Below are 60948 nucleotides of genomic sequence, written 5' to 3' on the forward strand. Positions count from 1 at the left end.
TCAGGCCAATACAAGCGTCTCTATGGGCATCACTGTCTCGCAGAAATACAAAGAGGCAACCGGTCAGGGTTAAAGGGCAACCCAGTACTATGGAAAGGGACCCTAAGGCATCAAGCTCAATATCTGTGTCCCTTCTACTGTATCAAGTGTACCCCTGTTTTTTTCTTTTATAAATTGTCAGTAATTGTAACTAAAGTCAGTTCTTATCTAGATAATAAGCTGCTTCTGCTACATTGTTTCAGGAGTCAGAATCAGCAGTGCGGAGTAGAGTCCTGCGAGGTTCCATTTATTGGAACCCGTACCCACAATCTGAAACCCGGACACGCAACCCGCTTTCTTACCCGATTGGAACCTCTACCTGACCAGACCCGCAAGTACCTTATCCGCAACCTGGACCCGCGACCTGCTGACCATCAAGAATCAAGAAGTGCTGTCATTGTAAACCGGAAGTGACATCATCGGAAGTAGGCATGATTAGGAAAACAAAGAGTAAAACAGGAAGTGCTATCATTATGTGACATCATCAGAAATAGGCGTGATCAGAAAAAAGGAGTAAAAAATCTCTATTGAGAAGACCCGCGGCCCGACCCACGACCCAAGGAACCACCGACCAGCATCTAAACCTGCACCCGGAACTTTTACGCGCAACCCGCAGGGTACCACAGGGTTTTGCGGGTACCTGACCCACTGCAGGACTCTAGTGTGGAGAATAGAAACAGATATTGTCCTTCAGCAACCAGGACCAGGGTACTATTCTTGTACTGCACATGTGCACAGCCCAGGGCAACTGCAAGGCCGTTGGGAAAGGAGATAAGATGGCAGCGTAGCACTCGCTAGAAATAGTATAGTATAGTAATAGTTTTTAAGATAAGTATGAGCAGTACCAGACACTGGGTCTGAGGTTATTGATTGTTATCACCTTTTTTATTGGCTTCCCCAGTGGTTAAACCTTTCCTTATCCTTTAAACACTGAAAGCTTTTACATAATGTATATTATTTTTATGTGTATGTTTGGAACTATTGTTTCTTTCTAATGCAAAATAACAGTTTAAGAGTGGAAATGCCCTTTAAAGGAGACGATAGAATCAGTGTGGATGCCGCCTGCACTGATTCTAGTCATTTACTTGTTTCCAAAAAGATGACGATTCTCTGTTTGAACACTGCTGTGCGGTCACATTGTTCTGGTGACCCAAGTATCCCCTGCAATGGCTTCAAGCTCAATACAGAACTTGGTTGGCTTGTGGGGCTGCTGCAGTTCTTTATTATCATGTCAGGGTGCGCTATTGGGGTTAGGGCCAGCATTATTATTTGGAAAGCAGTCATTTATTCACCCTTTTATTGCACAATGCCTTGGAATATTTTGGTGCTTTATAAAAATATATTAAAGGGGAACTATCTTGAAAATTAAAATGCAATATTCGCTTCTTCATACTGAAATAAGAAACTCTCTAAATACAATCAATTAAAAATGTGTCATTGTTTCAGAAATAATCAATTTATATTCACTATCCCTCTCTCAGCATCTGTTTCTCTTCATTCTGTCTTCATGCAGTAGTTGGGTGTCAGATGAATGATCCAATATATCTTATAGGGAGGTTTCCTTTCCTAGCAGATGTATTAGAGCTCACTCAAATAACCGATTCCAGTACAAATAAAATCTAACAAAATAACTGCCTTTTGCACAAGTTCTCCTATTAAAGTTCACCTTTAATAATAATAGCCATTATAATATCACTTGCACTGGGACACCTGTAGGATCAGTATTGACTGGCCCACCGGGATACCAGGAAAACTCCCAGTGGGCCCAGCTGCGACAATAAATAGATGGAATAATAGATTAAACTATGTAAAGAAAAGAGACTAGGAGACTAAGAGGTTGAGCGAGGAGAGAGAATAATAGTACTGAGAGTGGGCTAAGGTTTTTGGTGGGCCCCTGGTGTTCCAGTCCAACACTGAACTTGTATGTTTTTAAAAATTGATATAATAAGTGCACCATAGGATGAGCCAAAGCCTAAGCATTCAAGGCTTATAGATGTGTGACAGAAGAGACAGTCATTTGTGATTTCTAGATGTGTGACTGGGGAGTATTGTTTCCCTGCCACTGGTGAAACTCTTTTATAATGTTCCTTATATAACTCACAATATTTGTCCAAAGGGTTCTAAGGAGCCCTGTCCTTGCAGCCAAGTGGTCTGCAGATTTGGGTAAATGCCAGAGGGGCTGTTGTAAGATACCTATTTAATGGGCCTATGAGGGGCTGTTTGGGCCTCTGTGTACTTGAAATGCCAGGGCCTATTTTGTATCCCAGTGTCTATATATATATCTATATATATATATACATATATATCTCTATCTATCTATCTATCTATCTATCTATCTATCTATCTATCTATCTATCTATCTATCTATCTATCTATCTATCTATCTATCTATATCTCTCTCTCTCTCTCTATATATATATAATATATATCTCTATATCTATCTATCTATCTATCTATCTATCTATCTATCTATCTATCTATCTATCTATCTATCTATCTATCTATCTATCTATCTATAATGTTCATGGGCAGCAACACCCTCCATCAAGTCACCCAGTAGCTGCCCCTGTGCACAGAAAGATCAAGGATCAGCATGCACCATATAGTAGAGGGGAGGTGTTGGATCCCAATTACGATAAAAAGAAAGCGAAGCAGGACATATCAAACAGCCTATTGCACAACATTAGGTAAATGCAAGACACCCCATTTCTCATTTAAATTTATGCCAATTGACTGTGTAAAGACTCCCTATAGGGGTGGAGATATAAACCAGTTACTGTTACAAAAAGAAGCCTTTTGGACACATGGATTGGGATGTGAGGCCCCAAGGGGACTGAATACTACACTCCAGTTGAACTGTTTTTTTAACAGATAAACTCCAGTTGAACTGTTGATTTAGGAACGGATCAGGTTCTGTCCATTATGAGGGATTCAAGCCTATTAATTATTAATTAAGGCACTGACACTTTAAAATGCTTTAAGGATCCTATTTATTTATATTTAATATGGAATTTTTTTTTATACATTGTTGTTGTTTACTAAGACTAAGGGGGTTATTTATTAAAGTCCGAATGCTAACAACTCAAAACAATTCAAATCCGAATCTTTAGTGGGGAAAAAAACTAGAATTTTTCTAGATTTATTATACCTCCAAGTCAGAATCAGAAAATACTCTATCTTCAACCTGTCGAGGCCCTGTAGAATTCAATGGCAGAGGTCCTATTTGCAATTTGAAGATATAAGGTTAGCGCTGGGTTTCGTACGATAATCTAAACATTTCGGGCTTTACCTCCGTTTTTACGAAAAATGTGGGTTTTTTGGGCGTTAATCCTAAAAAGTCGCACTTTTTGTGCGGCAATCAGAAAAAGTCAAGTTTTTTCTCGTTTTTTTCATGCTTTTTACATGATAAATAAGGGTAAATTGTGGATTCTACTTTGGTCAGACTTTTTTTTATTTAAAACGAGAAAAATTCGGATTTTGATAAATAAGCCCCTTAGTTTCCAGCCATACAAGATTTAAAATCTGCACTTGATATCACAGGCACTTTCATATTATGTGGGTGGAGGCTATTTAAGTGAGAACTATGTATGTATTTTCACCTAGAAAAAGGTCCCAATGGGGACAGAAATGTCAGTTGTACACACTATGCAATAACATTACTTTTTTGACACTGCAAGACCTTTCGGTGCTCCATTTTTGATTATTTTATATTGTTTTGAGTCATATGCCCATGTAGAACTATTGATACACTTCAATGAGGGCAGTGTCGGACTGGGGGGCCCGGGGCCCACCGGGACTTCTGTCCAGGGCCCCCCTTGCTGCGCCGCACCTTACCGTGCAGTGCGCTCCCTTCCTTCTGTGCGGTGTGCATGCGCAGACGGTGCGGTGCTGGCGCGCATGCGCAGACGGCGCGGCGCTCCGGCTTTTTTTTAATTTTACATAACACGATTGGGGTCTGGCCCGGCGGGGGCCCATGACGGGTCGGGCCCACCGGGTTTTTCCCGGTTTCCCGCCGGGCCAGTCCAACCCTGAATGAGGGTATCTAGCAAGTACCCACCTTTTACCAATGAAGTGCACATGCTTAGCTATTGGCATTCAGTTATATTGTAACGGTCATTTTAACTAATCTCTTCTACTGTAAAAGGCACAGGTCTATACATGAACTAATATTATTAAATATGATACCAACATTTACAGCCTGATTTGATATACCCTGTATTGTTATATATGATATCTCACTATAGATATATTGTGATTTGTAAAACACTCTTTTTTTATTTGGCAATGGATTTGTCTACATTTCAGCCAGCAATAAGTAGTAATAGAGGTCTCATGCACACTATTGATGAGTGATTTGTTGGACATAAAAGCATTTATTTCAGATTTATACATTTCAGTAATATGCAACCTAAGTACATAACTACAATTCTGCATATTAATGCACCAACTTAGTTAAATAATGTTTAATAGTCTTGCTAAGCGACTGTAAGAAGACATTTGGCCTATTTAAGTTTATATATTTTATTTAGCAGCAGCTAAGATTATCTGTCACTTTTATGATTTATCACATTTAAAATGGGACAACGTGGATTTCTTATACAAGTGTATAACCCAGTGGACACACAGTAATTTGGATAATGTCCACATAAATTAATTGTTTTGATGACAATCTCTTTGATTATATTATTTGGGAATCATGTAATTTATTATAATTTGTGTGATAATGCTCCATGAAAACAGACATTATGACATCAGGGTAAGGGAGACTAACCAATGATGTCATAATGCTGTTTCCATGACTACCAAGTGCAGGAACCTAAACAAATGATGTCATAATGCTATTTCCATGACTACCAAGTGCAGGAAACAATAAACAAATGATGTCCAATAATGCTGTTTCCATGACTGAAAAAGGGGCGGGAAACTAAACCAATGATGTCACAATGCTGTTTACGGCAGCTGCTGTTAGGATGATTCAGCATGGCTTAACTCACTTGCTTTTTTCTTCGTTAGCAGGAGGGAGTGTAGGAGTAAACGAGAGGGAGAAAGTTATTTATTTTCAAGAAAATTCCTTTTTTTTTTTTCGAAGACTAATTTAACAGGTAAATTGAGGGACTTTTAATAGAGGGTAGAAAGAATTTACTTTGCTTAAATATTTTAACTTTAAAAGAGATATTAGTATTTTTTTTACAGGACTGATATATCATGGAAAGCAATAGCTAGATAGGTAGATAGATAGAAGATATAGATAGATTCATATGTGTCCATGAAAATAGATCAAATACATTGTAATACTACAGAATAAGGCCACTAAGGGGCAGATTTTATTTTGGTGTAAAAAATGGCAACATAATTTGACACACACATTACAAATATTTTACACAGCTTTTTCTTCCGGCAACTTCTGTCGAACTTGACTTACAAAGACCTAAAGCAGTGTAAATAACAACGTTAAATCTGGCACAGTGTAAAATGAGAACACATCTTGATAAAGTCTCCATTTCTACTATTTACACAGCTTTTTTACACCTTTTATTAGTAAATTGCATTTTAACAGTATTAATAGCCCCTAAATGTGTGATGTCACAATGATCTTGTTTGTTTCCATAACAACCCAGCTGTTGTTGGAGACAGGTTGGTTTAGCTTATTCACTTTTTTCCTCTTGAATTGAAGGAGGAGTGTAGGAGACACCAAAAGGAAAAAAACGTTATATATTCAATATAGAAAACTATATTAAAAACAAAAGGTAAATTGGGGGAAAAAATACACCTTTGAGGACTGAGATATTGACCACTGTTTTTATGGATACTTCACTATATTTTGTTTGTATTAAAACCTCTGTTTAAAACTATTGTTCATTCACAATCCAGCTCAAAGTAAATGCAGGTATGGGATCAGTTATCCAGAAACCCATTATCCAGAAAGCAAATTATGGAATGGTCGTATCCCATAGATTCCATTTTATCCAAATAATCCAAATGATGATTTCCTTTTTCTCTGTAATAATAACATAGTAACTTTACTTGATCCAAACAAAGATATAATTAATCCTTATTGGAAGCAAACCCAACCTATTGGGTTTATTTAATGTTTATATGATTTTCTAGTAGATTTAGGTATGGAGATCCATTATCCGGAAAACCCCAAGTCTGGATAACACATCCCATTCTGTACTGCTAAGGATCCAATGCCATTCAGATCATTTGTGCATTACCTTAAGATATCAATGTTATACCTACAGCAGACTGGAAAACCTACTGTGAAAATGAAAATTCTGTGTGTTTCTGCTAAACTTGTAATTCTCTCTTTATTTTTAGATATTTAACATGAGTAAGATCGATTCACCAAATAATCTTTTTCCAAATGGAAATATCATTCTGACGTGGAATGAAACGTCGCCCATTGGAGCAGGTCTACAAAACCTGGGCAATACATGTTACATGAATTCAGTACTGCAGTGCTTAACTTATACACGCCACTGGCCAATTATTTGCTTTCCCTGAGCATTCTCAGACATGTAAGTATGGAAGTATCTCTGCTTTCTCCCAAATTATCAGATACATTTAAAGAAATGAGCACAGCTTTCTTACATTTCGGTTCTATTTTTTCTTTTCAGGTTCCAAGGGCGGTTCTGCATGATGTGTTTAATGCAGAACCATATCACTAAGGTTATGGATAAACCTGAAGAAGGATATATTGTGCCAGTTGAAATCTACTACAACCTATGCAGTGAGTATACATCCCGTGTCAACACTTTTAGGGGCAGATTATCATTATATGAGTTTAGAAAAAACAAATTTTTTTTTAAAAAAAAGCTAAAAAAAACACTCACCCATTTTCTATTAATTCCTATTTTTATGACCATATTTATCTAATGGTGAGTTGGAACTTTCACCCATTGATAAATACAATGCTAAAAATCCCATAGGAATGACTAGAATGTAGGTTAGTTTTTATTTTTTTAAGCTCTAAGCTCACATTTTTATCAATTTGCCCCATAGGAACAAACCATACACACCTGGAGCCCTATTTATTAAAGGTTGATATTTAGTTTAGGTTTTTTAAACCACAACTTAACTTGTTTTCTCTAAAACCAAGAAATCCATGACATTTATTTATTAAAAAAATCCGAACTGTACAAAAGGAAGCACAATCATTGGAAAAAGTCTGGAAAATGGCTACTTTGTTGTGCCACAGGACAGTTTCAAAAATACCCAAAACCCTCTAAAACCTGGAATCAAAGAAGCATCTTCATCAGTTGTGTAAGAGACATCTGCCATTGACTTTTACATAGACACATAAATCGCCCCTTAGCAAACAAACATTTTCTTTCATAATGCTATGCTATGAAAGGGCCTCCATCTAAACACATTATTACTATCAATAATAAGATATATTAAAATAATATATATTTTCAAATATATAAGATATTTTTTACAAAAACACCAAATCTGACTCTTTTTTTCATGTCTTATTAGATATTGCTAGTCACTTCATCGAGGGACAACAAGAAGACGCCCATGAGTTCCTTCGCTATACTATCAATGCACTGCAACAGGCTTGTCTGAGCGACAGGTAAGGGCAGTTGAAAAAAAACTGCAAAACCAGATCAATAATATAAGCCATCCCTGTATGTTAGCTATTGTCTAATATATTTTTTTCTCTTTTAGCCAATATGCAAGGACAACTTTAATTTCTACGGTGTTTCAGGGATGCCTACGTTCAAGAGGTAAGCTTTGAAAAGATTTATAAAAATATAATACAGATATGGGACCAGTTATCCAGAATTCTCGGGACCTGGGTTTTTTCTAATTAACTGATCTTTCCATAATTTGGATCTTCATTCCTTATGTCTACTAGAAGATCATGTAAACATTAATAAAACCCAATAGGCTGGTTTTGCTTCCAATAAGGATTAATTATATCTTAGTTGGGATCAACTGTTTTATTATTACAGAGAAAAGGGAATAATTTTTTAATAAATTGCATTATATGGATAAAATGAAGTCTATGGGAGATGGCCTTCCCGTAATTCAGAGCTTGCGGATAATGGGTTTTCAGATAATGGATTCCCATTCCTGTACTATTTGTTTCCACCCATCAGAAACATAAGCGATTTCAAAAATAACATATACGTTGGGGCACAGTGTCTCATTGAAACCCATTGTTCTATCCTAAAAGAATAATGCTCCTAGGAAAGGAGAAAAGGGGGTTACAGCACAGTCATGTTCCCCATTAATACAGCATACAACCCCATGGTAGAGAGAAATCTGTCAGTGTCATTATATGACCCCCCCCAACATTCCATGTGGGTAATAGAAAGGGGGTTATGTGAGCAAATTCTCCATTGTAGTAATTGTGGGTTTCAAATTTCAAATTTTTGCCATTTTCAGTAGTTTTATTTTTATCTTCATCTGAATGTAGTTTGAAGGAGAACAATTTTGAGTCCCTTTGATATGTTTTGCTTATATAATGTTTTTTTGTCTTCGCAGTGACGTGTCTGAACTGTACGAGGCATCTGAAGCACCTATGAGCAGTTTATGGACAATACAGCTGGCCAGACTCCTGGTTTGAACTTGAGGTGCATCCACTCTTCCAGTTGCCGTGTGCGGACTAATCTCATGAGGAATAATGGCCTGCAGGAACTCTCACTTTCAAGCTTGTCTTTACGGTCCTTGTGAAGACAAAACCAATGGAGGAATAGAATCCACCGTTTAACAGATACCCCCTACATATTTGCAAAAAAATGCCTGACTGAATAGGAAACCACAGCGCATAACCTAGTCACTGAAATATATAAATGTATGTGGAAGCTGAACCTATGCTCACACTTTACTTGTGACACTACTAAACGAAAGGAATGGGACCCGAACCAAAAGGGAACATACCTTGCTCCCCCCAAAAAGCTGTGGTGCATGTTAACAACAATATGATTTATTGTGATAGGAACAACCAGTGTCAAGACTGGGCCCACCGGATACCAGGAAACTCCCGGTGGGCCCTCTTTGTGTCTAACCATTAGCATATTTATGAGTTCATTCCCTGTTATTTATGGGGAAAAAAATGGCTTTGAACGGCAAGTAACAATCAAAACAATTTTTTTAAAAAAATTGGTTTTTTTTAAAGTAATTACAATGACAAAATTAAACACCAAGAACAAATTAAACTTTTGGAATTGCAAGCCTTTATTAAGAAATAAACTTACCGGAAACTCCCACTTCCGCTCCTCTTCAAAAAGGCGGACATTCCATCCTTGCAGTGCTTGATTTTCTCCTCCCGCTTTCTAGTGACAGTGAGTCTGGCAGCACTTCCCTATTCCAAAGCACAAACAGGTACTGGGAGAAGCCGGCATCATTGGAGGCGTGCATTGGGCTACCTTGCTCCCCCATCCAACTGGGCCCAAACTGAGTGTGGGCCCGGGGGCTCGGCAGTGCCGCTGCTGAAATTCCTTCCAGCCAGTTAGGAGTCAGGATTATAAAGATTGGAAAACAGCATCTTGCTCCTACTCAGTGCTGTGCCCAGGGTAGAGGTCCGGACAAAGCAGCAGCATGTCCAGGGCAGCCCCCACAGCATTTTCCAATCCAAACAGGTCCATGAGTCTGGAGGCCTGGCCCCGCTGTTGCAGGAGAAGCTGAGGATTCAGGAAAGGAAATCTCCGGCGTACTGCAGCTGGAGGAGCACATTCACTCTCTTATCCTTGTTATTGGGGCCACATGGGGATAAGGCTGATCTCTTTCCTGATGGTGCTCACGGGTCGGTTTGTCTGTTGACTACAAATGAGACAACTGCCCGAACACCATTGCCAACGGACAGAGGGGAAGAAAGCGGCGTTTTGCAGTAAGCCTCCCTGTAGTAACTACGAACTGGTTACGTTCCCTGCTATATTATGAAAGTCTGGGCTGGTCCAGAATCAGGCTTATTCCCTCTCGGCACAACGAGGCGCGGACATTGCACAGACATCAGGCCAATTACAAGCGTCTCTATGGGCAATTCACTGTCTCGCAGAAATACAAAGAGCGCAAACGGTCAGGGTTAAAGGGCACCATAACTATGGAAAGGGACCCTAACGGCATCAAGCTCAATATCTGTGCCTTCTTACGGTATCAAGTGTACCCCTGTTTTTTCTTTATAAATGTCAGTAATTGTAACACTCTAAAAGGTCAGTTCTTTATCTAGATAATAAGCTGCTTCTGCTGACATTGTTTCAGGGATCAGAATCAAGCAGTGCGGAAGTAGAGGTCCTGCGAGGTTCCATTTATTGGAAACCCGTACCGACAATCTGACCCGACACGCAACCCGCTTTCTTTACCCCGATTTGGAACCTCTACTCTGACCAGAACCCGCAAAGTACCTTATCCGGCACCTGGACCCGCGAACCTGCTACCATTTTCAAGAATCAAGAAGTGCTTGTCATTTTGTAACCGGAAGTGAATCATCGGAAGTTAGGATGAATTAGGAAAACAAAAGAGTTAAAACAAGGAAGTGTATGCATTTTGTGGGACATTCATCAGAAATAGGCGTGATCAAAAAAAGAGTTAAAAATCTCTATTGAAGAAGACCCGCGGCCCGACCCACGACCCAAGGAAACCACCGACCAGCATCTAAACCTGCACCCCGGGAACTTTACGAGCGGCCAACCGCAGGGGTACCAACAGGGTTTTGCGGGTAACGACCCACTGCAGGACTGCTAGTGTGGAGAATAGAAACAGATAATTGTCCTTCAGCAACAGGACCAGCGGGTTTAACTATTCTTGTACTGCACATGTGCACAAGCCCAGGGGGCAAACTCAAGGGCCGTGGGAAAGGAGATTAGATTGCAGCGTTAGCACTCGAGAAATAGTATAGTATGTAATAGGTTTTTAAGAGTAAGGTATGGAGCGAGTACCAGACACTGGGTCTGAAGGTTATGATTGTTATCACCTTTTTATGGCTTCCCCAAGTGGTTAAACCTTTCCTATCCTTTAAAACACTGAAAAGCTTTACATAATGTATTCTTTTTTATGTGTTGTTTGGAACTATTGTTTCTTTCTAATTGCAAAAATAACGTTTAAGAGTGGAATGCCCTTAAGAAGACGATGATCAGTGTTGGATGCCCGCCTGCACTAGATTCTAGTCATTTACTTGTTTCCAAAATAAAGTTGAACGATTCCTCTGTTTGAACACTTGCTGTGGCGGTCACATTGTTCTGGTGGACCCAAGGTATTCCCCCTGCAATGGCTTCAAGTCAATACAAGAACTTTGGCTTGATGGGGGCTGCTGCAGTTCTTTATTTCATGTCAGGGTGCGCTATGGGTTAGAGGCAGCATTATTATATGGAAAGCAGATTATTCACCCCTATGCCACATGGGCCTTGAATATTTTTGGTTGCTTTATAAATATATTAAAGGGGATACTATCTTGAATAAAATGCAATACTGCCTTCTTTTCAACTGAAAAAAGAAACTTCTCTAAATTACCAAATTCAATTTAAAAGTGTGTCATCGTTTCAGAAATAAATCAATTTATATTTCACACCCTCTTCTCAGCATCTGTTTCTCTTCATTCGTCTTCATGCAGTAGTGGGTGTCAGATTGAATGATCCCAATGATATTCTTATAGGGAGGTCCTTTTCCTAAGCAGATGTATTAGAGCTCACTAAATAACCGATTCCAGTTACAAAAAAATTCTAACAAAATAACTGGCCTTTTGCACAAGTTCTCCTATTAAGTTCACCTTTAATTAAATAATAGCCATTAAATATCAAACTGCACTGGGACACCTGTAGGATCAGTTATTGAACTGGCCCCACCGGCGATACCAGAACTCCCAAGTGGGGCCCAAGGCCTCGACCAATTAAAAAAAAATAATTAAGGGGGATGGGCGAATAATAGATTAAACTATGTAAAGAAAGAGACTGAGACCTAAGAGGTGATCGAGGAGAAAGAATAATAGTACTTGAGCAGGGGCTAAGGTTGGGTGGGGCCCTGGGTTGTCCGTCAAACACTTTGAACTTGTATGTTTAAATTGAAATATAATAGCAACCATTTAGGATTGAAAGCCAAAGCTAAAGCATTTCAAGGCTTAATAGATTGTGTGACAGAAAGAGACAAGTCATTTTGATTCTAGATGTGTTGACTGGGGAGTATGTTTCCCTGCCACTGGTGGAAACTCTTTCTATAATGTTCCTTTATATAACTTCACAATATTTGTTCCAAAGGGGTCTTAAGGAGCCCTGTCCTTGCAAAAGCCAAGTGGTTCTTGCAGATTTGGGTAGGCCAGAGGGGCTGTGTAAGATACCTATTTAATTGGGCCTATGAGGCGGGCGTTTGGGCCTCTGTTGTACTGAAAGCCAGGGGCCTATTGTAATCCCAGTGTCCTATAATATATTAATATATATTATACATATATATTCCCCTTCTAATTTTTTCTATCTATCTATCTATCTATCTAATTCTACTATCTAATCTATCTACTAAATTCTATCTACTACTATCTATCTATCTATATCTTCTCTCTCTTCTCCTCTATAAATGCATATATAACTTATATCTCAATCTAATCTATCTATCTATCTATCTAATCTATCTTATCTATCTATCTAATCTGATCTATCCTATCTATGCTATCTATCTATCTATTCTATAATGTCATGGGGCAGCAACACCCTCCATCAAGTCACCCATAGCTTTTGCCCCGTTTGCACAGAAAGATTCAAGGGATTCAAGCATGCACCATATAGAGAGGGAGGTGTGGATTTCCCAATTACGATTAAAAAAGGAAAGCGAAAGCAGGACATATTAAACAGCCTATTGACAAACATTAGGTAAAGGCAAACACCCCATTTCTTCATTTAAATTTTATGCCAATTTGACTGGTAAGACTCCCTATAGAGGTGGAGATATTTAAAACCATTACATGTTTTACCAAAAAGAAGCCTTTGGACACATGGATTGGGATGTGAGGCCCCAAGGGGACTGAATACTACACCTTCCAGTTGAACTGTTTAACAGATAAACTCCAGCTTGAACTGTTGATTTAGGGAACGGATCAGGGTCTGTCCATTATGAGGGATTCAAGCCTATTAATTATTAATTAGGCCACTGACACTTTAAATGCTTTAAGGGTCCTATTTTATTATATTAACTGGAATTTTTTTATTAACATTGTTGTTGTTTACTAAGACTAAGGGGTATTTAATTAAAGTCCGAATTGCCTAACAACTCAAAACAATTCAAATCGAATTCTTTAGGTGGGGAAAAACTAGAATTTTCTACGAAAAATTTATTATACCTTCCAAGTCAGGAATCAGAAAAATTACATCTATCTTCAAACCTGTCTAGGGCCCTGAGAATTCAATGGCAGAGGTCCTATTTGCAATTTGAAGATATTAAGGTTAGCGCTGGGTTTCGTACGATAATCTAAACATTTCGGGCTTTACCTCCGTTTTTACGAAAAATGTGGGTTTTTTGGGCGTTAATCCTAAAAAGTCGCACTTTTTGTGCGGCAATCAGAAAAAGTCAAGTTTTTTCTCGTTTTTTCATGCTTTTTACATGATAATAAGGGTAAATTGTGGATTCTACTTTGGTCAGACTTTTTTTTTATTTAAAACGAGAAAAATTCGGATTTTGATAAATAAGCCCCTTAGTTTCCAGCCATACAAGATTTAAATCTGCACTTGATATCACAGGCACTTTCATATTATGTGGGTGGAGGCTATTTAAGTGAGAACTATGTATGTATTTCACCTAGAAAAGGTCCCAATGGGGACAGAAATGTCAGTTGTACACACTATGCAATAAACATTACTTTTTTGACACTGCAAGACCTTTCGGTGCTCATTTTGATTATTTTATATTGTTTTGAGTCATATGCCCATGTAGAACTATTGATACACTTCAACGAGGGCAGTGTCGGACTGGGGGGCCCGGGGCCCACCGGGACTTCTGTCCAGGGCCCCCCTTGCTGCGCCGCACCTTACCGTGCAGTGCGCTCCCTTCCTTCTGTGCGGTGTGCATGCGCAGACGGTTGCGGTGCTGGCGCGCATGCGCAGACGGCGCGGCGCTCCGGCTTTTTTTTAATTTTACATAACACGATTGGGGTCTGGCCCGGCGGGGGCCCATGACGGGTCGGGCCCACCGGGGTTTTTTCCCGGTTTCCCGCCGGGCCAGTCCAACCCTGAATGAGGGTATCTAGCAAGTACCCACCTTTTACCAATGAAGTGCACATGCTTAGCTATTGGCATTCAGTTATATTGTAACGGTCATTTTAACTAATCTCTTCTACTGTAAAAGGCACAGGTCTATACATGAACTAATATTATTAAATATGATACCAACATTTACAGCCTGATTTGATATACCCTGTATTGTTATATATGATATCTCACTATAGATATATTGTGATTTGTTAAAACACTCTTTTTTATTTGGCAATGGATTTGTCTACATTTCAGCCAGCAATAAGTAGTAATAGAGGTCTCATGTACACTATGTATGGAGTGATTTGTTGGACATAAAAGCATTTATTTCAGATTTATACATTTCAGTAATATGCAACCTAAGTACATAACTACAATTCTGCATATTAATGCACAACTTAGTTTAAATAATGTTTAATAGTCTTGCTAAGCGACTGTAAGAAGACATTTGGCCTATTTAAGTTTATATATTTTATTAGCAGCAGCTAAGATTATCTGTCACTTTTATGATTTATCACATTTAAAATGGGACAACGTGGATTTCTTATACAAGTGTATAACCCAGTGGACACACAGTAATTTGGATAATGTCCATCATAAATTAATTGTTTTGATGGACAATCTCTTTGATTATATTATTTGGGAATCATGTAATTTATTATAATTTGTGTGATAATGCTCCATGAAAACAGACATTATGACATCACAGGGTAGGGAGACTAAGCCAATGATTGTCATAATGCTGTTTCCATGACTACCAAGTGCAGGAAACCTAAACAAATGATGTCATAATGCTATTTCCATGACTACCAAGTGCAGGAAACATAAACAAATGATGTCATAATGCTGTTTCCATGACTAAAAAGGGCGGGAAACTAAACCAATGATGTCACAATGCTGTTTACCAGCTGCTGTTGGAGATTCACTGGCTTAACTCACTTGCTTTTTTCTTTCGTTACAGGAGGAGTGTAGGAGTAACGAGAGGAGAAAAGTTATTTTATTTTCAGAAAATTCCTTTTTTTTTTCGAAGAACTAATTTAACAGGTAATTGAGGGACTTTTAATAGAGGGTAGAAAGAATTACTTTGCTTAAATTATTTAACTTTAAAAAGAGATATTAGTATTTTTTTTAGCAGGACTGATATATCATTGGAAAGCAATAGCTAGATAGGTTAGATAGATAGAAGATATAGATAGATTCATATGTGTCCATGAAATAGATCAAATACATTGTAATACTACAGAATAAGGCCACTAAGGGGCAGATTTATTATTTGGTGTAAAAAAATGGAAACATTAATTTGACACACACATTACAAATATTTTACACAGCTTTTCTTCCGGCAACTTCTGTCGAACTTACTTACAAAGACCTAAAGCAGTGTAAAATAACAACGTTAAATCTGGCACAGTGTAAAATGAGACACATCTTGATAAAGTCTCCATTTACTTTACACAAGCTTTTTACAACCTTTTTATTAGTAAATTGCATTTAAACAGTATTAATAGCCCCTAAATGTGTGATGTCACAATGATCTTGTTTTGTTTCCATAACAACCCAGCTGTTGTTGGAGACTAGGTTGGTTTAGCTTATTCACTTTTTTCCTCTTGAATTGAAAGGAGGAGTGGTAGGAGACACAAAAGGAAAAAAACGTTATATATTCAATATAGAAACTATATTAAAAACAAAAGGTAAATTGGGGGAAAAATTACACCTTTGAGGACTGAGATATTTGACCACTGTTTTTATGGATACTTCACTATATTTTGTTTGTTATTAAAAACCTCTGTTTTAAACTATTTGTTCATTCACAATCCAGCTCAAAGTAATGCAGGGTATGGGATCAGTTATCCAGAAACCCATTATCCAGAAAGCAAATTATGGAATGGTCGCTATCCCATAGATTCCATTTTATCCAAATAATCCAAATGATGATTTCTTTTTCTCTGTAATAATAACATAGTAACTTTTACTTGATCCAAACAAAGATATAATTAATCCTTATTGGAAGGCAAACCCAACCTATTGGGTTTATTTAATGTTATATGATTTTCTAGTAGATTTAGGTATGGAGATCCATTATCCGGAAAACCCCAAGTCTGGATAACACATCCATTCTGTACTGCTAAGGATCCAATGCCATTCAGATCATTTGTGCATTACCTTAAGATATCAATGTTATACCTACAGCAGACTGGAAAACCTACTGTGAAAATGAAAATTCTGTGTGTTTCTGCTAAACTTGTCATTCTCTCTTTATTTTTAGATATTTACCATGAGTAAGATCGATTCACCAAATAATCTTTTTCCAAATGGAAATATCATTCTGACGTGGAATGAAACGTCGCCCATTGGAGCAGGTCTACAAAACCTGGGCAATACATGTTACATGAATTCAGTACTGCAGTGCTAACTTATACACCGCCACTGGCCAATTATTTGCTTTCCCTTGAGCATTCTCAGACATGTAAGTATGGAAGTATCTCTGCTTTCTCCCAAATTATCAGATACATTTAAAGAAATGAGCACAGCTTTCTTACATTTCGGTTCTATTTTTTTCTTTTCAGGTTCCCAAGGGCGGTTCTGCATGATGTGTTTAATGCAGAACCATATCACTAAGGTTATGGATAAACCTGAAGAAGGATATATTGTGCCAGTTGAAATCTACTACAACCTATGCAGTGAGTATACATCCGTGTCAACACTTTTAGGGGCAGATTTATCATTATATGAGTTTAGAAAAACAAATTTTTTTTTAAAAAAAGCTAAAAAAACACTCACCCATTTTCTATTAATTCCTATTTTATGACCATATTTATCTAATGGTGAGTTGGAACTTTCACCCATTGATAAATACAATGCTAAAAATCCCATAGGAATGACTAGAATGTAGGTTAGTTTTTATTTATTAAGCTCTAAGCTCACATTTTTATCAATTTGCCCCATAGGAACAAACCATACACACTGGAGCCCTATTTATTAAAGGTTGATATTTAGTTTAGGTTTTTTTAAACCACAACTAAACTTGTTTTCTCTAAAACCAAGAAATCCATGACATTTATTAAAAAATCCGAACTGAAAAAGCACAAATGGGAAAAGTCTTGAAAATGGCTACTTTGTTGTGCACAAAGGACAGTTTCAAAAATACCCAAAACCCTCTAAAACCTGGAATCAAAGAAGCATCTTCATCAGTTGTGTAAGAGACATCTGCCATTGACTTTTACATGACATAAATCGGCCCCTTAGCAACAAACATTTCATTCATAATGCTATGAATGCTATGAAAAGGGCTCCATCTAAAACACATTATTACTATCAAATAAATATTATTAAATAAATTATATTTTCAAATATAAAGATATTATTACAAAACACCAAATCTGACTCTTTTTTCATGTCTTATTAGATATTGCTAGTCACTTCATCGAGGACAACAAGAAGACGCCCATGAGTTTCCTTCGCTTATACTATCAATGCACTGCAACAGGCCTTGTCTGGAGCGACAGGTAAGGGCAGTGAAAAGAAACTGCAAAAACAGATCAATAATATAAGCCATCCCTGTATGTTAGCTATTGTCTAATATATTTTTTCTCTTTTAGCCAATATGCAAGGACAACTTTAATTTCTACGGGTGTTTCAGGGATGCCTACGTTCAAGAGGTAAGCTTTTGAAAGATTTATTAAAATATAATACAGATATGGGACCAGTTATCCAGAATTCTCGGGACCTGGGTTTTTCTAATTAACTGATCTTTCCATAATTTGGATCTTCATTCCTTATGTCTTACTAGAAGATCATGTAAACATTAAATAAACCCAATAGGCTGGTTTTGCTTCCAATAAGGATTAATTATATCTTAGTTGGGATCAACTGTTTTATATTACAGAGAAAAAGGGAATAATTTTTAATAAATTGCATTATATGGATAAAATGAAGTCTATGGGAGATGCCTTCCCCGTAATTCAGAGCTTGCTGGGATAATGGGTTTTCAGATAATGGATCCCATACCTGTACTATTTGTTTCCACCCATCAGAACATAAGCGATTTCAAAAATAACATATACGTTGGGGCACAGTGTCTCATTGAAACCCATTGTTCTATCATAAAAGAATAATGCTCCTAGGAAAGAGAAAAGGGGGTTACAAGTCATGTTCCCCATAATAAGCATACAACCCCATGGTACAGAGAAATCTGTCAGGTTCATTATATGACCCCCCCCCCAAATCCATGTGGGTAATAGAAAGGGGTTATGTGAGCAAATTCTCCATTGTAGTAATTGTGGGTTTCAATTCAAATTCTTTGCCATTTTCAGTATGTTTTATTTTTATCTTCATTGAATGTAGTTTAGAAGGAGAAACATTTGAGTCCTTTGATATGTTTTGCTTATATAATGTTTTTTTGTCTTGCAGTGACGTGTCTGAACTGTACCGAGGCATCTGACACCTATGATCAGTTTATGGACATACAGCTGGATATTAGGGTACATCAATTTTCCAGATACAATTATATTTATTGTTATATATTATAGCTTGCATAAGAAGCTAATGTTCTCTTTTTTTTAATATTAGATGTCAAACAGCATTAACCAAGCCCTGTGTCAATATGTACAGCCAGAGCAATTAGGAGAATGCAGCTACCGTTGCAGCAAGTAAGTTCCTTTTTCTTATCTGGGTTTGTTTTTCTTTGCAGTTATTAAAGGGGTTGTTCACCAATCAATTAACTTTTGCTATGATGTATAGAGTTTTATTCTGAGATACTTTGCAATTGGTTTTCTTTTTTTTGTGGTTTTTGAGTTATTTAGCAGCTCTCTAAACCAATGACCAGTTAATTGACTCATATACCTTAAGTATTCGCCTACCCTCTAGTTACTTTTCTCATTAAAAATACTAAACATTACATGTACAACATGTACACTATTTGGGTATATTGTGAATTTATAATCAAGAGTCCACTTAGTAGCTCAGCTTAAAACTAACATAAAAGCCAATATATAAAAATGAAAATCGTAATATGAAGCCAAAGTCGTGGTTTCAAAAGCTCTAAACCCACAAAAATGAGACTGTTGATAAACAGGCCCCTTAGAGTAGGTCAGGGTATAAAAAAAGTAAATGTTCATTTTCATTTTGTTTAATGGCTACGAAGGTTGGTGCTAATCAGACATTGTGCTTGTTGTATCTTTCTAGGTGTCATCAAATGGTTACGGCATTAAAAACAGTTACTGTTCACCAACCATCCAATGTGCTAACCCTGTGCCTAAACAGGTTCGACATTTTCAGCAATAGGAAGATTAAAAAGGTAAGTACTAGGATGTGATGTAAAGTTCTGCCAGTATATGTCCTCTACATGCACATAGTTACCTAGTTATTCACATGTAAATAATCTATGGGCCTAGAATATATAATTAATATGAATTTATGTTGTTATGTTATAATTACCTATTTGGGCTACAAAAATTGTAAGAGTTTGTGAGTTAAATTCAAATAAATTATTGTTATTTGTTGGAATTCTTAGAAGGGCTGGATTTAGTTCATATGGGCATGAGATAGATTTTATAAACGGGCAAATATAGAATGATTTTATCAACAGTTAAGCAACATATGAATAATTCTCTCTTATTCCCAATTCATTATGCACAGAGTGTAGCGTATCCGGAATGTCTTGATCTCCGGTGTTACACCTCAGAGCCAAATGGAACACCAATTCTTTACAATTTGTATGCCGTTCTTGTCCACGCTGGAACAACCTGCAATAGTGGACATTATTTCTGCTATGTGAAGGTAAGAAACCAGATTCATAGTGATCTTGTCTGGGAAACAATTAAGGGATGTATTTTGCATAAAAATATTTTTACATATGATCCCTGTTAGAACTATTCTAAGATATCTGATTTGTATTTGCACTGTATTAGAAATACCTAGCTTATGGCTCCATCTCATCAGATTAGTTTCCAAATCACTGGGTAGAATATGAAAAATGTCCAATAGCCACATAATATTGTCACTAAATTCCCATTTCCCTTTCCTTCCCACTAACTAATATTTATGCCAGGAGTGAATATTGCTAAAAACCAACATTTCTGTAATTGTCACTTGTTTTCCAACTGTATTTTTTGTGTCCGGTCTAAATAATTTGCCTTGATCTGTTGCAGGGCCCCAATGGAAACTGGTACAAATGAACGACAATTCTGTGACATCTGTAGACATCAAGATAGTGTTGAAGCAGGAGGCCTACCTGCTGTTCTATATCAGGTATGTGCTCTTTACCCTGAGTTTTCTCTAAAAAAGGCAACTGTTGTGTCAACCCTCATCTTGGCAAGTTGTTTGTGTTTTCAAAGCAATACTGCATCTTCCCATTGGGTGATATTAACATTTGTTAAATAAGGAAAGTTGTAAATTTGGTAAAATATGGACTGAACCATTGATTTTATCATTCTTTCTTGTTTTAAAGAACCCCGGATGACCAGACATGCACAGTATCATCTTCTTTAAAAACATCTACAGTTGAACAGTCAAGCACTAGCAAGCAATGTGGCTTTTTATCTACAGCGGATTCTGAAAAGCCAATCACTACCAAGCAACATGGCATTTCATCTACAGCTGATTCTGAACAGTCAAGCACTAGCCAGCAATGTGGCATTTCATCTACAGCTGATTCTAAACAGCCAATCACTAGCAAGCAAAGTGGCTTTTTATCTACAGCTGATTCTGAACAGCCAATCACTAGCAAGCAACATGGCATTTCATCTACAGCTGATTCTGAACAGCCAATCACTAGCAGGAAACGTGGCTTTTTATCTACAGCTGATTCTGAACAGCCAATCACTAGCAAGAAACGTGGCTTTTTATCTACAGCTGATTCTGAACAGCCAAGCACTAAGAAGCAACGTGGCATTTCATCTACAGCTGATTCTGAACAGCCAAGCACTGGCAAGCAACGTGGCTTTGCAATAACTTCCATGTTAAAGGTAATCCTGTGGATTTAGGGTTTTCTTAAAATGCTATAAGGTGATTAGTTCAAAGAAATTATAGTGTAGATACAGGTACTTGGGCAACATTCAGGCTGTTATGAATGTTATTATATATAAATGATGGTCTTTAGGACATATCCCTTTTTTTAATCTTAACTACTAATTTTGTATACATGTTACTAATACTAATTATTTCTGTAATAGAACATTGTAAAGAAAATAGATGAGAAAAGAAAGAATATTATGAAGAGATTTTCAAAAGAGGAAAGTGGACAAAAAGGCCGTAAAAGGCCACGGTCAGATATTTTGGACACCGGAGAAACATCCGTTGAACCTGAAGTTCCCAAAAAGAGGTTTGCAAAAGAGGATAGTAGAGAGAGAAACCTCGAAATGCCACTGTGTGATATTTTGGAAGCCAGGGAAACATATATTATACCCACAGAAGATCCAGTTTCCCAAAAGAACATTCCAAAAGTAGAAAGTACAAGAAAAGTCTGTAAAAGGCCACGGTCTGATATTTTGGACAACCTGCCAGATGACAAAAGATTTAAACCAGACAGAGCTGTTTAATAGAAGGTAATGTTTACAAAGTATTTCTGATTAGCAAATGTATTGCCATCTACAGTATAAAATGCATCTAAACATATTCAGTCTGTTGTGGTCGCTGCTAAATATTTTACCAACAAATCATATTTTAATCATTGCAGACCCCAATAATGATAGATGGGATAGGAGACAATAAAATGACGCCAAAGACCTCAGAAGCCAAAAGACTGTTACCAGAGGTACAGGTAATGTCTTTATCTTATATATTAGGTATAATACATGTAGTGCTTTGACATTTTGAAGTTCGGAATGAGATGACTTCAAGAATGTCTTTTATTATTGTAGATCTCAGAAACCACTGACAAGAGACATAAGAATTCAGAGCCAAAAAGTTCCAAAGGGGTAATTAAAGAGAAGTGTCTTAAAAGACCACTTCCTGAAGAAGAAGAAGAAGAAGAAGAAGAAGAAGAAACAAAAAGAAGAAAATGGAGATGAGCCAAAGAAGAAAAAATTTAGAAATGTATCACAGCAGCAATGAAAAGAACTAAGAAATCTAAGTGCCCAATTTGTTTAAATAAAAAAAAAAGTTTCTATACTTTGATGAGATATGGAACTTAGCTTTAATTGTCTGTAGGGACCCATAGGGTTAATGTGCCCCTACACTTCCTGATCTCCGTAGTTGCTGGGCAGATGCCCATGTAGCTAGTTGTAATGTGCATTTCCCAGTTATTGGCCAAGAAGTGCTGTGACCACTTCCTGTCACACTTTGGTATAGTGAGTGAGAAGGAGTGGATCTTCCTCTTTGGCTTCTGGTTGCTGACCCAGCTGGATGTTTCCAGGGAGTCTGGGTAAAACAAGGCCCAGTAAAGCCATTCTCTCCTAAAGGGATCAGTACCTCAAAAGAGTAAAGTCGGTGAGCAGAGACCCTGTGAAAGAGGCCAGCTAGAGATAGGATACTAACTTTTATAGTACTCTCTAGGAGAGTAAGATAGGTAGGCAAAGTAGCAAGAGCAGTTTGGCTCCAACTAGAAGGGATAGCAAGGAAGTAGCTCTCCCCTCAAGACTGGCCTAATAGGGAATTAGGGCTAATGAATTCCCTGATCCAATGTGTGGGATCCAGGTCACGGTGCTGAGATACTGAGGGTGTAGCTATCCAGGTGTTACACTATCACCTCAGGGAGTTCCGCTGTGCTGTCTCTGAGAGACATGTTGTAGTCATGTTGTGATTATCTGCTTGGGCCTCTGTGGATTGTAAGTACAAAACCTGTGGATCATTTGTCTTACACAGATAAAGTGTTCAATTGTTGTTGCAAGAACCTCCTGGAAGCCTTGTATTTTGTCTTTCATGCACAGTAGCATATGGGAGTTGTAGTTGCACTACACCATACCTTCATTTCTTCCATTTGGCGAAGGCCTAGCCTAGTGTGTTAGAGTCAAATGTAACACATGCTCTATTCCTATAGCTGGACATTAACCCTTTTGTGGTTAAATTGATGGATGTTATGAATAATCCATAGAGATGATGTAAATACTTTTGCTGCCTTATCTTTTGAAACTGGAACTGCACCTGGATACAGTAGAACAAGAAGTATGGAGTAAGGAGAGCAGCCAATAACCAGGAAGTTCAAGGTTTGACTCTTGGAAGAGTCTTACATCAAGGAGGTGGGAGATACTTCTGTGCCAAGTCAATTGTGGATATGTCGACTAACAGCCTAAAAGGTTATAGAACTTGGATGCAAAGAACAAGACTGATGTGGTCAGTCTTCCAGTAAACCAGGCTGTTAATGAACAAGAACTGTGAGCTGCTGTTAAATTGTTGTGCCCACTGTTGGACTGAGCTGGTGGGACACCAAAGAAAAAAAACTGGTGGGGGTGTGTGGGCTCCTGCTGTGGTGGGCCTGGACCCCCTCAGTCTGACTTTGGTTGTGTTACAAGAATCTTCTCTCTTCAAAAAACCTCAGTTGTGAATAACACAGACAGATTTCTGTTTAAAGTTACCTGGATGTCACTGTCCTTTACTGTGTGAAGTTGTGACCCAGGCAGTGAATTCTCACAGTGCCACAAACTCTAGAATGCAAAGGGTCTATGTTGTGTTTGAAGTTTATGCCTAATAAATATTTAAATAAATAAATTCTATTTTCTGTTTTACAGTCTTATTTGTAACATTTACTATTTCAAGGTAATTAACAGTGATGTGGAATATATATATATAATACACAAAAGCCATGAATATCCTGTAAAATATATCCTTATAAACGGTGAGTTCTGATGTCATCAGTTATAAACGGTGAGTTCTGATGTCATTTCTGTCACATGACTCATTGAAATTTGTGTATTATAATAAATAAAGTACCCCCAGTTGTAAAATATGAGGATATTAGAAGTTACCTCGGAGTTCCGTGACCTGTATAAAAACACTCGGCCTTCGGCCTCGTGTTTTTATATGGTCATGAAACTCCTCTGTAACTTATAATATCCCTATATTTTACAAAAGGGGGTACTTTATTCACTATATATATATGCAAATGTATTGTACAGAATGCATTGTACAGTACTATCATTTTTACTATATTATATAGTGAATAATGTACCTGTTATAAAATATAAGGATACTCATATTCATGGAGTTCCATGACCATATAGTTTTTAGACAAGTCAACTCTGAGATGACTGCTAATATCAGTGAGTCATGTGACAGAAATGACATCACTGTGCACGGATTATAACTGATGTCAAGTGTCAGATAAAAGCAGAGCATGGAAGGGGACAGGCATGCTGCCTCGGAAACTTCTGATTGGACTGTTATTCCAACTTTAGTAGTTTCCTTTAAAACTTTGAGGGATTTAGAATTTTCTTTTATTGTGAAAATTTTGTTTTTGGGTTTATGTCCCCTTTAATTGAGTCTGCCCCTATCTCTTGTACATTCCAATCCCACAGTTTTCTAGTGACAGTTGCCTAAAGGTGGCCATACACGGATAGATCCGCTCGTTTGGCGATGTCGCCAAACGAGCGGATCTCCCTCCGATATGCCCACCTTGAGGTGGGCAATATCGGGCTGATCCGATCGTGGGCCCTAAGGCCCAACGATCGGATCCTAGCGTTCGCCAAACGGGCGGTCGGATCGCGGGACCGCATCAACGAACAGATGCGGCCGCGATCCGACGGGATTTTTAACCCCATCCGATCGAGATCTGGCCGACTTTCGGCCAGATCTCGATCGGGGAAGCCCGTCGGGGGCCCCCATACACGGGCCAATAAGCTGCCGACTTGGTCTGTCGGCAGCTTTTATCGGCCCGTGTATGGCCACCTTAACAAGTAAGTGCACCTACTCTAGGAGGCAACATCCATGCAAGAGGACAGTGGTCCCCCAGCTCATTGAGATACAAATCACCATTGCCATTGCTCTCATGCTGGCTGCCCAAGGCCTTCCTTATGACCTTCTACAGCCCTAGTGGTATCATCCTGTCAGGAATCCATTAGGGACTGTGGCCTATGAACCCAGAGTCATCAATGGCAGACAACCATATGGTCGATCTACAGTGGTCACGGCCCACAGTTCAGAGTGGAGCCAGTACCTGTTTTAAAGGGGTTGTTAACCTTTAGATTAACTTTAAGTATGATGTAGACATTGTTATTCTAAGACAGTTGCTCTTTGTTTCTCCAGTTTCTGTCAGCAGCTGGTTGTTAGGGTCTTATTTACCCTAGCAACCGGCAGTGATACGAATAAGAGATGAAAAACAATATGTTATCCAGAATGCTTGGGACCTGGGGTTTTACAGATAACGGATCTTTCTGTAATTTGGATCTTCATTAGTGCCGGGCGAATTTATTCACTAGGCGCAAATTTGTGGCGAACTTTGCCGTTTCGCCGGCGGCGAATAAATTAGTGAATTTGCGCCGAAATTCATCGGCGTTGGAAAAAACGGTTTTGACAAAGTTTTTTTGCCGGCGCCCATTTTGATGTGGGCAAATTGTGGCTAAATCACTGTTTCGTGAATTTTTCGCCGGTTTTGCAAATTTCACAGGAAATTCGTGGCGAAACTGAACAAATTCGCCCAGCACTAATCTTCATACCTTATGTCTACTAGAAAATAACTTAAATATTAAATAAACCCAATAGGCTGGCTTTGCTTCCAATAAGGATTCATTATATCTTAGTTTGGTTGAAGTACAAGGCACTTTTTCAGGGGTCCCCAACCTTTTTCACCCGTGAGCAACATTCAGATGTAAAGAGAGTTGGGGAGCAACACAAGCATTAAAATTTTCCTGGGTAGTGCCAAATAAGGGCAATGATTGGCTATTGGTAGCGCCTATGTGGACTGGCAGGAGGCTCTGTTTGGCAGCACATCTGGTTTTTATACAACCAAAACTTGCCTCCAAGCCTGGAATTCAAACATAAGTACCTGCTTTGAGACCACTGGGAGCAACATCCAAGGGATTGGAAAGCAACATGTTGCTCATGAGCTACAGGCTGGGGATCACGGCACTATTTTATTACAATAGAGAAAAAGGAAATCATTTTAAAAATTTGGATTATTTGGATAAAATAGAGTCTATGGGAGATGGCCTTCCATAATTCGGATCTTTGTGGGTAACGGGTTTCCATATAACGAATCCCATTCCTGTAATAATAGGACTGTAGCATCTCAGAGCAATAGTTTTTGGCTGCCAGGGTCAGTGTCTGGCATTCGAAAGCTTGAAAGAGTCAGAAGAGGAAAGCAAATAATTAAAAAAAAAAAAAAAACTATATAAAATAAATAATGAAAAGTAACTGCAGCACTGCAAGGAATATGGCATTCTGTTGCATATTTAAATTTAACCTAAAGGAGAACCACCCCTTTAACCAGTTTTCCCATAGGACACAGCAGTGTGACTCTAAATTAAAGGAATTGTTCAGTATAAAAATAAAAACAGGGTACATAAATAGGCTGTGCAAAATAAAAAATGTTTCTAATATAGTCAGAAATGTAATGTATAAAGGCTGGAGTGACCCGATGTTTAACATAATAGCCACAACACTACATCCTGTTTTTCAGCTCTTGCTTTCCACTGATTGGTTACCAGGCATTAACCAATCAATGACTTGATGGGGGCCACATAGGTCATATCTGTTGCTTTTGAATCTGAGCTGAATGCGGAGGATCACTTGCAAACTCACTGAACAGCTATGTCCCATGTGGGCGCCCCTTAAAGTCACTGACTAACTCAGAGTTAGAGAGCTGAAAAGCAGGAAGTAGTGTTCTGGCTATTATGTTACACATCCAGTCACTCCAGCCTTTACATTACATTTTTGTTTAACTATATTAGAAACTTTTTTTTATTTTGCACAGCCTATTTACCCAGTTTTTATTTTTACACTGTATCGTTCCTTTAAGGGCTTAGTAAGAGAGGACCAGATGATGGGACAGGCGCTAACAGGGGGCACAGTCAAGGGCCAAGGCACTATTAACTTACCCTTAAGAGTCATGGCCTGCACTTATGTTATTATATACATGGAACCTCCCCCATGTTTGCTCATGGCTTGCATAGAGGTACCAGGAAACTATATCAACATCTCCTTATAGGTGGCCTAGTGCTTCAGGAAAATTCTGGTGCATAGGGTTCCTATAGCGATATCACATGCTATTCAAGCACCAAAAATATTTTTTATGTTGCTGATAGAAAGAAAGCAAAGGAAACTGTACCTGAATAGGTCCTTGTCATCCTTGGCTTTAGCCTTAAAGGGCCCCATCCTCGCTACATTTACCAGAAGTCTTTACCTCCATGAGACCCAGCTGTACTCCTGGCTATATAGATGATATTGATCAAAAAATAAAGTGAGCCATATGCATCCCATTCCAAAGGCAGAACTTGTGTAATGAATTAATTAGTAATCAGCACTTACTGCCTGCGAGGAGGAGCAGAGTACAATTATTCTGCTTGCCTGTCGTCGCACAAAGGAAATGGATTCCATGCGGAAAGATGATATATTCTCTATCGACTTTGTGCCACAGATTATTATGGATGTGCTCCTCCTCAAGGAGAGGACACAGGGGAATAAAAATGGTGTCAGAGCCAGGAACAGCTCAAAATAATAAGAGAAAAACCCAAACCTGACCAGCTAATCGAGGGAAGGCTGCTGGAAGCAGTTGCAACATTGCAGCAAATGGAGATACTGAATGCTGGATACTGGTTGGACAATGTCCTGTTAATGTGAAAAAGAACAGAGTGAACCTCAGGCTTTACTGAAATGGTACAAGGGTTGATTGGATTTGTACCGCTATTTAGGGTAAATGTTATTTGGCTCCCGATTGCAAATTGTTTCTTAGGTAGCCCCCCAAACATTAAATAAGATGCCCTCTTTCACAAATACTAAACGGAGACATTAGTTCTGACCCTCTATATTAATGACCCTTTTACAACTGCTGAGTTTGTGTCCCCTAATAATAGTCTGCCCCTGGCTCCAAGAAATCGTACTGCCTGCTTTAGTCCCGGGTTACACCTAAACTTTAGGAATAAGACTTAAAGGAACAGTCAACCCAACAAAAATTAAAGTGTTTTAAAGTAATGAAAATATCATGTAGTGTTGCCGTGCACTGGTAAAACGGCTGTGTTTACTTTAGAAACACTACTATTGTTCATATAAACTAGGGATGCAGCGAATCCACTATTTGGGATTTGGCCGAATCTCCGAATCCTTGGTGAAAGATTCGGCCGAATAACAAACCGAATCTGAATTTGCATGTGCAAAATAGGGGCAGGAAAGGAAAAAGTGGGGAAAAAAAATCTTTTGTGAAGAAGAGTCATATGATTTCCCTACCCGCCCCTAATTTACATATGCAAATTAGGATTCGCATTCCGTTCGGCCAGGCACAAGGATTTGGCCGAATCTCAAACCTGCTGAAAAAGGCCGAATCCTGAACCAAATCCTGGATTCGGTGCATCCCTAATATATACAAGCTGCTGTGTAGCAATGGCGGAAATTGAAAAAATTCTAAATAGTAGATAACACCATTATGTTCTACAGTCTTCAAAATAAAACAGCACGCACTCCTGCGACCATAGCCATGAGGATAAAAATTGTAACTTTATTCCATATAGTTAAAAAGTAAGCGTCCTAACGCGTTTCGTATCAACAGATACGTAATCATAGGCACATATGTGCCTATGATTACGTATCTGTTGATACGAAACGCGTTAGGACGCTTACTTTTTAACTATATGGAATAAAGTTACAATTTTTATCCTCATGGCTATGGTCGCAGGAGTGCGTGCTGTTTTATTTTGAAGATTGAATTTGCCTAAGCTACGGGTTCGGGGCACGGCACCCGGACCATTTGGCTAATCCGGTGAGTTATAGCCCTTCGGCTGTTTTCCGTTCATTAACCAATTCAAGTGAAGGGCCTGGGGTCTGGACACCCAGGTCAAACCTTTCCGCTTGGTAAGAATTGCCAAGCGTCTCATTTAATAACATACTATTTTCATTTACAAGGGATTTAACCTGTGAAATTTAAAAGTAATCTTAAATTAGTTTTGCTTTAATGTATGTGTCCATATTTGTCCAGAGAAGATTAGAGCCGGTTTTTCTTCTTTTTCATTATGTTCTACAGAGCTTATTTGCTGTGTAACCTGAGCCTTTTCTCCTTTGAATGGCTGCCCCCATTTGCTACACAGCAGCTTATTTATATAAACAATAGTAGTGTTTCTGAAACAAACATCAGTTTTACCAGTGCAGGGCAACACTGCATTATATTTTTAATACTTTAAAACTCTCATTTTTTTATATTACTGTTCCTTTAAATATATACTGCAACCGCTTGTCAATCAAGGTCCCACTGGGCCTTAACATCCCCTCCCATTAGCCAAATGTATGGAGACTGCATAAGGGACACATGGATTATGGCTGCCTTCTATTGTTCTGATTGGCTGTGTAAAGCAAATCAGCTGTGGCTCCTTTTCACTTCCTCATCTGCTCACTCACCATCCTAATTATCATAAAATATGAGATTGATTATCAGAAAACCCATGATCCAGAAAGCTCAGAAAGGCTCTAATAATAAAACAATGGTAACCAATCGACATGAATCCATTTTAGTAGCAAAACAATCCTACTGGGTATAACGTTAATCTTTGACAAAGAATGGTGATCCAAATTTAAAAAAACCCTCATCCAGAAAACCCCAGATGCCAAGAATTCTGCATAATAGATCCCATACACACACAGAGTATATAATGAGTGGGTCCCTAAGCTCAGCACAGAGCATGTGCAGTGAATCAGCAGAAAAGAAGTTGGGGAACTACTGGGGCATCTTTCATTACCAAAAACTTTACAATTTTTTATCGGGTGTTTAGAAATTCCCCCCACCCTCATCACAAATCTTTACTGCTAAAGGGCAGTGCTGGTAGATTTGTGGTTGGTACAGAAGCCCAAACATAATGTGTAACAAGTCTCTTCTACCTTTTTGGAGGACTTTAAGTGTGGGTTAAGAAGCCTGAGGCTGTATGGAGAAATCAGTAACACGTTATTAGGGACTGCTGCCATCTAGTGGATGATTATTCCATTTTAAAACAACATGAACTCTATCATGTATATGTATATATATGTATTGATATTTAATATAAAGTTACAATACACGGCTTTATATTAAATATCACATTAAGTGGCAGCTGAGAAACCAGTGAACTATATCAGCATCGCTATTCCTTATTCTGCACACGGTTCTGCAGGGCAAAAAAGTTCCTATAGAGATATTTGCACATCAGATGTTATTCGAGCACCAGAAAATATTTATGTTGCTTAGAGAAAGCAATGGAAACAGAGGTCACACTGGGAAAAACCTGGTGGGTCCCCACTCCCTACCTGAATCCCGCCACTGCTTAAGTCTTTAACTTAATGAGACTCAGCTGTACTCCTGGCTATATAGATGATAATGATCAAAAAATAAAGTGAGCCATATGAATCCCATTCCATGTGCACTTGTGTGATGAATTAATTAGTAATCAGCACTTACTGCCTGCAATTGTCATAGTACAAACATTTCGAAATCGGGCAACTCCCAAAAAAGATGGTAAGTTTGAGAGCAATAGAAGATGCCCCAGTAGCTCCCCATCTTCTTTTCTACAGATTCACTGCACATGCTCTGTGCTGCTGTCACTTACTGAGCTTAGTGACCCACTCACAATATACAGTACACATAGAATATAAACGTCACAATAATTCAGATTGACATTAAGTGACAGCTGAGAAACCTGTGAATTCTCTATCAGAATGTAACAATCAGCCCTGTAGCTGCTCTGATAGAACACATTGATATTTAGGCAGAAGTTATTTTCTTACCCGGTCACGGAGTATTACAGTATAGATACAATCAGGCCAGGACTATCTGAACTTACATGTTAAACTGGCCATAGACGCAAAGATCCGATCGTACAAATCAACGTATGATCGGACTTTCCCATCTCCCGACCCACCACTAACCATTCAGATCAAAGTCTTACCATTCCGATCAAATAAAGTATTAAAAGAACAGATCAGCCGATGTTCTACCTCTGACAGCAATCGTACGATAGTTATGTCTGATAAAGCTAGTGACAGTCTCCCACTGAAAATCGTACGATCGGCAATACATGCAGAGATATTATCGGCAGGCGACAGAAATTTTCTAACCTGTCCGATCGACCAAACGACCGATCTCCGCTGGACGAAAAATGTCGGGACTCACCACACACGGTCCGAAAATCGTACGAATCCACGATTCATACGATCGGATGGTTGCGTCTATGGCCAACTTTAGAGACACACAGTGAAAAGACATATAATGGAAACAACAAAAACTATCTATCTCTGCCAAAGGCTTAGGAACAATGCAGAATGTGTGTTGCCAAATAGCTGTGTAATAGAAAGGGTTAAATGGGTGCTATACAGGTATGTGATACAGAAAGCTCTGATTTCCAGAAAGGCCATCTCCCATAGACTCCAATTTTTTTTTCTTTCAAATAATCAATTTTTAAAAAAAAAAAAAAAACCTTGTACTTGATCCCAACTAAGATACAATTAATCCTTATTGGAAGCAAAACCAGCCTATTGGGTTTAATGTTTACATGATTTTCTAGTAGACTTAAGATCCAAATTACAGAAAGATCGGTTATCTGGAAAACCCCAGATCCATAACAGGTCCTGTATGATAAATACCCTTATGAACCTGTTAGATATCTCATTAAGATCACATTGAAGAGGGGAGGCTCTAAATGAACTGTATGAATGTTATAAGGTATGTATACCTTTACAAACCATAAGATTTGCTTATTTGGCAAGTTCAATATAAACGATTGGAAATTTCCTCCCATCTCCAATGTGCCCACCAAAGGGGGCGATTTCAGAATAACTTGATTTGGCCCTAGGGCCAACAATCGGATTACAACTACAGGGCACTGTTGGGTGAGGACCGACATGAAAATCAAACCTGCCTAATCAACATCTGCTCTATTCTAGCCCCATGCCCAGTCAGACAGCTGCCGAATCTCTCTAAATGGACCCGAATTGCCAGTGTATGGCCATCTTAACAGTAACGAAAAATGTCTGGGCTCCATCTGTTGTTAAAGGGGTTGTTCACATTTGCGTTAATGTTTAGCATGATGTAGAGAGTGATATTCTGAGGCAAGTTGCAATTAGTTTTCATTTTTTATTAATTTGTAGTTTTTGAGTTATTTAGCTTTTTATTCAGCAGCTCTCCAGTTTGCAATTTCAGCAATCTTGTTGCTAGGGTACAAATTACTATAGCAACCATGCATTTATTTGAATAAGAGTCTGCAAAGGGAATAGGAGAGGACCTGAATAGCAAGATAAATAAAAAGGAGCAATAATTAAAATGTTCTGTAAGGCTAAACAGTTAGTTTTTAGAGAGGGGGGGGGGTCAGTGACCCATGTTTGAAAGCTGGAGTCAGAAGAATGCAAATAAAAACATCCAGAATCAATCAAGATCAAAGGAAAAGTTGCTTAGAGCTCGCCATACTATAACATACTAAAGGTTAACTTGAGGGCGAACCATCCCTTTAAAGGAGAGAAAAACCCTTATTTTAAAAAAAAAAAACACACTCCTACCCCCCTACCCCACATAGCGGACCCTCTAGTCTTCATTGGCATCCAACCCCTCCCTCATTTTGTCCCATGTTGAAGTGATGGACTCTGGAAATTAAAGTCCCTTTGCTGCCCATGGTGGGTGCTGAACAGATTCTTTGGGAAGCAGAGGTCAATAGAATAAAAAGTCACCATACCAGCGCATTTAATACAATGTGGTTTCTGTGAGCAGAGAAGTGGGTTCTTACATCTGAGCTACAGAATATTTAATTGGAGGACCCGGGTCGTTATTTTAAAAAATATATTTTAATGCAGTAAGAATACAGGAGAGAAGATTTAGTGATTCACAGAGTCGTTTGTAATCTCACCACCTACCTGCAAAAAAAGTGTAGGAATTTACATTAAAGGCTACATACAATATTTCCAAACAAAAACAGCTTCACTTTATAGTCTGTGGAAAAGAAAACAAGGTTAATAATAAAAACGTTAAGTTAAAAAATGGGTGGGGAAAAAAAAATTAAATTAGGCGACAGGATTCATTAAGGTGAAACCCATGAACAAGTGTGTTGCTCCTTAGGGACTTACAGACCATCATACATTTCATAAATACCCGAAATAATACTACGTGCAGCCTAACCAGGTGTATGCTGTGGAGAACTAGTATTAGGTTGGGCAAACAGAGTGGATTTCATGTTCGGCAGAATACTACAAGGCAATGCTTGTGAGCACTTTCATTGGCTGAAATGTTGCTCCTGTCCAGGTATATGGATTCCATGCTAACATATATGGAACATGTGTGTAAGGGATACATGGGTAAGGGGCAGCGGTTGGACCACCATGTTAGCAGTGGATTTTATGAAGTATGCCCAGTTTAAAAGATAAGTAAACCTTAAAAAAACAAAAATTTAAAATTGATGAGAGTGCTATTCTAAGCACTTGTGCAATGTACATGCATTATTTTTAATTCCAAGATATTAAAGGATACATATGCTGTTAACACAAATTCATTTTGTTACAACAGCTCCACCTGCTGGTTAGTTTCCGAAAAGTCTGAACACCAATTAGTAATTAACGGAGAAAGAAAGGGGCTGCTGTGATATTCTTCTACTTAGGAAAGATTTGAGAAAGGTTTCTAATTGTTTTTCCTAAGGAAAGATTTAGGAAAGGTTTCTAATTGTTTTTCCTAAGCAGAAGAACATCAGAGCAGTCTCTTTCTTTCTCCGGACAATTTCCTTGACTAATTGGTGGTCAGACTGGTTGGAAAATTACCAGCAGGTGGCGCTGTTGTAACAAAAATCATTCACATTAACAGAATATGTATCCTTTAATATCTTCAAATAAAAAAAAAAAGAATGTACATTGCAAAAGTGCTTAGAATAGCACTCGTCAATTTTATATTCACTTATCCTTTAAAGGCTATAGTACAACAGGTGAACTAATCTCAAAGTGCAGCCATCAAAACTCTCTTCCCCACCCGCCATCACCTCCCATTAAGAAGAGGAGGAGGAAACACACTTTGCTGGTTGACAGGCCAAGATCACACATGCTGGACCTTGTGAATGAAGGCCAACGTCGGCCATGATACTGGGAAGATCATTTCCTCTGACTTCTATAGTGGTCAGATTACCTTGTGTGTCCCTTCCAGTATCCTTATGGATTCCAGTAGGTGCCATGTTAACTAGGGATGCACCAAATCCAGGATTCGGTTTGGGATTCAGACAGTATTTGATCTTTTTCAGCAGGATTCGGACAAATCCTTAAACCTGGCTAATCTGAATTTGCATATGTAGATTAGGGGCAGTAGGGAAATCACGTGACTTTTCGCCACGTAATTTTTCCACTTTTTCCTTTCCAACACCTAATTTGCACATGCAAATTAGGATTTGGATTGGTATTCAGCCGAATCTTTCACCAGGGATTCGGCTGCATCCCAAATAGTGGATTCGGTGCATCCCTAATGTTAACCCCATGTATAACCTCAAACACTAACGACTAACAAGAAAGCATGGAACGCTACGATAGCTGTAACTGCAAACTCATTAGCCAGGATTCAGTGCAAACTACAGTTTATACTGCACGGTACTGGAACAGAGATTAACAGGGAGGAGGAAGAAATACTGTAGCCAAAAGAAAGGGCACAAACATTTTCATCAAAAATAGGTTTCAAGCAACAGAGGCCCCTAGATGCAGGACTAGGCTTGAAGCCCAGTTAATACTGGATGGCTGAGAAAATACATTGTACTGTAATACAGTAACCAGGTATGGAATGTGCCCTTTATGCCGAGCAGATTGTCAATTAACAGGGTGTCAACAAAAAATTTAAAAAAAAATAATTAAAGGTGTAGTTCATAGCAACTATTTTTTTTTACTGTTTAGAAATTATCTGCCTTCCTTTCAAGCTTTTATAAGGGGGTGGGGGCGGGGGTCAGTGACCCGGCAGCCGCACAACTAATGCTCGGTGAGGCTTAAGTTAAGTTACTTTTTTTTTTTTTTGTTACTGATCTTTCTATTCAGGCCCTCTCCTATTCCATCTTGCCCTATTCGATCTTTCAGTCTCATTCGTTCAAACCACTGCCTGGTTGCTAGGGTAAATTACACCATAGCAACCAGATAGCTGCCAAAATTCAAAACTGGAGAGCTGCTGCACAAAATGCTAGATCATAGGAAATGAAGACCAATTGTAAATGGTTTACACTTTACTTCAGGGTTAACTACCCCTTTATTCCCAAATGCAAAAACTGCCAGAAACCATGCTTTCTAAAATTAATATGACTCCACTTTGACACGAAATGGTTCTATGCTATGTTTTAAGTAATTGGACATGAAAGAACATTATAGACAGCTTGGAATCAAAAGTGAATTTAAAGTGAAACTGACAGCACTTCTGCATTATGTAGCAGTCGCATCTGCAGGATCCAATATCCAACTGCCTGAAAATAAAGACCTGGCTGCCTATTGTGCCCATTGTCTGTGCTGCCATTAAGGAGTCAATAGTCGACTGACAGTTGGGTGCTGGGATGGCACTGCTGCGTTATTTAGAAATAGGATTTATTTTATGAACAGTGTCCACGGGTTCTCAGACAAACAAAGGAAACATTGTATAGAAAGAGAATGTCTCTACAATCAGCCAGCTGAGTGTCTAAAGTCAATATGGAAGCCTAACGTTGTCATTCGCCTTGTGTTTGACGTGATATTCTTTCCTGGATTAAACATCCAATCGTTATTCCACAAATGTGCTCAATAGTGTTAAAATGTTAGGTTTGGGGGGTGATGAACGGACAAATCTGATTTCAAACTGGCTTCAGACATACATAGCGTTTAGTAAAAATAAAAAAAGTATATTTTAACTGATCAGTCAGGTTACGCTGAAAGTCCTATCAGCCTGCGTCAATGGTTTATCAGTCACTCGTGCTTTAAAAACGGCTTGGTCACTGCCCCCAAAACTTAAATTATACAGGGGACGAAGTCAGATTCAGGGGCACAGCTGAAGGCCCATCTCTCTTATTTACTGTCTACAGTTATTGTAAATGGATACCTTAACCCTATATTAACTAGTAATTAACTAGTAGATCCCAGATTAAAGGCATGGTTGCAACCTTAGCACCTATAAGAATAATAATAAAAAGTTGTCTCTAAACCGTTATCACCCAGTGTAACTAAATACATAGGCAGGGATTGTTAACCTATGAGTCAGGATAAAACAATGGGCCCCTGTGCTGTACAGAATGGGGCCTTATGATCCACTTTAGTAAAGTTCTTCCAACAATAGACATTAAAGGAGAACTAAACCCCCCGTTAAATCAAAAATCCCCATCCCCTTCCGGCCATTGGCCCCCCTCACTGCTTTCTGCCTCCTTAATAACCTAGCGGAAAGTATCCGTCATGTAGCTTGGCATAATTATGCAGCATAGCTAAGTGGAGCTCTTCTGCGCCATCTTCTGTATCTTCAAATACTCTTCTTTTCCTTCAGCAATCTTCAGAGTTTTCCCCGCATGCGCAGTAGGCACAAGTACCAGAGTGAAAAAGCTCTGTGTGGACGCTAGCTAACGCGAGGAACCAGAAGATACTGAAGATAGCGCTAAGGAGGGAGGAAGCAGGGAGGGGGCCAATGGGAGGAAGGGGATGGGGATTTTTGATTAACAGGGGGTTTAGTTCTCCTTTAAATAATGTGATATGGAGTAAATACTATACCAACTCTAGGGTGCAAAGGCTGCATCCCAGGTATACTCTGGGTCCCATTTGAAATGGTTTAAAGAGGAACTATCGCGAAAATAAAAATGGAATATAAGTTTCTTCATACTAAAGTAAGAAACTTTCTAAATACAAACAAATAAATATTCTGTATTGTTTCTGAAATAATCAAGTTTATATTCACTATCCCTCTCTCAGCATCTGTTTCTCTTCATTCTGTCTTCATGCAGCAGTTGGGTGTCAGATGAATGATCCAAAAAGTCTTGTAGGGGAGCTTCCTTTCCTAGCAGATTAATTAGAGCTCACTAACAGATTCCAGAACAAACAAAATAACTGCCTTTTGCAAAAAGTCTACATGTAGAGAGACAGGATTTCTGGTGATTTTAATAGAGTGAGCTTTAATACATCTTCTAGGTAAAAGGAGCCCCCTATAAGATATATTGGATCATTCATCTGACACCCAATTTCTGCATGAAGACAGAAAACAGATGCGGAGAGAGGAATAGTGGAGATAAACTTGATTATTTCAGGAACTGTACAGAACTTTTAATTGATTGTATTTAGAAAGTTTCTTTTTTCAGTATGATGAAGTCAATATTGAATTTAGATTTTCGCAATAGTTCCCCATCAAGAAAACAGCCATCAGGATTGTCATGTAACATTTGGCAACCAAAAGCACAACTACTCCTATTAAGACAATTACAGTTAGCAAACTGTAAAACAAAAGCAACGTTTTTCTTTTCCGGGCCATGGAACAACTTTCCCAATCCAGTCGGTTCAATAAAGTAAATTGAAACTGTGCGAGTTTCCCCAGTGGGTGTACAAGGGCACCCGGTATAAGTAAATTTATACTTATGAAATATGTTTTTCGAGCAGATTAGAAGGACTCACTCGCATTGAATACGAGACATTTATGATCAGGCCCAGACTATGCCTTGTCATATTAGACAGAAAGCCCTGCTTGTCAGAGGGAGTCTGAATGAAAAGACTCTCACAGTAGTAAACAGAAGCCAAACACCCTTGACACTGGATGCTAAAAATATAAAATAGGGCTGAAATGTCACGTACATTCCAGTCGTCTCTAGATGCGGAGATTGTGCAGTAATTGCTTTCCTTTGGCTTTGTTTACAGCGGTGATGGAGCTGCTGAAAGTGGGGGGAAAGTCCACTGTGATGTCCCTGTATCTAACAGAAATGTCAGCGCTACTCCACCTTTAATTGAGTGGGTTATCAAATACTGTGTTGGGTAGAATGGAGATCTTCAGCTTTTTTTCTGGCCAGCTGTATTCCTTCGGTAGTTTCATCTAGGAAAAACAAGAAGATTTTTAATCAAAATACAGAAAATGATCTACAATTTTAAACCATTCTTATTTTCCCAATTAAGTTATCCAGGCTTTAAAAATAGCATCAGCTATTGTGCATTTAAAGATCACTTTACTGTTCAAGCTTCTGGCTGATTGTAAGTAATCAGCACTGAAATTATCAACAGACACATTTCAAGCTATTAAAAAAAACAAAAAAAATGACTGCGTGTAGCAAGGAATTACTTTTACTGATTCAATGTAACAATGGAAAACATTCACCAAGGGACCTTCAATGCAAAAATACCCAATTCACACAGATACATTTACATCAGATAGTACAAATTAGAGAAGTACCGAATTCAGGATTCGGTTCGATATTTCGCCATTTTCAGCAGGATTCAGACAAATCCTTGTGCCTGGCCGAACCAAATCAGAATTCTTTAAATCATGCGACATATTTTTCCCACCCCCGCCACACTGATTTCAAAGCAGAAAAGAGAGAAGGCTACTGCCTATTTCCACTAGCTGATTTAGCCCCCCCCCCCCCGTTTTGGCCCTATCTTAACTCATTAAAATTCAGAGAGATGATCAAGTGTCTAAAAATCAAAATGGTTTTGTCAAGTAATTTTAGCCCTAGTCTGTACTCAGCTTGTGGATAAGCGCGGGGGGGTGACTCTGCCCCAACGCATTTACACCACTGTAGTGGCTTAGGTGCAGGCAAATGGAGCAGATTTTGGTGCCGGAATGCACACCTTTTTTGGTGCCAAAACCCGCTTCATGTGCCTGCACAGATGCCGACACAGTGGCTCCAGGTGCAGGTAGGCGGATTGGAGCACAGGGGATGAATTCAGACCTGTATTTATCAACAGGCCAAGATTTAGGCTGTTGTGTCTGTAGCCTTAAGGAAAGTATATAGTTCAATTTTATAAAGCAGAAGTTAGTCACCCGATGAAATGTTAATTAATTTTTGCCCACTTTAGAGCGTTTGCCCTATGCACAGTCCACCCCCAATATCACACAAGCCAGTGACCACTTACTTCCTCTAGAGAGCTTAAATCTTCTAAATCTTCCAGCATTTTTTCAACTAACTCCTCTGTCAACAGAATCTGGAAAGATAAAAGGTTTAAGTTCTTGATGGATACTATCCCGGACTGAACTGCAAAAAATCGACAAAGCTATTTATCAAAAACAATATCCATGTTATCTTCCGATGAAGAAATGGAGATGATCTCTGGCTGGTAACAGAATGATTATGTGGGATTTTATTTGTAGTACTATTTATACACATTTGTGTTCAATCACATGACAGGGTCTGCCACAATATTCCTCCAGGTAACCAGTTAAACCTCATCCAATGTTTAGTAAAACAGTCTCTTATGATGGGCTGAATTAAATGTCAAAGCAGCAGTTATTTAGAGGATTATGACCTTGCCTGCAGCACTACTCTCGCTCCACCACTGTGCCGTTAGTATGTATCCATATGCTTGATACACAAGGACACAGTTATGGGATATGCAATCAGTGTCTGGCCCACTGGGATACCAGGAAAACTCCCAGTGGGCCCAGGTGTCAGTGGGCCATCATTCTGCTAAACATATGGCCTATTACATCCCATAGACGCAAAGATCCGATCGTACGAATCAACGTACGATCGGACTTTCCCATCTCCCGACCCTCCACTAACCATTCAGATCAAAGTCTTTACCATTCCGAACAAATAAGAACAGATCACCCAATTTTCTGCCCCTGACAGCAATCGTACGATACTTATGTCTGACAACACTAGTGACAGTCTCCCACTGAAAATCGTACGATCGGCAATACACGCAGAGATATTATCGGCAGGCGACAGAAATTTTCTATCCTGTCCGATCGACCAAACTACCGATATCCGACGGACGAAAAATGTCGGGACTCTCCACACATGGTCCGAAAATCGTACGAATCCACGATTCGTACGATCGGATCTTTGCGTCTATGGCCAGCTTAAGAGGCTAAATAAATGGAATAATAGATTATAGTATGCAAAGAAAAGAGACTAATAGATTAGAGGTTGGGTGAGGAAGAATAATAGTACTGAGAGTCGGACAAAGTTTTTTTCAAAGTTTTTTTTTTAGGGGCCCCAGGTCTAAGGTTTTTGGGTGGGCCCCTTAATTTAAAAAAAAAAAAAATCCTACCCCACAGAGCCCCCTCCCTCCTCCCACCAGCCTAGCTGCCCCCCTGGGCAAATCCCCCTAACTCTTTACTTATTCCTCAGTGCAAATTCTGTCCACAGTTCACAGGTGTAATTTTCAGCCGCTTCCGCAATCTTCGGAATGAGTCCGACGCTTCTGCAATTTTTGTGAGTTTCAGCGCATGCGAAGTTCTCGCGAAACGGAAAATTGCTCCAACTGCGCATGCCCCGCTTTGCCGGTTTCATTCTGAAGGTTACCAAACAGAAGAAGAAGTGAACTCCACTGGACAGAATCTGCACGGAGGCTAAGTAAAGAGTTAGGGGCATTTGCCAGGGGGCAGGAGGGTCTATGAAGGGTAGGGTTTTTTTTTTATTAAGGGTTTGTTTTGCTTTAAAATCCCATGACTCCTTCAGATGATGCTGGGAGGCATTGTTTAAGACTTTTGCAAACTATGACCAACAATGCAAATTGCTTTATGTAGAAGTTTTCCCATTAAGGACTTAAATGACCACCTTTTAGTGGAAAAACAGACTCTTTTCATTGCTCATTACTCGTTACTCAAGGTGGTATCAATTCTTAAAGGGGTTATTTAAATTCACTTTTAGTATGATGTAGAGTGATATTCTGAGACAACTTTGCAATTAGTTTTAATTTTATTATTCGTTTTTTTTTGTTATTTAGCTGGTGCTACGGTCCAAATTATCCTAGCAACCATGCATTGAGACTGGAATATGAATAATAGAGGACCAGAATAGAAAGATGAGTAATAAAAAGTAGCAATAACAATACATTTGTAACCTTACAGAGCATTTGTTTTTATATGGGGTCCATGACTCCCATTTGAAGGCTGGAAGGAGTCAGAAGAAAGAGGCAAAACATTCAAAAACTATAAAAAAAAAGAAAAAATTAAGGCCAATTGAATAGTTGCTTAAAAAATTAGCCATTCTATAAAATATTAAAAAAAGCAAACCACCCCTTTAAGACAATGGTTTGTTTTAGATGTCAGAGCTTCATGCAATCAGATTCTGTCAGGCTCTGATTCTTCATGGCTCCTAAGCCCTGTGTACATAAAGCCTATAGGACATTAAAGTTCTGGATGTTTTAAAAAAAAGTGTCAGTTTTAGGTCTATGGACTCTTGAGTGTTTGCTTGCTATGTTTTTCAGCTCAGCAACAGAAAATAAAGCTCTACTGACACTGCAAATCTAAAAAGTTCCCCCGAGTGCCAGATACCTGAAAATTTACACTACAAATGGAGATGGGTGTTTTGTCTCACTGAGTAATTTTATTATTTTCCAAAATGTTAACACAAAGTAAGTAAATGTCACCTGTAGCCACGGTCCATGTGCTGCATATGGGTGCTCCTCTGTAGCAAAGGCTCCTTCTACTCCAGTAGACACAAATGTGATTGCTGTATCTCCAGTAATGCTTTTATATGTAAAGTGCCTTCCATGCAACAGCCTACCTCTAAGGTGAAAAGCACAAAATTCAGATTATAAAAATATTCAAACAATTTTCCAAAGCAAACTTTTCTGTACAAGTATGGGATCCGTTATCCGGAAACCCATTATCCAGAAAGCTCCAAATTACAGAAAGACCATCTCCCATAGACTCCATTATAATCAATATTCCGATTTAAAAAATTTTTTCCTTGTACTTGATCCCAACTAACATAATGAATCCTTATTGGAAGTAATACCAGATTATTGGCTTTATTTAAAGTTTACATGATTTTCTAGGTATGAAGATCCAAACTACGGAAAGATCTGTACCTGTACCACATTCTGATTCCCCTAAATATAATGTACTAAAAACAATGCAATGTTTTGTCTAGGAATGCACCGAATCCACTATTTTGGATTCGGCCGTACCCCCGAATCCTTCCGAAAAGATTCGGCTGAATATCGAACCGAATCCTGATTTGCATATGCATATGCAAATTAGGGGTGGGAAGGGGAAACCGTTTTTTTACTTCCTTGTTTTGTGACAAAAAGTCATGTGATTTACCCCTCTGCCACCAATTTGCATATGCAAATTAGGATTTGGTTCGGCCGGACAGAAGGATTCGGCTGAATCCTGCTGGAAAAGGCCGAATCCTATACTCGGTGCATCCCTAGTTTTATCTACTGTGTGCGCTCTGCTCCCTTTACTGCAGTGTTGCACATCTTTCTGGGGAGGAAACAACTTTGATGTCAAATATAAAGGGCAGATATAGAATGAAAGGAGACATAGATGCATGACTACTGTGCAATTTCTCTGTTCTTCAATAGACTATACATCCCTCCATTTGTTGAACAACTCCCAGAACTATGGAGTAAAAATTGCAGTCCACAGAATGCAGGGAAAACGATACAAAAACCATTCAAAGGAATACATATAAAACTGATTGAAACAACTAATTTTCTATAAGTATATTCATACTTACTTCAAACAAAGTGGAATGAGTGCTCCAGACTCCTGGTTGAACTTGAGGTGCACACTCTCAAGCTGCCGTGTGCGGACTAATTCATGAGGAATAATGGCTGCAGAACTCTCACTTTCCAAGTTGTCTTTACGGCTCCTTGTGAAGACAAAACCAATTGGAGGAAATGAGAATCACCGTTAACAGGATACCCTACATATTTTGCAAGAAAAATGCCTGACTGAATAGGAAACACAGCGCATACCTAGTCACTGAAATATATAAATGTATGTGGAGCTGACCTTATGGCTACACTTTACTGTGACACTACTAAAATGGAAAGGAATGGACCCGACAAAAGGACATACCTTGCTCCCCCCAAAAAGCTGTGTGCAATGTTATACAACACATATGATTTTATTGTGATAGAACACCAGTGTCAGACTGGCCCACCGGGATACCAGGAAAACTCCCGGTGGGCCCTCTTGTGTCTAACCATTTAGCATATTTTATGGTCATTCCCTGTTTATTTATGGGGAAAAAATGCTTGAAGGCAGTAACATCAAACATTTTTTTTAAAAAAATTGGTTAGTATACAATGACAAATAAACACCAAGACAAATTAAACTTTTGAATTGCAAAGCCTTTATTAAGAAATAACTTACCGAAACTCCACTTCCGCTCCTCTTCAAAAAAGGCGACCATCCATCCTGCAGTGCTTGATTTCTCCTCCCTGGCTATTCTAGTGACAGTGAGTCTGCAGCACTTCCCCTATTCCAAGCAGCAACAGGTACTGGGAGAGCCGGATCATTGAGGCGTGCATGCTACTTGCTCCCCATCACTGTGCCCAACTGAGTGTGCCCGGGGCTGGCAGTGCCCGCTGCTGAATCCTCCCAGCCAGTTAGGATTCAGGATATAAAGATTGGAAACAGCATCTTGTCTCCTACTCAGTGCTGTGCCCAAGGTAGAGAGTCCGGACAGCAGCAGCATGTCCAGCGGCAGCCCCCACAGCATTCCATCCAACAGGTCCATGAGTCTGGAGGCTGCCCGCTGCTGCAGGAGAAGGCGAGGATTCAGGAAAGGAATCCTCCGCTGTGACGGCAGCTGGAGGAGGCACATTCACTCTCTTTATCCTTGTTATTGGGGCCACATGGGATAAGCTGATCTCTCCTGATGGTGCTCACGGGTCGGTGTCTGTGACTGAACAAATGAGACAACTGCCGAACACCATTTGCCAAACGACAGAGGGAAGGAAGCGGCTGCAGTAAGCCTCCCTGTAGTAACTACGTAACTGGTTACGTTCCCTGCTATGAATTATGAAGTAGGGCTGTCAGAATCAGGCTTATTCCCTCTGGCAAAGAGGCGCGGGACATGCACAGACATCAGGCCAATACAAGCGTCTCTATGGGCATCACTGTCTCGCAGAAATACAAAGAGGCAACCGGTCAGGGTTAAAGGGCAACCCAGTACTATGGAAAGGGACCCTAAGGCATCAAGCTCAATATCTGTGTCCCTTCTACTGTATCAAGTGGTACCCCTGTTTTTTTTCTTTTATAAATTGTCAGTAATTGTAACTAAAGTCAGTTCTTATCTAGATAATAAGCTGCTTCTGCTACATTGTTTCAGGAGTCAGAATCAGCAGTGCGGAGTAGAGTCCTGCGAGGTTCCATTTATTGGAACCCGTACCCACAATCTGAAACCCGGACACGCAACCCGCTTTCTTACCCGATTGGAACCTCTACCTGACCAGACCCGCAAGTACCTTATCCGCAACCTGGACCCGCGACCTGCTGACCATCAAGAATCAAGAAGTGCTGTCATTGTAAACCGGAAGTGACATCATCGGAAGTAGGCATGATTAGGAAAACAAAGAGTAAAACAGGAAGTGCTATCATTATGTGACATCATCAGAAATAGGCGTGATCAGAAAAAAGGAGTAAAAAATCTCTATTGAGAAGACCCGCGGCCCGACCCACGACCCAAGGAACCACCGACCAGCATCTAAACCTGCACCCGGAACTTTTACGCGCAACCCGCAGGGTACCACAGGGTTTTGCGGGTACCTGACCCACTGCAGGACTCTAGTGTGGAGAATAGAAACAGATATTGTCCTTCAGCAACCAGGACCAGGGTACTATTCTTGTACTGCACATGTGCACAGCCCAGGGCAACTGCAAGGCCGTTGGGAAAGGAGATAAGATGGCAGCGTAGCACTCGCTAGAAATAGTATAGTATAGTAATAGTTTTTTAAGATAAGTATGAGCAGTACCAGACACTGGGTCTGAGGTTATTGATTGTTATCACCTTTTTTATTGGCTTCCCCAGTGGTTAAACCTTTCCTTATCCTTTAAAACACTGAAAGCTTTTACATAATGTATATTATTTTTATGTGTATGTTTGGAACTATTGTTTCTTTCTAATGCAAAATAACAGTTTAAGAGTGGAAATGCCCTTTAAAGGAGACGATAGAATCAGTGTGGATGCCGCCTGCACTGATTCTAGTCATTTACTTGTTTCCAAAAGATGACGATTCTCTGTTTGAACACTGCTGTGCGGTCACATTGTTCTGGTGACCCAAGTATCCCCTGCAATGGCTTCAAGCTCAATACAGAACTTGGTTGGCTTGTGGGGCTGCTGCAGTTCTTTATTATCATGTCAGGGTGCGCTATTGGGGTTAGGGCAGCATTATTATTTGGAAAGCAGTCATTTATTCACCCTTTTATTGCACAATGCCTTGGAATATTTTGGTGCTTTATAAAAATATATTAAAGGGGAACTATCTTGAAAATTAAAATGCAATATTCGCTTCTTCATACTGAAATAAGAAACTCTCTAAATACAATCAATTAAAAATGTGTCATTGTTTCAGAAATAATCAATTTATATTCACTATCCCTCTCTCAGCATCTGTTTCTCTTCATTCTGTCTTCATGCAGTAGTTGGGTGTCAGATGAATGATCCAATATATCTTATAGGGAGGTTTCCTTTCCTAGCAGATGTATTAGAGCTCACTCAAATAACCGATTCCAGTACAAATAAAATCTAACAAAATAACTGCCTTTTGCACAAGTTCTCCTATTAAAGTTCACCTTTAATAATAATAGCCATTATAATATCACTTGCACTGGGACACCTGTAGGATCAGTATTGGACTGGCCCACCGGGATACCAGGAAAACTCCCAGTGGGCCCAGCTGCGACAATAAATAGATGGAATAATAGATTAAACTATGTAAAGAAAAGAGACTAGGAGACTAAGAGGTTGAGCGAGGAGAGAGAATAATAGTACTGAGAGTGGGCTAAGGTTTTTGGTGGGCCCCTGGTGTTCCAGTCCAACACTGAACTTGTATGTTTTTAAAAATTGATATAATAAGTGCACCATAGGATGAGCCAAAGCTAAGCATTCAAGGCTTATAGATGTGTGACAGAAGAGACAGTCATTTGTGATTTCTAGATGTGTGACTGGGGAGTATTGTTTCCCTGCCACTGGTGAAACTCTTTTTATAATGTTCCTTATATAACTCACAATATTTGTCCAAAGGGTTCTAAGGAGCCCTGTCCTTGCAGCCAAGTGGTCTGCAGATTTGGGTAAATGCCAGAGGGGCTGTTGTAAGATACCTATTTAATGGGCCTATGAGGGGCTGTTTGGGCCTCTGTGTACTTGAAATGCCAGGGCCTATTTTGTATCCCAGTGTCTATATATATATCTATATATATATATACATATATATCTCTATCTATCTATCTATCTATCTATCTATCTATCTATCTATATATCTATCTATCTATCTATCTATCTATCTATCTATCTATCTATCTATCTATCTATCTATCTATCTATCTATATCTCTCTCTCTCTCTATATATATATATATATCTCTATATCTATCTATCTATCTATCTATCTATCTATCTATCTATCTATCTATCTATAATGTTCATGGGCAGCAACACCCTCCATCAAGTCACCCAGTAGCTGCCCCTGTGCACAGAAAGATCAAGGATCAGCATGCACCATATAGTAGAGGGGAGGTGTTGGATCCCAATTACGATAAAAAGAAAGCGAAGCAGGACATATCAAACAGCCTATTGCACAACATTAGGTAAATGCAAGACACCCCATTTCTTCATTTAAATTTATGCCAATTGACTGTGTAAAGACTCCCTATAGGGGTGGAGATATAAACCAGTTACTGTTACAAAAAGAAGCCTTTTGGACACATGGATTGGGATGTGAGGCCCCAAGGGGACTGAATACTACACTCCAGTTGAACTGTTTTTTAACAGATAAACTCCAGTTGAACTGTTGATTTAGGAACGGATCAGGTTCTGTCCATTATGAGGGATTCAAGCCTATTAATTATTAATTAAGGCACTGACACTTTAAAATGCTTTAAGGATCCTATTTATTTATATTAATATGGAATTTTTTTTTTATACATTGTTGTTGTTTACTAAGACTAAGGGGGTTATTTATTAAAGTCCGAATGCTAACAACTCGAAACAATTCAAATCCGAATCTTTAGTGGGGAAAAAAACTAGAATTTTTCTAGATTTATTATACCTCCAAGTCAGAATCAGAAAATACTCTATCTTCAACCTGTCGAGGCCCTGTAGAATTCAATGGCAGAGGTCCTATTTGCAATTTGAAGATATTAAGGTTAGCGCTGGGTTTCGTACGATAATCTAAACATTTCGGGCTTTACCTCCGTTTTTACGAAAAATGTGGGTTTTTTGGGCGTTAATCCTAAAAAGTCGCACTTTTTGTGCGGCAATCAGAAAAAGTCACGTTTTTTCTCGTTTTTTTCATGCTTTTTACATGATAAATAAGGGTAAATTGTGGATTCTACTTTGGTCAGACTTTTTTTTATTTAAAACGAGAAAAATTCGGATTTTGATAAATAAGCCCCTTAGTTTCCAGCCATACAAGATTTAAATCTGCACTTGATATCACAGGCACTTTCATATTATGTGGGTGGAGGCTATTTAAGTGAGAACTATGTATGTATTTTCACCTAGAAAAAGGTCCCAATGGGGACAGAAATGTCAGTTGTACACACTATGCAATAAACATTACTTTTTTGACACTGCAAGACCTTTCGGTGCTCATTTTTGATTATTTTATATTGTTTTGAGTCATATGCCCATGTAGAACTATTGATACACTTCAATGAGGGCAGTGTCGGACTGGGGGGCCCGGGGCCCACCGGGACTTCTGTCCAGGGCCCCCCTTGCTGCGCCGCACCTTACCGTGCAGTGCGCTCCCTTCCTTCTGTGCGGTGTGCATGCGCAGACGGTGCGGTGCTGGCGCGCATGCGCAGACGGCGCGGCGCTCCGGCTTTTTTTTAATTTTACATAACACGATTGGGGTCTGGCCCGGCGGGGGCCCATGACGGGTCGGGCCCACCGGGTTTTTTCCCGGTTTCCCGCCGGGCCAGTCCAACCCTGAATGAGGGTATCTAGCAAGTACCCACCTTTTACCAATGAAGTGCACATGCTTAGCTATTGGCATTCAGTTATATTGTAACGGTCATTTTAACTAATCTCTTCTACTGTAAAAGGCACAGGTCTATACATGAACTAATATTATTAAATATGATACCAACATTTACAGCCTGATTTGATATACCCTGTATTGTTATATATGATATCTCACTATAGATATATTGTGATTTGTAAAACACTCTTTTTTTATTTGGCAATGGATTTGTCTACATTTCAGCCAGCAATAAGTAGTAATAGAGGTCTCATGCACACTATTGATGAGTGATTTGTTGGACATAAAAGCATTTATTTCAGATTTATACATTTCAGTAATATGCAACCTAAGTACATAACTACAATTCTGCATATTAATGCACAACTTAGTTTAAATAATGTTTAATAGTCTTGCTAAGCGACTGTAAGAAGACATTTGGCCTATTTAAGTTTATATATTTTATTTAGCAGCAGCTAAGATTATCTGTCACTTTTATGATTTATCACATTTAAAATGGGACAACGTGGATTTCTTATACAAGTGTATAACCCAGTGGACACACAGTAATTTGGATAATGTCCATCATAAATTAATTGTTTTGATGACAATCTCTTTGATTATATTATTTGGGAATCATGTAATTTATTATAATTTGTGTGATAATGCTCCATGAAAACAGACATTATGACATCACAGGGTAGGGAGACTAAACCAATGATGTCATAATGCTGTTTCCATGACTACCAAGTGCAGGAAACCTAAACAAATGATGTCATAATGCTATTTCCATGACTACCAAGTGCAGGAAACATAAACAAATGATGTCATAATGCTGTTTCCATGACTAAAAAGGGCGGGAAACTAAACCAATGATGTCACAATGCTGTTTACCAGCTGCTGTTGGAGATTCACTGGCTTAACTCACTTGCTTTTTTCTTTCGTTACAGGAGGAGTGTAGGAGTAACGAGAGGAGAAAGTTATTTTATTTTCAGAAAATTCCTTTTTTTTTCGAAGACTAATTTAACAGGTAAATTGAGGGACTTTTAATAGAGGGTAGAAAGAATTACTTTGCTTAAATATTTAACTTTAAAAAGAGATATTAGTATTTTTTTTTACAGGACTGATATATCATGGAAAGCAATAGCTAGATAGGTAGATAGATAGAAGATATAGATAGATTCATATGTGTCCATGAAAATAGATCAAATACATTGTAATACTACAGAATAAGGCCACTAAGGGGCAGATTTATTATTTGGTGTAAAAAATGGAAACATAATTTGACACACACATTACAAATATTTTACACAGCTTTTCTTCCGGCAACTTCTGTCGAACTTACTTACAAAGACCTAAAGCAGTGTAAAATAACAACGTTAAATCTGGCACAGTGTAAAATGAGACACATCTTGATAAAGTCTCCATTTACTTTACACAGCTTTTTACACCTTTTTATTAGTAAATTGCATTTTAAACAGTATTAATAGCCCCTAAATGTGTGATGTCACAATGATCTTGTTTTGTTTCCATAACAACCCAGCTGTTGTTGGAGACAGGTTGGTTTAGCTTATTCACTTTTTTCCTCTTGAATTGAAGGAGGAGTGTAGGAGACACAAAAGGAAAAAAACGTTATATATTCAATATAGAAAACTATATTAAAAACAAAAGGTAAATTGGGGGAAAAAATACACCTTTGAGGACTGAGATATTGACCACTGTTTTTATGGATACTTCACTATATTTTGTTTGTATTAAAACCTCTGTTTAAAACTATTGTTCATTCACAATCCAGCTCAAAGTAAATGCAGGTATGGGATCAGTTATCCGGAAACCCATTATCCAGAAAGCAAATTATGGAATGGTCGTATCCCATAGATTCCATTTTATCCAAATAATCCAAATGATGATTTCCTTTTTCTCTGTAATAATAACATAGTAACTTTTACTTGATCCAAACAAAGATATAATTAATCCTTATTGGAAGCAAACCCAACCTATTGGGTTTATTTAATGTTTATATGATTTTCTAGTAGATTTAGGTATGGAGATCCATTATCCGGAAAACCCCAAGTCTGGATAACACATCCCATTCTGTACTGCTAAGGATCCAATGCCATTCAGATCATTTGTGCATTACCTTAAGATATCAATGTTTATACCTACAGCAGACTGGAAAACCTACTGTGAAAATGAAAATTCTGTGTGTTTCTGCTAAACTTGTCATTCTCTCTTTATTTTTAGATATTTACCATGAGTAAGATCGATTCACCAAATAATCTTTTTCCAAATGGAAATATCATTCTGACGTGGAATGAAACGTCGCCCATTGGAGCAGGTCTACAAAACCTGGGCAATACATGTTACATGAATTCAGTACTGCAGTGCTTAACTTATACACCGCCACTGGCCAATTATTTGCTTTCCCTTGAGCATTCTCAGACATGTAAGTATGGAAGTATCTCTGCTTTCTCCCAAATTATCAGATACATTTAAAGAAATGAGCACAGCTTTCTTACATTTCGGTTCTATTTTTTTTCTTTTCAGGTTCCCAAGGGCGGTTCTGCATGATGTGTTTAATGCAGAACCATATCACTAAGGTTATGGATAAACCTGAAGAAGGATATATTGTGCCAGTTGAAATCTACTACAACCTATGCAGTGAGTATACATCCGTGTCAACACTTTTAGGGGCAGATTTATCATTATATGAGTTTAGAAAAAACAAATTTTTTTTTAAAAAAAAGCTAAAAAAAACACTCACCCATTTTCTATTAATTCCTATTTTTATGACCATATTTATCTAATGGTGAGTTGGAACTTTCACCCATTGATAAATACAATGCTAAAAATCCCATAGGAATGACTAGAATGTAGGTTAGTTTTTATTTATTAAGCTCTAAGCTCACATTTTTATCAATTTGCCCCATAGGAACAAACCATACACACCTGGAGCCCTATTTATTAAAGGTTGATATTTAGTTTAGGTTTTTTAAACCACAACTAAACTTGTTTTCTCTAAAACCAAGAAATCCATGACATTTATTAAAAAATCCGAACTGAAAAAGCACAAATGGGAAAAGTCTTGAAAATGGCTACTTTGTTGTGCACAAAGGACAGTTTCAAAAATACCCAAAACCCTCTAAAACCTGGAATCAAAGAAGCATCTTCATCAGTTGTGTAAGAGACATCTGCCATTGACTTTTACATGACATAAATCGGCCCCTTAGCAACAAACATTTCATTCATAATGCTATGAATGCTATGAAAAGGGCTCCATCTAAAACACATTATTACTATCAAATAAATATTATTAAATAAATATATATTTTCAAATATAAAGATATTTATTACAAAACACCAAATCTGACTCTTTTTTTCATGTCTTATTAGATATTGCTAGTCACTTCATCGAGGGACAACAAGAAGACGCCCATGAGTTCCTTCGCTATACTATCAATGCACTGCAACAGGCTTGTCTGAGCGACAGGTAAGGGCAGTTAAAAGAAACTGCAAAAACAGATCAATAATATAAGCCATCCCTGTATGTTAGCTATTGTCTAATATATTTTTTTCTCTTTTAGCCAATATGCAAGGACAACTTTAATTTCTACGGTGTTTCAGGGATGCCTACGTTCAAGAGGTAAGCTTTGAAAAGATTTATAAAATATAATACTGATATGGGACCAGTTATCCAGAATTCTCGGGACCTGGGTTTTTCTAATTAACTGATCTTTCCATAATTTGGATCTTCATTCCTTATGTCTACTAGAAGATCATGTAAACATTAAATAAACCCAATAGGCTGGTTTTGCTTCCAATAAGGATTAATTATATCTTAGTTGGGATCAACTGTTTTATTATTACAGAGAAAAAGGGAATAATTTTTAATAAATTGCATTATATGGATAAAATGAAGTCTATGGGAGATGGCCTTCCCGTAATTCAGAGCTTGCTGGATAATGGGTTTTCAGATAATGGATCCCATACCTGTACTATTTGTTTCCACCCATCAGAACATAAGCGATTTCAAAAATAACATATACGTTGGGGCACAGTGTCTCATTGAAACCCATTGTTCTATCATAAAAGAATAATGCTCCTAGGAAAGAGAAAAGGGGGTTACAGTCATGTTCCCCATAATAAGCATACAACCCCATGGTACAGAGAAATCTGTCAGGTTCATTATATGACCCCCCCCCCCAAATCCATGTGGGTAATAGAAAGGGGTTATGTGAGCAAATTCTCCATTGTAGTAATTGTGGGTTTCAATTCAAATTCTTTGCCATTTTCAGTATGTTTTATTTTTATCTTCATTGAATGTAGTTTAGAAGGAGAACATTTGAGTCCTTTGATATGTTTTGCTTATATAATGTTTTTTTGTCTTGCAGTGACGTGTCTGAACTGTACCGAGGCATCTGACACCTATGATCAGTTTATGGACATACAGCTGGATATTAGGGTACATCAATTTTCCAGATACAATTATATTTATTTGTTATATATTATAGCTTGCATAAGAAGCTAATGTTCTCTTTTTTTTAATATTAGATGTCAAACAGCATTAACCAAGCCCTGTGTCAATATGTACAGCCAGAGCAATTAGGAGAATGCAGCTACCGTTGCAGCAAGTAAGTTCCTTTTTCTTATCTGGGTTTGTTTTTCTTTGCAGTTATTAAAGGGGTTGTTCACCAATCAATTAACTTTTGCTATGATGTATAGAGTTTTATTCTGAGATACTTTGCAATTGGTTTTCTTTTTTTTTGTGGTTTTTGAGTTATTTAGCAGCTCTCTAAACCAATGACCAGTTAATTGACTCATATACCTTAAGTATTCGCCTACCCTCTAGTTACTTTTCTCATTAAAAATACTAAACATTACATGTACAACATGTACACTATTTGGGTATATTGTGAATTTATAATCAAGAGTCCACTTAGTAGCTCAGCTTAAAACTAACATAAAAGCCAATATATAAAAATGAAAATCGTAATATGAAGCCAAAGTCGTGGTTTCAAAAGCTCTAAACCCACAAAAATGAGACTGTTGATAAACAGGCCCCTTAGAGTAGGTCAGGGTATAAAAAAAGTAAATGTTCATTTTCATTTTGTTTAATGGCTACGAAGGTTGGTGCTAATCAGACATTGTGCTTGTTGTATCTTTCTAGGTGTCATCAAATGGTTACGGCATTAAAAACAGTTACTGTTCACCAACCATCCAATGTGCTAACCCTGTGCCTAAACAGGTTCGACATTTTCAGCAATAGGAAGATTAAAAAGGTAAGTACTAGGATGTGATGTAAAGTTCTGCCAGTATATGTCCTCTACATGCACATAGTTACCTAGTTATTCACATGTAAATAATCTATGGGCCTAGAATATATAATTAATATGAATTTATGTTGTTATGTTATAATTACCTATTTGGGCTACAAAAATTGTAAGAGTTTGTGAGTTAAATTCAAATAAATTATTGTTATTTGTTGGAATTCTTAGAAGGGCTGGATTTAGTTCATATGGGCATGAGATAGATTTTATAAACGGGCAAATATAGAATGATTTTATCAACAGTTAAGCAACATATGAATAATTCTCTCTTATTCCCAATTCATTATGCACAGAGTGTAGCGTATCCGGAATGTCTTGATCTCCGGTGTTACACCTCAGAGCCAAATGGAACACCAATTCTTTACAATTTGTATGCCGTTCTTGTCCACGCTGGAACAACCTGCAATAGTGGACATTATTTCTGCTATGTGAAGGTAAGAAACCAGATTCATAGTGATCTTGTCTGGGAAACAATTAAGGGATGTATTTTGCATAAAAATATTTTTACATATGATCCCTGTTAGAACTATTCTAAGATATCTGATTTGTATTTGCACTGTATTAGAAATACCTAGCTTATGGCTCCATCTCATCAGATTAGTTTCCAAATCACTGGGTAGAATATGAAAAATGTCCAATAGCCACATAATATTGTCACTAAATTCCCATTTCCCTTTCCTTCCCACTAACTAATATTTATGCCAGGAGTGAATATTGCTAAAAACCAACATTTCTGTAATTGTCACTTGTTTTCCAACTGTATTTTTTGTGTCCGGTCTAAATAATTTGCCTTGATCTGTTGCAGGGCCCCAATGGAAACTGGTACAAAATGAACGACAATTCTGTGACATCTGTAGACATCAAGATAGTGTTGAAGCAGGAGGCCTACCTGCTGTTCTATATCAGGTATGTGCTCTTTACCCTGAGTTTTCTCTAAAAAAGGCAACTGTTGTGTCAACCCTCATCTTGGCAAGTTGTTTGTGTTTTCAAAGCAATACTGCATCTTCCCATTGGGTGATATTAACATTTGTTAAATAAGGAAAGTTGTAAATTTGGTAAAATATGGACTGAACCATTGATTTTATCATTCTTTCTTGTTTTAAAGAACCCCGGATGACCAGACATGCACAGTATCATCTTCTTTAAAAACATCTACAGTTGAACAGTCAAGCACTAGCAAGCAATGTGGCTTTTTATCTACAGCGGATTCTGAAAAGCCAATCACTACCAAGCAACATGGCATTTCATCTACAGCTGATTCTGAACAGTCAAGCACTAGCCAGCAATGTGGCATTTCATCTACAGCTGATTCTAAACAGCCAATCACTAGCAAGCAAAGTGGCTTTTTATCTACAGCTGATTCTGAACAGCCAATCACTAGCAAGCAACATGGCATTTCATCTACAGCTGATTCTGAACAGCCAATCACTAGCAGGAAACGTGGCTTTTTATCTACAGCTGATTCTGAACAGCCAATCACTAGCAAGAAACGTGGCTTTTTATCTACAGCTGATTCTGAACAGCCAAGCACTAAGAAGCAACGTGGCATTTCATCTACAGCTGATTCTGAACAGCCAAGCACTGGCAAGCAACGTGGCTTTGCAATAACTTCCATGTTAAAGGTAATCCTGTGGATTTAGGGTTTTCTTAAAAATGCTATAAGGTGATTAGTTCAAAGAAATTATAGTGTAGATACAGGTACTTGGGCAACATTCAGGCTGTTATGAATGTTATTATATATAAATGATGGTCTTTAGGACATATCCCTTTTTTTAATCTTAACTACTAATTTTGTATACATGTTACTAATACTAATTATTTCTGTAATAGAACATTGTAAAGAAAATAGATGAGAAAAGAAAGAATATTATGAAGAGATTTTCAAAAGAGGAAAGTGGACAAAAAGGCCGTAAAAGGCCACGGTCAGATATTTTGGACACCGGAGAAACATCCGTTGAACCTGAAGTTCCCAAAAAGAGGTTTGCAAAAGAGGATAGTAGAGAGAGAAACCTCGAAATGCCACTGTGTGATATTTTGGAAGCCAGGGAAACATATATTATACCCACAGAAGATCCAGTTTCCCAAAAGAACATTCCAAAAGTAGAAAGTACAAGAAAAGTCTGTAAAAGGCCACGGTCTGATATTTTGGACAACCTGCCAGATGACAAAAGATTTAAACCAGACAGAGCTGTTTAATAGAAGGTAATGTTTACAAAGTATTTCTGATTAGCAAATGTATTGCCATCTACAGTATAAAATGCATCTAAACATATTCAGTCTGTTGTGGTCGCTGCTAAATATTTTACCAACAAATCATATTTTAATCATTGCAGACCCCAATAATGATAGATGGGATAGGAGACAATAAAATGACGCCAAAGACCTCAGAAGCCAAAAGACTGTTACCAGAGGTACAGGTAATGTCTTTATCTTATATATTAGGTATAATACATGTAGTGCTTTGACATTTTGAAGTTCGGAATGAGATGACGTTTCAAGAATGTCTTTTATTATTGTAGATCTCAGAAACCACTGACAAGAGACATAAGAATTCAGAGCCAAAAAGTTCCAAAGGGGTAATTAAAGAGAAGTGTCTTAAAAGACCACTTCCTGAAGAAGAAGAAGAAGAAGAAACAAAAAGAAGAAAATGGAGATGAGCCAAAGAAGAAAAAATTTAGAAATGTATCACAGCAGCAATGAAAAGAACTAAGAAATCTAAGTGCCCAATTTGTTTAAATAAAAAAAAAAGTTTCTATACTTTGATGAGATATGGAACTTAGCTTTAATTGTCTGTAGGGACCCATAGGGTTAATGTGCCCCTACACTTCCTGATCTCCGTAGTTGCTGGGCAGATGCCCATGTAGCTAGTTGTAATGTGCATTTCCCAGTTATTGGCCAAGAAGTGCTGTGACCACTTCCTGTCACACTTTGGTATAGTGAGTGAGAAGGAGTGGATCTTCCTCTTTGGCTTCTGGTTGCTGACCCAGCTGGATGTTTCCAGGGAGTCTGGGTAAAACAAGGCCCAGTAAAGCCATTCTCTCCTAAAGGGATCAGTACCTCAAAAGAGTAAAGTCGGTGAGCAGAGACCCTGTGAAAGAGGCCAGCTAGAGATAGGATACTAACTTTTATAGTACTCTCTAGGAGAGTAAGATAGGTAGGCAAAGTAGCAAGAGCAGTTTGGCTCCAACTAGAAGGGATAGCAAGGAAGTAGCTCTCCCCTCAAGACTGGCCTAATAGGGAATTAGGGCTAATGAATTCCCTGATCCAATGTGTGGGATCCAGGTCACGGTGCTGAGATACTGAGGGTGTAGCTATCCAGGTGTTACACTATCACCTCAGGGAGTTCCGCTGTGCTGTCTCTGAGAGACATGTTGTAGTCATGTTGTGATTATCTGCTTGGGCCTCTGTGGATTGTAAGTACAAAACCTGTGGATCATTTGTCTTACACAGATAAAGTGTTCAATTGTTGTTGCAAGAACCTCCTGGAAGCCTTGTATTTTGTCTTTCATGCACAGTAGCATATGGGAGTTGTAGTTGCACTACACCATACCTTCATTTCTTCCATTTGGCGAAGGCCTAGCCTAGTGTGTTAGAGTCAAATGTAACACATGCTCTATTCCTATAGCTGGACATTAACCCTTTTGTGGTTAAATTGATGGATGTTATGAATAATCCATAGAGATGATGTAAATACTTTTGCTGCCTTATCTTTTGAAACTGGAACTGCACCTGGATACAGTAGAACAAGAAGTATGGAGTAAGGAGAGCAGCCAATAACCAGGAAGTTCAAGGTTTGACTCTTGGAAGAGTCTTACATCAAGGAGGTGGGAGATACTTCTGTGCCAAGTCAATTGTGGATATGTCGACTAACAGCCTAAAAGGTTATAGAACTTGGATGCAAAGAACAAGACTGATGTGGTCAGTCTTCCAGTAAACCAGGCTGTTAATGAATAAGAACTGTGAGCTGCTGTTAAATTGTTGTGCCCACTGTTGGACTGAGCTGGTGGGACACCAAAGAAAAAAAACTGGTGGGGGTGTGTGGGCTCCTGCTGTGGTGGGCCTGGACCCCCTCAGTCTGACTTTGGTTGTGTTACAAGAATCTTCTCTCTTCAAAAAACCTCAGTTGTGAATAACACAGACAGATTTCTGTTTAAAGTTACCTGGATGTCACTGTCCTTTACTGTGTGAAGTTGTGACCCAGGCAGTGAATTCTCACAGTGCCACAAACTCTAGAATGCAAAGGGTCTATGTTGTGTTTGAAGTTTATGCCTAATAAATATTTAAATAAATAAATTCTATTTTCTGTTTTACAGTCTTATTTGTAACATTTACTATTTTAAGGTAATTAACAGTGATGTGGAATATATATATATAATACACAAAAGCCATGAATATCCTGTAAAATATATCCTTATAAACGGTGAGTTCTGATGTCATCAGTTATAAACGGTGAGTTCTGATGTCATTTCTGTCACATGACTCATTGAAATTTGTGTATTATAATAAATAAAGTACCCCCAGTTGTAAAATATGAGGATATTAGAAGTTACCTCGGAGTTCCGTGACCTGTATAAAAACACTCGGCCTTCGGCCTCGTGTTTTTATATGGTCATGAAACTCCTCTGTAACTTATAATATCCCTATATTTTACAAAAGGGGGTACTTTATTCACTATATATATATGCAAATGTATTGTACAGAATGCATTGTACAGTACTATCATTTTTACTATATTATATAGTGAATAATGTACCTGTTATAAAATATAAGGATACTCATATTCATGGAGTTCCATGACCATATAGTTTTTAGACAAGTCAACTCTGAGATGACTGCTAATATCAGTGAGTCATGTGACAGAAATGACATCACTGTGCACGGATTATAACTGATGTCAAGTGTCAGATAAAAGCAGAGCATGGAAGGGGACAGGCATGCTGCCTCGGAAACTTCTGATTGGACTGTTATTCCAACTTTAGTAGTTTCCTTTAAAACTTTGAGGGATTTAGAATTTTCTTTTATTGTGAAAAATTTTGTTTTTGGGTTTATGTCCCCTTTAATTGAGTCTGCCCCTATCTCTTGTACATTCCAATCCCACAGTTTTCTAGTGACAGTTGCCTAAAGGTGGCCATACACGGATAGATCCGCTCGTTTGGCGATGTCGCCAAACGAGCGGATCTCCCTCCGATATGCCCACCTTGAGGTGGGCAATATCGGGCTGATCCGATCGTGGGCCCTAGGGCCCAACGATCGGATCCTAGCGTTCGCCAAACGGGCGGTCGGATCGCGGGACCGCATCAACGAACAGATGCGGCCGCGATCCGACGGGATTTTTAACCCCATCCGATCGAGATCTGGCCGACTTTCGGCCAGATCTCGATCGGGGAAGCCCGTCGGGGGCCCCCATACACGGGCCAATAAGCTGCCGACTTGGTCTGTCGGCAGCTTTTATCGGCCCGTGTATGGCCACCTTAACAAGTAAGTGCACCTACTCTAGGAGGCAACATCCATGCAAGAGGACAGTGGTCCCCCAGCTCATTGAGATACAAATCACCATTGCCATTGCTCTCATGCTGGCTGCCCAAGGCCTTCCTTATGACCTTCTACAGCCCTAGTGGTATCATCCTGTCAGGAATCCATTAGGGACTGTGGCCTATGAACCCAGAGTCATCAATGGCAGACAACCATATGGTCGATCTACAGTGGTCACGGCCCACAGTTCAGAGTGGAGCCAGTACCTGTTTTAAAGGGGTTGTTAACCTTTAGATTAACTTTAAGTATGATGTAGACATTGTTATTCTAAGACAGTTGCTCTTTGTTTCTCCAGTTTCTGTCAGCAGCTGGTTGTTAGGGTCTTATTTACCCTAGCAACCAGGCAGTGATACGAATAAGAGATGAAAAACAATATGTTATCCAGAATGCTTGGGACCTGGGGTTTTACAGATAACGGATCTTTCTGTAATTTGGATCTTCATTAGTGCCGGGCGAATTTATTCACTAGGCGCAAATTTGTGGCGAACTTTGCCGTTTCGCCGGCGGCGAATAAATTAGTGAATTTGCGCCGAAATTCATCGGCGTTGGAAAAAACGGTTTTGACAAAGTTTTTTTGCCGGCGCCCATTTTGATGTGGGCAAATTGTGGCTAAATCACTGTTTCGTGAATTTTTCGCCGGTTTTGCAAATTTCACAGGAAATTCGTGGCGAAACTGAACAAATTCGCCCAGCACTAATCTTCATACCTTATGTCTACTAGAAAATAACTTAAATATTAAATAAACCCAATAGGCTGGCTTTGCTTCCAATAAGGATTCATTATATCTTAGTTTGGTTGAAGTACAAGGCACTTTTTCAGGGGTCCCAACCTTTTTCACCCGTGAGCAACATTCAGATGTAAAGAGAGTTGGGGAGCAACACAAGCATTAAAATTTTCCTGGGTAGTGCCAAATAAGGGCAATGATTGGCTATTGGTAGCGCCTATGTGGACTGGCAGGAGGCTCTGTTTGGCAGCACATCTGGTTTTTATACAACCAAAACTTGCCTCCAAGCCTGGAATTCAAACATAAGTACCTGCTTTGAGACCACTGGGAGCAACATCCAAGGGATTGGAAAGCAACATGTTGCTCATGAGCTACAGGCTGGGGATCACGGCACTATTTTATTACAATAGAGAAAAAGGAAATCATTTTAAAAATTTGGATTATTTGGATAAAATAGAGTCTATGGGAGATGGCCTTCCATAATTCGGATCTTTGTGGGTAACGGGTTTCCATATAACGAATCCCATTCCTGTAATAATAGGACTGTAGCATCTCAGAGCAATAGTTTTTGGCTGCCAGGGTCAGTGTCTGGCATTCGAAAGCTTGAAAGAGTCAGAAGAGGAAAGCAAATAATTAAAAAAAAAAAAAAACTATATAAAATAAATAATGAAAAGTAACTGCAGCACTGCAAGGAATATGGCATTCTGTTGCATATTTAAATTTAACCTAAAGGAGAACCACCCCTTTAACCAGTTTTCCCATAGGACACAGCAGTGTGACTCTAAATTAAAGGAATTGTTCAGTATAAAAATAAAAACAGGGTACATAAATAGGCTGTGCAAAATAAAAAATGTTTCTAATATAGTCAGAAATGTAATGTATAAAGGCTGGAGTGACCCGATGTTTAACATAATAGCCACAACACTACATCCTGTTTTTCAGCTCTTGCTTTCCACTGATTGGTTACCAGGCATTAACCAATCAATGACTTGATGGGGGCCACATAGGTCATATCTGTTGCTTTTGAATCTGAGCTG

At 38.6% G+C, this 60948-nt stretch overlaps 3 protein-coding genes and 1 long non-coding RNA gene across 4 annotated transcripts in view; 2 read left to right on the forward strand and 2 right to left on the reverse strand.

Moving 5' to 3' along the window:
• The window catches only part of LOC121395354, an 11202-nt gene extending 11052 nt beyond the window's left edge, over positions 1-150 (reverse strand). The window contains exon 1 of the long non-coding RNA XR_005962421.1: positions 1-150. This exon is cut by the window's left edge and continues 717 nt beyond it. This is a non-coding gene — a long non-coding RNA (uncharacterized LOC121395354).
• Positions 151-18578: 18428 nt separating this feature from the next.
• Positions 18579-20228, forward strand: LOC121395355 (ubiquitin carboxyl-terminal hydrolase 42-like). Its single transcript, XM_041568694.1, has 4 exons — positions 18579-18697; positions 18786-18865; positions 19401-19512; positions 19854-20228. Exons 1-4 carry the CDS (start codon positions 18608-18610, stop codon positions 20082-20084), a joined length of 513 nt encoding a protein of 170 aa, XP_041424628.1. The 5' UTR covers positions 18579-18607; the 3' UTR covers positions 20085-20228.
• Positions 20229-33073: 12845 nt separating this feature from the next.
• Positions 33074-48167, reverse strand: LOC121395765 (suppressor of fused homolog). The gene is made up of 6 exons (XM_041570049.1): positions 48103-48167; positions 42878-43012; positions 41781-41919; positions 39318-39386; positions 38046-38280; positions 33074-33161 (listed from the first exon to the last, which is right to left on the reverse strand). The coding sequence occupies exons 1-5, from the start codon at positions 48165-48167 to the stop codon at positions 38191-38193; spliced, it is 498 nt and encodes a 165-aa protein (XP_041425983.1). The 3' UTR covers positions 33074-33161; positions 38046-38190.
• A 4401-nt stretch (positions 48168-52568) lies between these two features.
• Positions 52569-54679, forward strand: LOC121395356 (ubiquitin carboxyl-terminal hydrolase 42-like). Its single transcript, XM_041568695.1, has 5 exons — positions 52569-52790; positions 52880-52959; positions 53496-53607; positions 53949-54089; positions 54461-54679. The coding sequence occupies exons 1-5, from the start codon at positions 52701-52703 to the stop codon at positions 54590-54592; spliced, it is 555 nt and encodes a 184-aa protein (XP_041424629.1). The 5' UTR covers positions 52569-52700; the 3' UTR covers positions 54593-54679.
• Positions 54680-60948: the final 6269 nt, after the last annotated feature.

The sequence above is a fragment of the Xenopus laevis genome, chromosome 7L, assembly GCF_017654675.1.
Source record: "Xenopus laevis strain J_2021 chromosome 7L, Xenopus_laevis_v10.1, whole genome shotgun sequence".
NCBI classification, from domain to species: Eukaryota; Metazoa; Chordata; class Amphibia; order Anura; family Pipidae; genus Xenopus; species Xenopus laevis.

Bases quoted from the DNA above. Each gene is read 5' to 3' on its own strand.
- LOC121395765 (XM_041570049.1), bottom strand. From the start codon at position 48,167: ATGCGCGCCAGCACCGCACCGTCTGCGCATGCACACCGCACAGAAGGA. The intron at 43,013-48,102 runs GTAAGGTGCGGC...TGTCTTCACAAG, and splicing joins GGAAGGGAGCGCACTGCACG to GAGCCGTAAAGACAACTTGG. The intron at 41,920-42,877 runs GTAAGTATGAAT...TTTTCACCTTAG, and splicing joins CTCATTCCACTTTGTTTGAA to AGGTAGGCTGTTGCATGGAA.
- LOC121395355 (XM_041568694.1), top strand. From the start codon at position 18,608: ATGTTTTTTTGTCTTGCAGTGACGTGTCTGAACTGTACCGAGGCATCT. The intron at 18,698-18,785 runs GTACATCAATTT...TTTTAATATTAG, and splicing joins ACATACAGCTGGATATTAGG to ATGTCAAACAGCATTAACCA. The intron at 18,866-19,400 runs GTAAGTTCCTTT...GTATCTTTCTAG, and splicing joins TGCAGCTACCGTTGCAGCAA to GTGTCATCAAATGGTTACGG.
- LOC121395356 (XM_041568695.1), top strand. From the start codon at position 52,701: ATGTTTTTTTGTCTTGCAGTGACGTGTCTGAACTGTACCGAGGCATCT. The intron at 53,608-53,948 runs GTAAGTACTAGG...CATTATGCACAG, and splicing joins GCAATAGGAAGATTAAAAAG to AGTGTAGCGTATCCGGAATG. The intron at 54,090-54,460 runs GTAAGAAACCAG...GATCTGTTGCAG, and splicing joins ATTATTTCTGCTATGTGAAG to GGCCCCAATGGAAACTGGTA.